The 72,089-nt window shown below is 41.4% G+C and overlaps 1 protein-coding gene across 1 annotated transcript; it reads right to left on the bottom strand.

Annotated features, from left to right (window-relative positions):
- Nucleotides 1-14,320: 14,320 nt before the first annotated feature.
- On the bottom strand, nt 14,321-59,901 carry crim1 (cysteine rich transmembrane BMP regulator 1 (chordin-like)). The gene is made up of 15 exons (XM_042500845.1): nt 59,234-59,901; nt 53,158-53,319; nt 52,701-52,871; nt 40,118-40,360; nt 35,807-35,986; nt 32,242-32,445; nt 31,280-31,408; nt 30,766-30,919; nt 26,829-26,950; nt 25,071-25,289; nt 23,067-23,282; nt 21,137-21,358; nt 19,706-19,828; nt 19,141-19,319; nt 14,321-17,945 (listed from the first exon to the last, which is right to left on the bottom strand). Exons 1-15 carry the CDS (start codon nt 59,529-59,531, stop codon nt 17,757-17,759), a joined length of 2,811 nt encoding a protein of 936 aa, XP_042356779.1. The 5' UTR covers nt 59,532-59,901; the 3' UTR covers nt 14,321-17,756.
- Between the last annotated feature and the right edge of the window lie 12,188 nt (nt 59,902-72,089).

Here is a 72,089-nt window from a genome sequence, read left to right on the forward strand (position 1 = left end):
ATAGTATGGCAAAATGTCAAAAAGTGGCATGTCCCAAAAACAGCTGAAAACACCTTAAAACAGTATAATAAAGTTTGCTAATAAACGCCATAGCATTGAAACGTGCAAAAACGGCCAAAAACAACATAATTTCGCATGTCGAAAAAATGACCAAAACAGCAAGGCTATAGTATGGCAAAATGTCAAAAAGTGGCATGTCCCAAAAACAGCTGAAAACACCTTAAAACAGTATAATAAAGTTTGCTAATAAACGCCATAGCATTGAAACGTGCAAAAACGGCCAAAAACAACATAATTTCGCATGTCGAAAAAATGACCAAAACAGCAAGGCTATAGTATGGCAAAATGTCAAAAAGTGGCATGTCCCAAAAACAGCTGAAAACACCTTAAAACAGTATAATAAAGTTTGCTAATAAACGCCATAGCATTGAAACGTGCAAAAACGGCCAAAAACAACATAATTTCGCATGTCGAAAAAATGACCAAAACAGCAAGGCTATAGTATGGCAAAATGTCAAAAAGTGGCATGTCCCAAAAACAGCTGAAAACACCTTAAAACAGTATAATAAAGTTTGCTAATAAACGCCATAGCATTGAAACGTGCAAAAACGGCCAAAAACAACATAATTTCGCATGTCGAAAAAATGACCAAAACAGCAAGGCTATAGTATGGCAAAATGTCAAAAAGTGGCATGTCCCAAAAACAGCTGAAAACACCTTAAAACAGTATAATAAAGTTTGCTAATAAACGCCATAGCATTGAAACGTGCAAAAACGGCCAAAAACAACATAATTTCGCATGTCGAAAAAATGACCAAAACAGCAAGGCTATAGTATGGCAAAATGTCAAAAAGTGGCATGTCCCAAAAACAGCTGAAAACACCTTAAAACAGTATAATAAAGTTTGCTAATAAACGCCATAGCATTGAAACGTGCAAAAACGGCCAAAAACAACATAATTTCGCATGTCGAAAAAATGACCAAAACAGCAAGGCTATAGTATGGCAAAATGTCAAAAAGTGGCATGTCCCAAAAACAGCTGAAAACACCTTAAAACAGTATAATAAAGTTTGCTAATAAACGCCATAGCATTGAAACGTGCAAAAACGGCCAAAAACAACATAATTTCGCATGTCGAAAAAATGACCAAAACAGCAAGGCTATAGTATGGCAAAATGTCAAAAAGTGGCATGTCCCAAAAACAGCTGAAAACACCTTAAAACAGTATAATAAAGTTTGCTAATAAACGCCATAGCATTGAAACGTGCAAAAACGGCCAAAAACAACATAATTTCGCATGTCGAAAAAATGACCAAAACAGCAAGGCTATAGTATGGCAAAATGTCAAAAAGTGGCATGTCCCAAAAACAGCTGAAAACACCTTAAAACAGTATAATAAAGTTTGCTAATAAACGCCATAGCATTGAAACGTGCAAAAACGGCCAAAAACAACATAATTTCGCATGTCGAAAAAATGACCAAAACAGCAAGGCTATAGTATGGCAAAATGTCAAAAAGTGGCATGTCCCAAAAACAGCTGAAAACACCTTAAAACAGTATAATAAAGTTTGCTAATAAACGCCATAGCATTGAAACGTGCAAAAACGGCCAAAAACAACATAATTTCGCATGTCGAAAAAATGACCAAAACAGCAAGGCTATAGTATGGCAAAATGTCAAAAAGTGGCATGTCCCAAAAACAGCTGAAAACACCTTAAAACAGTATAATAAAGTTTGCTAATAAACGCCATAGCATTGAAACGTGCAAAAACGGCCAAAAACAACATAATTTCGCATGTCGAAAAAATGACCAAAACAGCAAGGCTATAGTATGGCAAAATGTCAAAAAGTGGCATGTCCCAAAAACAGCTGAAAACACCTTAAAACAGTATAATAAAGTTTGCTAATAAACGCCATAGCATTGAAACGTGCAAAAACGGCCAAAAACAACATAATTTCGCATGTCGAAAAAATGACCAAAACAGCAAGGCTATAGTATGGCAAAATGTCAAAAAGTGGCATGTCCCAAAAACAGCTGAAAACACCTTAAAACAGTATAATAAAGTTTGCTAATAAACGCCATAGCATTGAAACGTGCAAAAACGGCCAAAAACAACATAATTTCGCATGTCGAAAAAATGACCAAAACAGCAAGGCTATAGTATGGCAAAATGTCAAAAAGTGGCATGTCCCAAAAACAGCTGAAAACACCTTAAAACAGTATAATAAAGTTTGCTAATAAACGCCATAGCATTGAAACGTGCAAAAACGGCCAAAAACAACATAATTTCGCATGTCGAAAAAATGACCAAAACAGCAAGGCTATAGTATGGCAAAATGTCAAAAAGTGGCATGTCCCAAAAACAGCTGAAAACACCTTAAAACAGTATAATAAAGTTTGCTAATAAACGCCATAGCATTGAAACGTGCAAAAACGGCCAAAAACAACATAATTTCGCATGTCGAAAAAATGACCAAAACAGCAAGGCTATAGTATGGCAAAATGTCAAAAAGTGGCATGTCCCAAAAACAGCTGAAAACACCTTAAAACAGTATAATAAAGTTTGCTAATAAACGCCATAGCATTGAAACGTGCAAAAACGGCCAAAAACAACATAATTTCGCATGTCGAAAAAATGACCAAAACAGCAAGGCTATAGTATGGCAAAATGTCAAAAAGTGGCATGTCCCAAAAACAGCTGAAAACACCTTAAAACAGTATAATAAAGTTTGCTAATAAACGCCATAGCATTGAAACGTGCAAAAACGGCCAAAAACAACATAATTTCGCATGTCGAAAAAATGACCAAAACAGCAAGGCTATAGTATGGCAAAATGTCAAAAAGTGGCATGTCCCAAAAACAGCTGAAAACACCTTAAAACAGTATAATAAAGTTTGCTAATAAACGCCATAGCATTGAAACGTGCAAAAACGGCCAAAAACAACATAATTTCGCATGTCGAAAAAATGACCAAAACAGCAAGGCTATAGTATGGCAAAATGTCAAAAAGTGGCATGTCCCAAAAACAGCTGAAAACACCTTAAAACAGTATAATAAAGTTTGCTAATAAACGCCATAGCATTGAAACGTGCAAAAACGGCCAAAAACAACATAATTTCGCATGTCGAAAAAATGACCAAAACAGCAAGGCTATAGTATGGCAAAATGTCAAAAAGTGGCATGTCCCAAAAACAGCTGAAAACACCTTAAAACAGTATAATAAAGTTTGCTAATAAACGCCATAGCATTGAAACGTGCAAAAACGGCCAAAAACAACATAATTTCGCATGTCGAAAAAATGACCAAAACAGCAAGGCTATAGTATGGCAAAATGTCAAAAAGTGGCATGTCCCAAAAACAGCTGAAAACACCTTAAAACAGTATAATAAAGTTTGCTAATAAACGCCATAGCATTGAAACGTGCAAAAACGGCCAAAAACAACATAATTTCGCATGTCGAAAAAATGACCAAAACAGCAAGGCTATAGTATGGCAAAATGTCAAAAAGTGGCATGTCCCAAAAACAGCTGAAAACACCTTAAAACAGTATAATAAAGTTTGCTAATAAACGCCATAGCATTGAAACGTGCAAAAACGGCCAAAAACAACATAATTTCGCATGTCGAAAAAATGACCAAAACAGCAAGGCTATAGTATGGCAAAATGTCAAAAAGTGGCATGTCCCAAAAACAGCTGAAAACACCTTAAAACAGTATAATAAAGTTTGCTAATAAACGCCATAGCATTGAAACGTGCAAAAACGGCCAAAAACAACATAATTTCGCATGTCGAAAAAATGACCAAAACAGCAAGGCTATAGTATGGCAAAATGTCAAAAAGTGGCATGTCCCAAAAACAGCTGAAAACACCTTAAAACAGTATAATAAAGTTTGCTAATAAACGCCATAGCATTGAAACGTGCAAAAACGGCCAAAAACAACATAATTTCGCATGTCGAAAAAATGACCAAAACAGCAAGGCTATAGTATGGCAAAATGTCAAAAAGTGGCATGTCCCAAAAACAGCTGAAAACACCTTAAAACAGTATAATAAAGTTTGCTAATAAACGCCATAGCATTGAAACGTGCAAAAACGGCCAAAAACAACATAATTTCGCATGTCGAAAAAATGACCAAAACAGCAAGGCTATAGTATGGCAAAATGTCAAAAAGTGGCATGTCCCAAAAACAGCTGAAAACACCTTAAAACAGTATAATAAAGTTTGCTAATAAACGCCATAGCATTGAAACGTGCAAAAACGGCCAAAAACAACATAATTTCGCATGTCGAAAAAATGACCAAAACAGCAAGGCTATAGTATGGCAAAATGTCAAAAAGTGGCATGTCCCAAAAACAGCTGAAAACACCTTAAAACAGTATAATAAAGTTTGCTAATAAACGCCATAGCATTGAAACGTGCAAAAACGGCCAAAAACAACATAATTTCGCATGTCGAAAAAATGACCAAAACAGCAAGGCTATAGTATGGCAAAATGTCAAAAAGTGGCATGTCCCAAAAACAGCTGAAAACACCTTAAAACAGTATAATAAAGTTTGCTAATAAACGCCATAGCATTGAAACGTGCAAAAACGGCCAAAAACAACATAATTTCGCATGTCGAAAAAATGACCAAAACAGCAAGGCTATAGTATGGCAAAATGTCAAAAAGTGGCATGTCCCAAAAACAGCTGAAAACACCTTAAAACAGTATAATAAAGTTTGCTAATAAACGCCATAGCATTGAAACGTGCAAAAACGGCCAAAAACAACATAATTTCGCATGTCGAAAAAATGACCAAAACAGCAAGGCTATAGTATGGCAAAATGTCAAAAAGTGGCATGTCCCAAAAACAGCTGAAAACACCTTAAAACAGTATAATAAAGTTTGCTAATAAACGCCATAGCATTGAAACGTGCAAAAACGGCCAAAAACAACATAATTTCGCATGTCGAAAAAATGACCAAAACAGCAAGGCTATAGTATGGCAAAATGTCAAAAAGTGGCATGTCCCAAAAACAGCTGAAAACACCTTAAAACAGTATAATAAAGTTTGCTAATAAACGCCATAGCATTGAAACGTGCAAAAACGGCCAAAAACAACATAATTTCGCATGTCGAAAAAATGACCAAAACAGCAAGGCTATAGTATGGCAAAATGTCAAAAAGTGGCATGTCCCAAAAACAGCTGAAAACACCTTAAAACAGTATAATAAAGTTTGCTAATAAACGCCATAGCATTGAAACGTGCAAAAACGGCCAAAAACAACATAATTTCGCATGTCGAAAAAATGACCAAAACAGCAAGGCTATAGTATGGCAAAATGTCAAAAAGTGGCATGTCCCAAAAACAGCTGAAAACACCTTAAAACAGTATAATAAAGTTTGCTAATAAACGCCATAGCATTGAAACGTGCAAAAACGGCCAAAAACAACATAATTTCGCATGTCGAAAAAATGACCAAAACAGCAAGGCTATAGTATGGCAAAATGTCAAAAAGTGGCATGTCCCAAAAACAGCTGAAAACACCTTAAAACAGTATAATAAAGTTTGCTAATAAACGCCATAGCATTGAAACGTGCAAAAACGGCCAAAAACAACATAATTTCGCATGTCGAAAAAATGACCAAAACAGCAAGGCTATAGTATGGCAAAATGTCAAAAAGTGGCATGTCCCAAAAACAGCTGAAAACACCTTAAAACAGTATAATAAAGTTTGCTAATAAACGCCATAGCATTGAAACGTGCAAAAACGGCCAAAAACAACATAATTTCGCATGTCGAAAAAATGACCAAAACAGCAAGGCTATAGTATGGCAAAATGTCAAAAAGTGGCATGTCCCAAAAACAGCTGAAAACACCTTAAAACAGTATAATAAAGTTTGCTAATAAACGCCATAGCATTGAAACGTGCAAAAACGGCCAAAAACAACATAATTTCGCATGTCGAAAAAATGACCAAAACAGCAAGGCTATAGTATGGCAAAATGTCAAAAAGTGGCATGTCCCAAAAACAGCTGAAAACACCTTAAAACAGTATAATAAAGTTTGCTAATAAACGCCATAGCATTGAAACGTGCAAAAACGGCCAAAAACAACATAATTTCGCATGTCGAAAAAATGACCAAAACAGCAAGGCTATAGTATGGCAAAATGTCAAAAAGTGGCATGTCCCAAAAACAGCTGAAAACACCTTAAAACAGTATAATAAAGTTTGCTAATAAACGCCATAGCATTGAAACGTGCAAAAACGGCCAAAAACAACATAATTTCGCATGTCGAAAAAATGACCAAAACAGCAAGGCTATAGTATGGCAAAATGTCAAAAAGTGGCATGTCCCAAAAACAGCTGAAAACACCTTAAAACAGTATAATAAAGTTTGCTAATAAACGCCATAGCATTGAAACGTGCAAAAACGGCCAAAAACAACATAATTTCGCATGTCGAAAAAATGACCAAAACAGCAAGGCTATAGTATGGCAAAATGTCAAAAAGTGGCATGTCCCAAAAACAGCTGAAAACACCTTAAAACAGTATAATAAAGTTTGCTAATAAACGCCATAGCATTGAAACGTGCAAAAACGGCCAAAAACAACATAATTTCGCATGTCGAAAAAATGACCAAAACAGCAAGGCTATAGTATGGCAAAATGTCAAAAAGTGGCATGTCCCAAAAACAGCTGAAAACACCTTAAAACAGTATAATAAAGTTTGCTAATAAACGCCATAGCATTGAAACGTGCAAAAACGGCCAAAAACAACATAATTTCGCATGTCGAAAAAATGACCAAAACAGCAAGGCTATAGTATGGCAAAATGTCAAAAAGTGGCATGTCCCAAAAACAGCTGAAAACACCTTAAAACAGTATAATAAAGTTTGCTAATAAACGCCATAGCATTGAAACGTGCAAAAACGGCCAAAAACAACATAATTTCGCATGTCGAAAAAATGACCAAAACAGCAAGGCTATAGTATGGCAAAATGTCAAAAAGTGGCATGTCCCAAAAACAGCTGAAAACACCTTAAAACAGTATAATAAAGTTTGCTAATAAACGCCATAGCATTGAAACGTGCAAAAACGGCCAAAAACAACATAATTTCGCATGTCGAAAAAATGACCAAAACAGCAAGGCTATAGTATGGCAAAATGTCAAAAAGTGGCATGTCCCAAAAACAGCTGAAAACACCTTAAAACAGTATAATAAAGTTTGCTAATAAACGCCATAGCATTGAAACGTGCAAAAACGGCCAAAAACAACATAATTTCGCATGTCGAAAAAATGACCAAAACAGCAAGGCTATAGTATGGCAAAATGTCAAAAAGTGGCATGTCCCAAAAACAGCTGAAAACACCTTAAAACAGTATAATAAAGTTTGCTAATAAACGCCATAGCATTGAAACGTGCAAAAACGGCCAAAAACAACATAATTTCGCATGTCGAAAAAATGACCAAAACAGCAAGGCTATAGTATGGCAAAATGTCAAAAAGTGGCATGTCCCAAAAACAGCTGAAAACACCTTAAAACAGTATAATAAAGTTTGCTAATAAACGCCATAGCATTGAAACGTGCAAAAACGGCCAAAAACAACATAATTTCGCATGTCGAAAAAATGACCAAAACAGCAAGGCTATAGTATGGCAAAATGTCAAAAAGTGGCATGTCCCAAAAACAGCTGAAAACACCTTAAAACAGTATAATAAAGTTTGCTAATAAACGCCATAGCATTGAAACGTGCAAAAACGGCCAAAAACAACATAATTTCGCATGTCGAAAAAATGACCAAAACAGCAAGGCTATAGTATGGCAAAATGTCAAAAAGTGGCATGTCCCAAAAACAGCTGAAAACACCTTAAAACAGTATAATAAAGTTTGCTAATAAACGCCATAGCATTGAAACGTGCAAAAACGGCCAAAAACAACATAATTTCGCATGTCGAAAAAATGACCAAAACAGCAAGGCTATAGTATGGCAAAATGTCAAAAAGTGGCATGTCCCAAAAACAGCTGAAAACACCTTAAAACAGTATAATAAAGTTTGCTAATAAACGCCATAGCATTGAAACGTGCAAAAACGGCCAAAAACAACATAATTTCGCATGTCGAAAAAATGACCAAAACAGCAAGGCTATAGTATGGCAAAATGTCAAAAAGTGGCATGTCCCAAAAACAGCTGAAAACACCTTAAAACAGTATAATAAAGTTTGCTAATAAACGCCATAGCATTGAAACGTGCAAAAACGGCCAAAAACAACATAATTTCGCATGTCGAAAAAATGACCAAAACAGCAAGGCTATAGTATGGCAAAATGTCAAAAAGTGGCATGTCCCAAAAACAGCTGAAAACACCTTAAAACAGTATAATAAAGTTTGCTAATAAACGCCATAGCATTGAAACGTGCAAAAACGGCCAAAAACAACATAATTTCGCATGTCGAAAAAATGACCAAAACAGCAAGGCTATAGTATGGCAAAATGTCAAAAAGTGGCATGTCCCAAAAACAGCTGAAAACACCTTAAAACAGTATAATAAAGTTTGCTAATAAACGCCATAGCATTGAAACGTGCAAAAACGGCCAAAAACAACATAATTTCGCATGTCGAAAAAATGACCAAAACAGCAAGGCTATAGTATGGCAAAATGTCAAAAAGTGGCATGTCCCAAAAACAGCTGAAAACACCTTAAAACAGTATAATAAAGTTTGCTAATAAACGCCATAGCATTGAAACGTGCAAAAACGGCCAAAAACAACATAATTTCGCATGTCGAAAAAATGACCAAAACAGCAAGGCTATAGTATGGCAAAATGTCAAAAAGTGGCATGTCCCAAAAACAGCTGAAAACACCTTAAAACAGTATAATAAAGTTTGCTAATAAACGCCATAGCATTGAAACGTGCAAAAACGGCCAAAAACAACATAATTTCGCATGTCGAAAAAATGACCAAAACAGCAAGGCTATAGTATGGCAAAATGTCAAAAAGTGGCATGTCCCAAAAACAGCTGAAAACACCTTAAAACAGTATAATAAAGTTTGCTAATAAACGCCATAGCATTGAAACGTGCAAAAACGGCCAAAAACAACATAATTTCGCATGTCGAAAAAATGACCAAAACAGCAAGGCTATAGTATGGCAAAATGTCAAAAAGTGGCATGTCCCAAAAACAGCTGAAAACACCTTAAAACAGTATAATAAAGTTTGCTAATAAACGCCATAGCATTGAAACGTGCAAAAACGGCCAAAAACAACATAATTTCGCATGTCGAAAAAATGACCAAAACAGCAAGGCTATAGTATGGCAAAATGTCAAAAAGTGGCATGTCCCAAAAACAGCTGAAAACACCTTAAAACAGTATAATAAAGTTTGCTAATAAACGCCATAGCATTGAAACGTGCAAAAACGGCCAAAAACAACATAATTTCGCATGTCGAAAAAATGACCAAAACAGCAAGGCTATAGTATGGCAAAATGTCAAAAAGTGGCATGTCCCAAAAACAGCTGAAAACACCTTAAAACAGTATAATAAAGTTTGCTAATAAACGCCATAGCATTGAAACGTGCAAAAACGGCCAAAAACAACATAATTTCGCATGTCGAAAAAATGACCAAAACAGCAAGGCTATAGTATGGCAAAATGTCAAAAAGTGGCATGTCCCAAAAACAGCTGAAAACACCTTAAAACAGTATAATAAAGTTTGCTAATAAACGCCATAGCATTGAAACGTGCAAAAACGGCCAAAAACAACATAATTTCGCATGTCGAAAAAATGACCAAAACAGCAAGGCTATAGTATGGCAAAATGTCAAAAAGTGGCATGTCCCAAAAACAGCTGAAAACACCTTAAAACAGTATAATAAAGTTTGCTAATAAACGCCATAGCATTGAAACGTGCAAAAACGGCCAAAAACAACATAATTTCGCATGTCGAAAAAATGACCAAAACAGCAAGGCTATAGTATGGCAAAATGTCAAAAAGTGGCATGTCCCAAAAACAGCTGAAAACACCTTAAAACAGTATAATAAAGTTTGCTAATAAACGCCATAGCATTGAAACGTGCAAAAACGGCCAAAAACAACATAATTTCGCATGTCGAAAAAATGACCAAAACAGCAAGGCTATAGTATGGCAAAATGTCAAAAAGTGGCATGTCCCAAAAACAGCTGAAAACACCTTAAAACAGTATAATAAAGTTTGCTAATAAACGCCATAGCATTGAAACGTGCAAAAACGGCCAAAAACAACATAATTTCGCATGTCGAAAAAATGACCAAAACAGCAAGGCTATAGTATGGCAAAATGTCAAAAAGTGGCATGTCCCAAAAACAGCTGAAAACACCTTAAAACAGTATAATAAAGTTTGCTAATAAACGCCATAGCATTGAAACGTGCAAAAACGGCCAAAAACAACATAATTTCGCATGTCGAAAAAATGACCAAAACAGCAAGGCTATAGTATGGCAAAATGTCAAAAAGTGGCATGTCCCAAAAACAGCTGAAAACACCTTAAAACAGTATAATAAAGTTTGCTAATAAACGCCATAGCATTGAAACGTGCAAAAACGGCCAAAAACAACATAATTTCGCATGTCGAAAAAATGACCAAAACAGCAAGGCTATAGTATGGCAAAATGTCAAAAAGTGGCATGTCCCAAAAACAGCTGAAAACACCTTAAAACAGTATAATAAAGTTTGCTAATAAACGCCATAGCATTGAAACGTGCAAAAACGGCCAAAAACAACATAATTTCGCATGTCGAAAAAATGACCAAAACAGCAAGGCTATAGTATGGCAAAATGTCAAAAAGTGGCATGTCCCAAAAACAGCTGAAAACACCTTAAAACAGTATAATAAAGTTTGCTAATAAACGCCATAGCATTGAAACGTGCAAAAACGGCCAAAAACAACATAATTTCGCATGTCGAAAAAATGACCAAAACAGCAAGGCTATAGTATGGCAAAATGTCAAAAAGTGGCATGTCCCAAAAACAGCTGAAAACACCTTAAAACAGTAGAATAAAGTTTGCTAATAAACGCCATAGCATTGAAACGTGCAAAAACGGCCAAAAACAACATAATTTCGCATGTCGAAAAAATGACCAAAACAGCAAGGCTATAGTATGGCAAAATGTCAAAAAGTGGCATGTCCCAAAAACAGCTGAAAACACCTTAAAACAGTATAATAAAGTTTGCTAATAAACGCCATAGCATTGAAACGTGCAAAAACGGCCAAAAACAACATAATTTCGCATGTCGAAAAAATGACCAAAACAGCAAGGCTATAGTATGGCAAAATGTCAAAAAGTGGCATGTCCCAAAAACAGCTGAAAACACCTTAAAACAGTATAATAAAGTTTGCTAATAAACGCCATAGCATTGAAACGTGCAAAAACGGCCAAAAACAACATAATTTCGCATGTCGAAAAAATGACCAAAACAGCAAGGCTATAGTATGGCAAAATGTCAAAAAGTGGCATGTCCCAAAAACAGCTGAAAACACCTTAAAACAGTATAATAAAGTTTGCTAATAAACGCCATAGCATTGAAACGTGCAAAAACGGCCAAAAACAACATAATTTCGCATGTCGAAAAAATGACCAAAACAGCAAGGCTATAGTATGGCAAAATGTCAAAAAGTGGCATGTCCCAAAAACAGCTGAAAACACCTTAAAACAGTATAATAAAGTTTGCTAATAAACGCCATAGCATTGAAACGTGCAAAAACGGCCAAAAACAACATAATTTCGCATGTCGAAAAAATGACCAAAACAGCAAGGCTATAGTATGGCAAAATGTCAAAAAGTGGCATGTCCCAAAAACAGCTGAAAACACCTTAAAACAGTATAATAAAGTTTGCTAATAAACGCCATAGCATTGAAACGTGCAAAAACGGCCAAAAACAACATAATTTCGCATGTCGAAAAAATGACCAAAACAGCAAGGCTATAGTATGGCAAAATGTCAAAAAGTGGCATGTCCCAAAAACAGCTGAAAACACCTTAAAACAGTATAATAAAGTTTGCTAATAAACGCCATAGCATTGAAACGTGCAAAAACGGCCAAAAACAACATAATTTCGCATGTCGAAAAAATGACCAAAACAGCAAGGCTATAGTATGGCAAAATGTCAAAAAGTGGCATGTCCCAAAAACAGCTGAAAACACCTTAAAACAGTATAATAAAGTTTGCTAATAAACGCCATAGCATTGAAACGTGCAAAAACGGCCAAAAACAACATAATTTCGCATGTCGAAAAAATGACCAAAACAGCAAGGCTATAGTATGGCAAAATGTCAAAAAGTGGCATGTCCCAAAAACAGCTGAAAACACCTTAAAACAGTATAATAAAGTTTGCTAATAAACGCCATAGCATTGAAACGTGCAAAAACGGCCAAAAACAACATAATTTCGCATGTCGAAAAAATGACCAAAACAGCAAGGCTATAGTATGGCAAAATGTCAAAAAGTGGCATGTCCCAAAAACAGCTGAAAACACCTTAAAACAGTATAATAAAGTTTGCTAATAAACGCCATAGCATTGAAACGTGCAAAAACGGCCAAAAACAACATAATTTCGCATGTCGAAAAAATGACCAAAACAGCAAGGCTATAGTATGGCAAAATGTCAAAAAGTGGCATGTCCCAAAAACAGCTGAAAACACCTTAAAACAGTATAATAAAGTTTGCTAATAAACGCCATAGCATTGAAACGTGCAAAAACGGCCAAAAACAACATAATTTCGCATGTCGAAAAAATGACCAAAACAGCAAGGCTATAGTATGGCAAAATGTCAAAAAGTGGCATGTCCCAAAAACAGCTGAAAACACCTTAAAACAGTATAATAAAGTTTGCTAATAAACGCCATAGCATTGAAACGTGCAAAAACGGCCAAAAACAACATAATTTCGCATGTCGAAAAAATGACCAAAACAGCAAGGCTATAGTATGGCAAAATGTCAAAAAGTGGCATGTCCCAAAAACAGCTGAAAACGCCTCAAAACAGCATAAAATAGTCCACTAAGACACACCATAGCATTAAAACGTACAAAAATGGCCAACAACAACATAATTTTGCATGTCGAAAAAATGACCAAAACAGCAAGGCTATAGTATGGGAAAATGTCAAAATGTGGCATGTCCCAAAAACAGCTGAAAACACCCCAAAATAGTATAGAATACATTGTTTAGACACGCCATAGCATTAAAACATGCAAAAAACGCCATAAAAACATATTATAGCATGTTGAAAAAATGACCAAAACAGCAAGGCTAGAGCATGGTAAACATGTCAAAAAACGGCATGTCCCAAAAACAGCTGAAAACACATCAAAATAGCATAAAATAGCGTGCTGAGACATGACATAGCTTTAAAACGATTAAATACCGCCCAAAACCCCATAATATAGCATATCGAAGAAATGACCAAAAAGGTCATAATATATTATCAACAGAGGCATGTCATTGTATCCAGTATTGAAAAAACATCCAAAAACATCTCCAAATCCCATAAAATAGCATGTTGATGCATCATAGTATACAAAAAGGCAATAAAGGCCAAAATTGGCTATAAACCTCATAATTTATCATGTCAGAAAAAATGGCCTGAAATGCCCTAAAAAGTCCCACCACACCATGTCGTCTGAAATTTCACCAAAGTCATACTGCAGCATGCTGTCCGAAATAATACCAAAAGTTAAACTTGCATGTGATCCGAAATTGCACAAAACATTCATACCGTAGCATGTCTACTAAAATAGTGCAAAAACGTCATACAACAGCATGTCGTCCGAAATTGCACCAAAATGTCATACTATTGCATTTTCTCCAAAACAGAAATCCCACCAAAAAGTCATACTGTAGTATGTCGTCGAAAACAGCACAAAAATGTCATACTATGGCATGTCATCTGAACTTCCATCAAAAAGTAACACTATAGCATGTTGGCCCAATTCGCACCAGAATATCATACTATAGAATGTCTGAAATTGCGCCTAAATGTCATACTGTAGCATGTCATCCAAAATCACACCAAAAGGTCATTCTACAGCATGGCATCTCTCACACCTTCTGCAAACTTGAGATAAAAATACTGCATGTGCAAAACTGGGGTATTATTTGTCTTTTTAATCTTAAAGCACTTACAATAATCAAATTTTATGCATTGACTATAGATTGTATTAATCCCCGAGGCTGAATAAACTTTTCGCATTTGTGGCCCCCTCTAGTGGCAGAATATCCAAAAACTGCTTAGCGAAGCTCAGACAAAGCATCCGCAACTGTGCAAACAAGTGTCGTAATAACTACCTCGTTCATTTTTTATTTATGAGTATTTATTTAATTTAAACTTAAAGACAAATGACAAATGTTTGGGTGGAATTTCAACTCACCTGCCAATTTCGGTGAGCTTTTGTTGGACATTTTTTTCCTGCATAAAACACTTTAAGTGCAGAAAAATTAAGAAGATTACAAAAAACACTGAGTTAAAAGGAGGAGGAAAAAAAGAGTTTGAAAAGAGAGGGTGAAAAAAGAAAGAAGGAAGGCCCCCCTATGAAACAACCTACCACCACTAAACACATCTGCAAGTGCTACTGGGATAAGAAAACAAGGGAAAACGACCAGATTTAAAGCAACTACAAGAAGACAAAGTCCCACTTAAAGCAGAAATCCAAAACCAGATGTGCATGAGCAATTCTGTAAGTTGGGTTAAAAACCACTAACAGATACCATCTTGAATGACATCACCGCATTTTAGGGAATTATTCCTCCCAGCTAGTTAAAGTATCATCCAAGTGGAGCCACTTTGGTTCACACATTTATTTTTCAAAATAAGTGTAAATGTTGCAGTTCATCATCTAGGAAACATATTTACAAGTTTTGCAACAGAGAAATAAATAAGGTTGTATAGAATATAGCAGATAGAAATGGTAAATAGTCTACAATGTACAGCAGCTTTGGCTACCAAAAGTTCATTTTTTCAAAGAAAAAAAAATCTCAAACTATAGTTTAGTATTAATAAATAAAGCTATGTGAAAAAATAAATAAGGTACTCTTCTGTCCTACTAATTTAAACTATTTTTTTACACATAGAAGAACAAAGAATTGCGTAAGCTTTTACAGTCACCTCTTCATTTTAAAGCACATGGTCATGATTCAAACAGACACAAATCTACTGAGTTACTAAAACACTTCAATATAAATTGGTCTCTAACCAATTTTGGCATCAGAACGGTCTTTGTGTTGAGAAATTGGCAATGGATTGAGAACTCTGATCCCAAACCTTCTCCTATGAAACAACAGTTAGTTTCGTAATGTTTCTCAGACCCCACCCCCGCTCCTTACTGATCAGATTGGTAAGAAGCCTCTAGCTGCAACAGCATGTTCACTTGAGTGGTTTAACATCTCCGTGGGCTTAATATGCCGATATCAAATCCCTGATTAGGGACTTTATCCCTAAAAGAATCCTGCAGGGAGCTCTCTAAAATAAGACAAAAGAAAGCCCAAAGAGCTCCAAAGAAAAGTGCTATGTCTCTTTAACATACTCTGATGTTGTAGTGTGTACCATTACGTACAGTTACTAACAAGCCTACTTTACACTCTTCCACAACAGATAAATCACATGTGAATGAAGAGTTGAGGAACATGTGACAACACTTTTAGTTTCTCATAAAGGTCTTCTGTGTAGGATTTAGGCTGTTATTGACAGGTATATAATATAACATGCAATACACGTTTTGTTTTGTGTCTAGCATTGAGGTTGTAGAACCGAAATTTCTCCTGTGTCAAACATGTAGAACTGCGGTGGCAGATGCGAAAATGCGTACGGGCTTTCTACAGTCAGTGTTGGGTTTGCACGCTGGGCAACTGTTGACAATTTGAAGGAGGCATGCCCATGGATTTATTATAGCGTATGCCCAGGAAGGCCGCTCAGCCTTACCCCTAAATTCCACCGAGTCCGTCAGCGGCACGTTACGGCCGCGGCACGGGCATCTGAAACACTAAACAGACGCGCTTGGTGGGGTAGAGAGCCGTGTGGGGGACGGAGCAAAACAGTGCCGCAGCCGTAATGCTCTGGACATGATGCTGGCGGAATCCCGGGGTTATGTCCATTTTTTTTTCCAGCAGTGGTATTGCAGCAAAAATCCCCACAGACCACTATGTCCATTAAACGAATGACAGAACACCTCAAACTGCAAACAAAGTCAATTATGACTTTTTCTATTATGACTTGTGTCATAATAGAATATTCATATTCATATTCATACGAATATGAAACCACCATGTGATGGTTTCATATTCGTAAAACTTTCCTTGAGCTGAGAAAAGCGATTTGAAAATCTGTCACACCACAATGAGCCAAGCAGGAACTAGAAAAAAATGTTTATATTAGAAACTAATGAAAAAAATAGTCGTGAATATTATAAAACATTTCTGCCAATTGATGCCCCTAAATCCCACACACTCGACCTTTAATGCTGGGTGAATGTATTACTGTTTTCAGATTCCTTGATATGGGCTCACACTTACTAAATGAAAGCAAGATATTCATTAAGGCTATAGAATTAAGGCTTTAAAATGAAACAACACTAATCACTAATGCTAGCATTCAGTGTGAACAGTACCTTCACACACAGACACACACACAGACACACACAAACACACACAAACACACAACTGTGAATGAAGTTAGGAGTGAGGCATGATATTAAAGACATTCCACATAGGTCCAGATGAAGGGTCTGGCACCACTCTGCAGTCAGTAAAAATGACTTCTTGGATGAACATCACTTCAACTCAGCAATTATCGTGATGACGAAGTACAACCGATTCCTTCTGGAAGAGTCTTTGACAGATGAGGCTCAGGGGAAAGACGGAGACCGCTGGCTACCGTATTGCGGACGAGCTCAGAGCGAGAGTTCACATTTCATCTCATAGAATTGCAGATATCTGTCGGACTTTTTCTGAATGGAATGACTCGGGTCATCTGAAGGTAGAAACGGGGCTATTATTTGGGAAGCGTGTCCTTCCTGAAGTTGATCGCGGGAATGTTTAGACTGGCATTTTCAAAATGTTTCAATCTGGCCTCACGGAGACACCCATAATAAAAACGAGAGGTGGCCAAGAACAACACTACAACTAGTACAAATACTGTAAAAATATACAAAAACTAAGATGGAAACCACACATTCTAAAGCAGGGGGTTGGATCTGGGGGTGTACGTAAAGCCTGTTGACTTATTATGATTTGGCTGCTGGTCCAACAGGATTATCAGTTCCTTTGGCCTCCCTGCTGATGAAGATGATTACATCCATGAAGCACTGCTGAATTCAGGGGGGGGCAGCATCCTCTACACCCCCTTTCAACTGCAACCCCTGACCTAAAGCTTTTATGCTCCTCTTATTGCCTCAAAGTTCCAGTTTCAAAAGGAGGCAATAATAAGCATTGGAGTGGCTGTGTCCTCTATACGTCCACCCGTCCATCCACCTCCCAGCATCTCACTCCACCACAAAGATCCAAGCACAGAACAATATGGACACATATTAAAAGAAACAGAGGTCACTCGGTTTGTCTCTTGTAGAGCATCCTCGGTTTCACACAGACAGAAGGGTGGGAACAAGGTGGCACCCAAGGTGTGTTTGTGTGCACTGTTTGCACTAATCACCATGGAGACAGCAGTCAGTGAGAGAGAGTGGGAGGTGCCGGACAGCTCTGATCTGCACACTTGTAGCTGTGTGTCTTGTTGTGTTTGTTTTAGCGTGGCGTCCAGTCATTGCCCAGCTTGGCCCTGGGGATGGTCATCTTGTCTGCACAGGTGGAGCTCATTTCTGGAGAGAAATGGATGATGCCGCAGTCGTTCTTCACGTTCTGAAATTTGTTCTCCTTGGAAGGCTCCATGTAGACCACTGAGTTCTTGTTGACGTGCTTCTTTAGGATCACAGTCTAAGCAGGAAAAGGAGAAAGAACATAATCTCTTGTTGTTAGACTGAAGCAGTTCAGGCTTTCATAGCGTGATGAAAGCTCACAAATGTATTTTAGTTTGCGTGAGATGGCTTCTGATAATACTCTAGTTCTGATTTTCTGACACAGTTTTGGATTTTATGATGGATGTGGCCTTGTTCCAGTTGAAAGAACATGAAAAAGGGAAGCAAGGGGCAGCCTCTAGCTCAGGGAGTAGAGCATTCGCCCCATTTAGGCTGAGTCCTTTGCAGCGGCATGGGTTCGATTCTGGCTTACGGCCCTTTGCTGCGTGTCATCCCCATTCCCACTCCCACTCCCTCTTCCTGTCACTCTCTGACTGCACTATGATGAAGGCAAAAAAAGGTTACGATATTGTAACCTTAGTCCTATTAGCAAAGGCAGAGCCCAGCATAGGAGCACCAGCCTAAGCCTACGCCACTAGAATTAGAGTTAAAATATCGTAACCTTTATTTTGTCTCACACAGACTGCGCCCTCTACTGACCACTATGGTTGGAACCCAATAAATGAGACGCCTGTCACGACAGGGAAGATGCTCAGCCTTGCAGCTAATTTTTCTCAAGGGCCACTTGCAGTATTACCTATAAGCCACCATTATAAAAAAGACGTCTAAAACTGTTGACAGGACACCTCAAACTACAAACAGGGTCGATTAAGACTCGTTCCGTTATGAATTTTTGAGCCACTGAGATCTTATATTTGGAAAACTTTACTCAAGCTAAGAAAAGACATTTAAAAATCTGCGACAATGTGAAGTCTATGACCCAAGCGGGAACTCACAGGCGGCGCCACCGGGATAAACACTACTGTGCATACTCAGTGAGATGCATACCGCAGAACAAAATCGAAAAGGTGAACAGCTTCTCTGGAATGAATTGGAACCATCTTGGGGTGCAGTATCACCGCACAACATCAACGCAGCCACACTTCTCCTGACCAGCTAAAGGTTTGTCACCACAGCAGTCCCGAAGGTCTGTTCTAGAACATTAATCCTAATATCATGAAAACTTTAGCACTGGTTGTAGCAGAACCTGAAGAATTGAGGAGAAATCTCTGTGACCCATCCACACATTAACACCGTCCACACCGTTAGTTAAATAAGGGAGTGCGTAAACTTTAGCAGTATTTTAAGCATGCAATTTAAAGATGTCTTCTCACCTTCTTCGGGGCGCTGTAGCAGGACATCTGCACCCACTTCTTCTTCTTGTTGATGAGCAACGCCACAACAAGGAAGATAATAATGGCCAGGAGGAGACCAGCCAGGATCCAGGCTGCTGATTGGTAGATGACAGCCATCTCTGTTTGGCTGGGGTAATTCTCACCCAAACCTGGCTCATCTGTGGGACACAGACAACATTAATATCAGATACCCTATTACTTTTTCAGTACCATACCCACCCTGTTAACCAAATCTAAATCAAAAAACAGCTCATTTCTTTTTTTTGGCAGACATCCCAGCTCAAACAGAGAAAAATTAACACTGGGTGTCTAATGTTTAGGCAGAGTCCATTTATTATTATTGTTTAGGTTTAACATAAGTGAGTATAAGTTTCACTCATTCATCAAGGCAGCCCAAACATTCTTTATTAGTATAAACATTTAGAGGGATTGACAGGGAAAGTACACACAATGACGCCAATAACTAGGATTGAGTTACCACTACACAGTGTACTAAAGGGAATAGAAACAGCAGAGTGTGTGGGGGGATTTATTGCACAGGTACCAGTATCAGCAATGATGGGTGGTACAGTGACAGTGGTGATCCACAGCGCAGTCTCCACTGTAACAGAGGCTGTTGTCTTGGGGGCGTTGGTGGACACCATCACCGGAACTGACGTTGTAATTTCTGTTGAAAAAGGAACAAGATCCATTACTGATATCACTGGAGAAACACTCCACATATAAACATTTCAGACTGAGAGTCACCGTTTGAACTCCTCTGTGTCTCGACGAATAAGCTGCATTTATAGGAGCTGTCCCCTAAAACCAATGGTTCACAATTGGTGGCTTACAGTCTAAAAGTGGGTTGCTGGTCCATTCTCAATGGACCGCAAGTAACTCAGGAACACGCTTCATTTTAAAGTAGTGTGAATTTCCAGCAGAGCTTTAATTTTGAAGTGTTGTTTCCTGCTGTAGCATGAGTTTTTTTTTTTCTAGTACAGCAACTATCTTATTGCCTTGTTCTTGGTATTACTTGGCCGAGCAACTTGCTGTGTCTTTGCAGCATTTTTGAAACTGCATGATCTTAAAGAAATAATATACACTTCTTTTGGTTGCAATGCTATTTATTCATTAAATCGTAAGTAATTACTCCTTATTCTTGCAATATGTTTCATTTTATTTTGTTCTAGGCCCACATGTTGTTTACATTCTGTAAAATATAATTGAGTATGTGGTAATATATCTTATGTGTGGGCCTTGAACCAATGACCAATGAGAAACCCCGTGGCTGGACCAGTTGGGAAACACTGCCCTAAAATTCCACTGCACTGCCTTGAAAAGGCATTACGTAAAAAGCTGTTTTCCAGTGAGCAAATAACAAAAACAAAGGCCAGAAAACGGCTACATATCAGGGTGAACAATAGGAGCCTATGCTGAGGTTTTCCTCTATAGGAAAAGCTGACATGGAGCTTTGCCTTCCTGTGCCGCCGCACAGTGAGCGTTGCGGGGCCGATCCAGCCGGCGACAGGAAACACGTGTGAATGTGCGGATGCTTGAGGAATGTTTTTGCTCCGAGCGTGTGTGTGTATGTCACATGGAATGTTGTTGCGAATGATGGTGTTTGCCCATGTAGCGCCAGAGTGGCTATGTCTAATGAACAAACACACACACATCCAGTCTGGTAACCGGCATTCCCTCAGTTACGCCCTCTTTTTGACAAGTAGCATTATGAATTAGAACTTTCCCAACAACAGGCTGTGCCTTGTTCCAGTGGTACTTACTTAAAAACTCTGACAGTTCTTGCTCTCAGCTTGTGGAAGTGTTACATAAACTACATTTTAGCATGTAATATAAACCAATATGAACCATATTTAGTGTATAAACCTAAAGGTGAGTATATTTTGGTGTAATAAAAATATTCAAAGCAGCTTTTTTTGGCACGAGTCCTTCTAAAGGCAGCTTTCTCTTTAATGAGGCGCACCTAAATACTCACCGAGGCAGTGTGGGCAGCACTGGCCCTTGCGTAAGACGGGCACCCGGCAGTTGGCAGCCGGACAGCGCTGAGAGAAACACTGAATGGTGCCGTTGTTGCAGGTGCAGCTGGTGCAGGCGTTGGCCTTCCAGGAGTCCCCGGCCAGCAGCACGTCTCCTTCGATAGTTATGCAGTACTCCTGCTGGCTGTTGTTCACTGGCAGCAAGGGGCTCAGCGTCTCCTCTGTGGTTGCACACAAGTATAAACAGGGTTCATAATGAAAATTCACAAAGGTTGAGGTAAGACACACGGCTGTCTGCTAGGTCATTTTCCAGGCTCTTTCCTTGCTTAACAGGACTTGGTATATAAGGTTATAGTTTAAGTTAAAAAGATAATTCATATTTTTTAAAGTGGGGGTATGTGACATACAGTAGACGACAGTCAGCATGCCAAGCAATGTGCTGCTGTGAAAGGTTCAGCAACAAAACATATTTTATTGACTTGAAAAAATCAGGATCAGTTTAAGTATTTTCACCACTTTACTTTCCCATCACACAGCCTGTAATTTATTATTATTACTATAATTTATTGTTTATTATTTATTATTATTATTGTGTGGCTTTGATGAATCAGAACTAACCCTTTTAAACACCAAAGTCACACAAGCTAACTTATTGAGGCAGCGGTTGACCAGCAGCTCCTGTGTTCAGCGATGTTAAATCAATGTTTTTCTTAACAGAGTTTCGCTTAGAAGAACACTCTTAAGGTAGTTCACTTAAATTGACTTTTCTTCGGGGGCTAAAATACATTTAGTGGCTTCCCCCATTCACAGCAGTACATTGCTTAGCTTCCATGTTGAACTCCAGCCTGCTTCTCCAAAGTGGAGGTATGCTGACTTACAACTGCTGTTTGTAATATGCTGTCTATGCATAAGTACCTCATAAAACCCAACTTCAAAAAAATCTGAACTATCCCTTTAAGCTTGAGGAGCACTGCCATTTTCAAAGGAAAAAAACTGTCAGAGTTAAATATAGCTGCTTCTACATGACTGCTGTATTTATCCCATCTGTATAACATCTCAATCCACTGAAGTTATTAGGCCTTTAGGGTTACGTTCAAGATAAGATGCTTTACTGTATGTTAAACACAAGCACAAGTGACTCCATATGGCAGATGTCAGCTCAGTGAAAGGCCTTATCTCTCCGTCTCCTCATACCCCGCAGGCCTGAGATCTATGGCCTCCTCACGACCAAAGACTTTGGCGAGGTTGTACACACTGCACTACCCTATTGTACACATACATCATAGGGCCTGTCAGTGAGATGTGTATTATTCCCACATTCCTGGTGACCAGGCCCATACATATATCAAAGGCCGGCCTCTGACAATCTGCTTTTGTGAAGGGAGATGCAGCGATAAGGCGGCCCGGCATTCTCAAGGAGCGACTCTCAGGCGCAGTCATGCATTGCTGATTTGTCGGCCTCATGCTCGGGAGTGCTTGGGATATGTTGACTCTAAGTGTATGAGAAGAGGCTAGAGTGTTTGGGTACAGTTGTAAATAAAATATGCGTGCGGTTTTCGCCTAGACATTTGTGTCAAAGTTTATTCCCATAACGGGAGCATTAGCACAGATTCAGCAAAATTGGTTGCATTCTCAGCCTTCCAGCTATAAGCTATGTATGAAGCGCCGGTTTGGGCCGCTGGGTGAAAGCAGTCCACATGTGCTGCTGCCTGCCTGGAGGATGTAAATCCAACCGGTCTTGGCTGGTTTCTTTATGAGTCTGTGTGCCTAACATAAAACTGCCCGACAGAGTGCAACATGCAAGACCTTCCAAAACCACATGCTGATAGAACATCCAAAACAGCTTTATACTTTCCTGCTCACAACCCCTAATTCTGTTGCCCGCTGAGTTTTATCTGAAATTACCCCTGCATTCCTGTTTTCTGTTACCTGGGCATACGTGGCAACAGGTGTCCTTGTTCCTGATCGGTGTCTGGCAGAGAGCTGGGGGACACACTTCAGTGTCACACAGGACACGTCCTTTCCTGCAGGTACACCGTGTGCACTCGTCCAGGTTCCAGGTCTCCCCCTCCACGTAAAACTCCCCCCCAGGGGCTCTGCACACCACCATGTCCATCCCCTCTGGCTGACCGCTGCCTGACTCATCTGCAGGAGAAAGAGGAGCGAGGGGAAAAAAACAGTCACGTGTGTGTATTCAAATTCACATTCTGGTCTGTGCCAAACATTCACTCAGCCCATAACAATAAATACCAGATGACAAAGTGAAACAACAGTAAACACTGTCATAGGTTACTCGAATTAAGACCCATGGGAGACCCGCTGACATTAGAAAGAAGCCTTGGGCAGTTTCGGGTGGCGTCCAAGTTGTGTTTTGACAGTTGAAAACATCTTTGTGTCCAGCAGAGTAGCAGACATCTGCAAAGAGTTAACCTGTTGTCCCCTGACTGCAAAGTGTGTGTAGCTTCTGATAGTTGTAGACATTCTTTCACTCCTAAATATTTGAACAGCCAACTGAGTCACTTCTCCATAAATATCCAGCATGAGTTGGAGGGTTGTGGATTTAAAAAAAAAAATGTGGGTGTGGATCAGTGTGCCTTCCATTTTTAGAGAAACAGACAGAGACTGTGTGTTTGACAGTCAAAGTAGTCAACAAGTCAAAGGCCTAAAAGCTAGCTAATGATCCAAAGATCTCAGATGAATGAGCTGTCAGGGGACTGTATGCTGTGGGTTGCCAAGAGTTTTGTGTGCGTGTAAGCAAGCTTGTGTATTATTCACAACCATTTCTGACAGGTAGTCGAGTGTGTAACCCTTTGAAACCTGGAGTGACATCACTGTTGGTGGTGCTTTCAGATGCCTTTCACAAGTATTTAAACCTGTGAAGCCTGAGCAAAATGGTGTGATTTCTTTAAAAAACATGGAGAGAAGGCGATAAGCAATTTAGTAAGATATGTTTCAAAAACTGCAAGAAATTAGTAGATTTAGAAAGTAATTTTTAAAAAGCTAGAGAAAAAATGTCTTGGGAAAGAAGACAAAAGCTAGGGGAAAACGATATATATAATGTTACAGAATTAATATAATACGTAAGCACTTTTTCCAGGTCATTTCGTTGTTTTTACAATACTATTTGTCTGTTTTTTTCTTACTAATTTATACTATTAATTATAATTATTTTCTTGTACTTTTTTTTTTAAACAAAATTTCTTGCAAATTTTTGGATCAGTTCTTGTGTTGCTCTTTGCCTTCTTTCCACATTTTTTTCAGAAATCAAGCCAATTTTTTCAGCTTTTTAAGGGTTAGGTGAGTCCAAAGATGTTAGTTCAAATTTAATAACAGATGAGATATTGTATGTAGGTACCTGTGGAGCCATGGCCTTAATTCATTGTGTTGTAATTTCCTGGTAAGAACTTTCCAAGAGGTTAACTGCACAAGAAACAGTCAAACTGATCTAACACTACTGGTAGAGTTTATTTGTTTGTTTGTTTGTTTTTTTTACAGTATTTAATTCTGGCACTGGTTTTCAGATATGAGACAAAATGGAATCAATTATACTATCTGTGTATAATGCATTTGATTATAAACTATTTTTTGCATGCAAGTCTGGAAAATAATTTAGGCATACGCTTTTTAAGCCTTGGTTTTCTACAGAAGATTAATGAAAAAAATAATTGTATTACAAACAACAAAATTCCATGACTTACACCAATTTCATGACTTTTTCAGGCCTGACAAATGAGATTGTAAAATCCTATGACTTTTTTTCAGCTTTTCCATGACAGTGGGAACCCTGACCTGCACTAGTAGGAATAGTGGCCTACACTATAAGTTTGAATGACCAGGAATCATGCTCATATGAAACCAGGATAACCTTAAAAATGGTAATATCCTTTAAAACTCAACGTAAAATTAAGTCACAGTGGAATTGCAGACACTTACCCTCACATGTAGGACAACACTGGTCAGGCCTCACAACTGGATTAGAACAGCTGGGTACGGGGCAGGATATGAGCACACACATTTCCCGTCCAGAGTGGCAGTAGCAGTCGCGGCAGCCGTCGTGCCAGCCGTCACCCTCCTCGTATCGGTGTCCATTGGAGGTGAGGCAATAGCTGGGCATTGGGGCAAGGGCAGTGGTGCTTGGGACGTGGCCACTTTCTAGAAACACAAAGATGAAAGTCACAGGCATTAGTGGGGTGGCTGAGGACTCATGGAATAGCTGTGCAGAACTTCAAAAAGCAACAGAGCCTGTGAGAGCGAGGAACCTTGTAAATTCACTGTGGAAATTTCATTACGTACATTTATGATTTACAGTAAAACAGGCCAGTATTATTGAAATAGGTCCAATTTCATTAGAGGCTGAAGTGGTTATGGTTCCATATACTGGGACATTCATCGGTCAAGAATATTTGATCCTCCTTTATTGAGTTATTATGTCAGAATAATCAATTTATAATCCAGCCACGAATAGAGCCTAATACATTTCTAACAGTTTTTGTCAGCTGACAAAAAAACTAAAAAGTTGTAGCTGAGGGACATGTAGATCTTACTCTTAAGGGCCCAAGTTGCGAATAAGTGGGCCCCAGCATGTGTTAAAATCAACAGGGCTCTTAAAGTTTGTAGGGATCCACTGGGATCTGGAACAAACACTGTGAACTGTACGAAGTCGCAGAGTTCAGGCAGATGTTTCTTGTCTCTTCTCTTTCATTACACACAAAAAATATACTTCCAAAAAAAGTTTCCTATCCCTAAATATTTTAACAGTCCACACAGAGACTTATACAAGAGTTTCCAAATCAGGTAAACAGCAGTTTATTTGCAGTAGCCCCTGGTGTGAGAGTGTGTGTTTTAGGAGATGAGGAGCCAGCTGCACTGATCACCTTACCATACAGGAAAACCACAAGTATATTTGAATCTGAAATATTTATAATGCAGCCAAACTGGCAAAATAAACACATCACATAAAATGTGGTGCAGCGCAAATATGGCATCTGCATACTTGCTTTAAACTTGGGGTTGAGGGAATCTAATTAGAGTTGCACACACAGCCCCTGGATAGAGCTAAACACCAACAAGAACCAAAACAAGCATCCAAAAAAGTCACCTCAGTGGAGCAGCAGAAGGTCACAGGAAATCAAAGCTGCAGCTTAGTGGCACAAATTCAACTCTAACAGAGCTCTCCTATCTCGCACCATCCTCTGACCTGAACACTGCTTACAAGTAAGACTTTGTGGTGGAACTTTAGTTATGTGCCAGAGTTACTCATAAAACTCTTAAAGTAATACTTCAAGAGAAAAGGGTGCTTCTGCTCAAGAGGTAGAAAACCTACAACTACCAGAATGCTATGCGCCTGACGTAATGTAGAACAGTCTGTGTGAAGCAATGGCAGCCAGCTGCACCTCGTATTACAGTTAAACGTGAAGCTAAAACATGTCTCTGAAAATATCTGAGGTGAGAAATATGCAACTCAGTAACGCAATCCTGGTTTATAGTTGATGAGCACTACTTAGTTTTACCATTTGATCTGTTATTTCAGCTACAGAAAGCGGTGGTGCCCAGATGTCATATACATTTATATATATATGTGTGTGTGTGTGTGTGTGTGTGTGTGTGTGTGTGTGTGTATATAGCCAATGGTTAGATGTGTTTCTCTGCATTTTGCAGCAGGTGATCTCTACATCAGATCAGATCAGTTACCTTTACACATGCAGATGGAGCAGCCCTTCCTGTTCTGTTGATAGCCATCGCTGCAGTGCTTGTCACAGGTGAAGGGGGGACACTTGACACAGCGACACATCTCGCAGCCGTGCTTGTTTCTCCTGCAGGGCAACAGACATACACACGATGAAGCACACACACATATATAAAGTCACACTCACTCACACATATATAAATAAAGCCACTCGTGTGCAGCTCAAATAATTAAATGTAGATTAACAATGAGGATTCCTCCAAGATAAACAGAGGTCTAAGGGAGCAACATTGTGTTGTGAGTGAGTAAAACCCAGATGCTCGAGTCTGGTATAATCAACATCTGGACCTGCTTTCCCCCTCTCAATATTAGCCGCCTTTGAAGAAGGCCAAATAAAAGGCCGACACGTGACATCCCTGTGGTTTGCACATCATACCAACCCCAAAGACTCTGGAAGGAGCAATCTAAAGCCAATTCAGATGCTTTCAATTCACCCTGCTGCCATCCTTATTGCTCCAAAAGCCTTTGGTGGACATATAAGAGCACCAAAGATAAGAGCTAATGCGGGCTTGTTGATTGGGAAGTACAGAGAAGATCAGACAAACAAACAGAGAGAGTCCTCTGATAGTGAGGTAAATTAAATGACAATGTAAACTGAGCAGAAATTAACTTGAGTCCAGTTGTAAGAGCATTAAAGGGATATACTCACAAACACAGAGAGAAGTTTGAAGTGCAAAAGGCTAAAAATAGGAGCAGTTGGATCCAATTATCTGCCTAATAAAACATGGATGAGCTGCAGGTTGATAAATTGTGAAAAACAGATGAAAAGAATGACCTGTATCTACACTTCTTACATTGTAGACACCCAGTCTCTCCCTCCCTGTCTCTTTCAGCCTCTCTCAGCCTCCCTAGTGTCTCTCCCTCAAGGTAAGTGATGATATCCATTTTATGAAGCAGTGGCCTCATTAGGGCCCGGGTAATGACTTCATTAATCTTCATCTGCCAGGCCAGCATTTATAAAAAAGAAGCCCTTGAAGTCATGGACAGTGCTGCGTCCCATAAAGAGGACGGAGCATCTCAGGCAAACAGAGGACCCTATCTATGCTGAAACAGCAATAACAGCTATTGAAACAACACTGTGAGGGTTGGCCAGCGCCTCACTGTACAAATACAGAGACAGAGAGCTGCGACCTTAGAGCAAGGCTTTGTTTAAAGATGGTGTGTGGAATGCCAAGCAGCGCTTTGGGCTCCAGGGGGATAGAGGGGGCTTGGGGAGGCACTGGGGGCCCTCGAGGCCCTGGGGACTGCTGGCTCGGCACAATTTCCAGTGTGCAGCAACTGTGATGGCCAGGAGAATGCCATTCATGACCCCCTGAGGTCACAGTGATGATTTTGAGCTATGAAGGATGGAAAACACAACTTCAGCTGTAAGAGCTGCCCTGAGAGTGTCCTTCATCTGGACTGTTAACACTAGAGAGAGGAGTGCTCACAGTTTACATTCATCGCGCTTTGGAGACCTTCAGTTTTGGATATATTCATTACAGTACTCACAGGATGTCATCAATACAACCAGTATAAACACAGGGACTCTTTGTGCCCTTTTGTTTCGTTGTGGTGGCTGCTTGCAGAGGTCCTGTGTGAGAAGACAGATCTGCATTGTAAGGCTGGCAGGCTCTCAGAGGATTTCAGGACTTCTGAGGCTAGACCTAAACAGCTGCTTATGAAGGATAAAGCCAGGACTTCCTGCTTCTTCTTTTCCCCACAGGGTCCCCCTCATCCTCTCTCCACTCCTCTCTCCTCTGCTCTCCGCTCCTCTGGTATCCTGTGCAGACATATCGGGCCCATCTTGAGCCGTGGCTCCACAGCATGCATGGTTGAGATACCCGAAAGAATCCCAACTGTATACGTTTCATAAAGGCCGCTTTTGTCCTGATGTGTTTTTGATCGTTGTTTTGAGACTGAACGATGATTTATGAAATGAGAGTGGTGCCTGGGGACCAAGCAGTGCCTGTAGAGAGCACTTCCAGATGTTTGATTGGGTTAAATGGGATTAGGAGGAGAGGAGTTGCAAGGGGGGCTGAGAGGCTGGTGCGGACCTCACAGTGAATTACTCACACACAAACATGCACAAACAGATTCAGAGACCTGGGATTGGCCACCAAGGTAGGCCCTTTGATCTTGGATGGGAAACTGCTGTTGCAATAGCCTGTTTGACTTCCTTTTCACCAGGACCAAACAAGCACTTGATAACATATTGAACTTTTCATTCAACCATACCAGTTTAAATACAGAGGGTGACTGATGGGGGAAACTTTGTTAGAGCTGGGGTAGGCAGTTTCATTTTAGCATCCTTGTGTGAAAATCCCATGATAAAATTTGAGAATGTTGTAATGCAAGTGGACTGAGAAACTCAAAACCCTTTTTTTTTAGACTTGCTTTTATGTGATGTCATTTTTTTATTAATTTTTTAAAAGATTTATTTTATGTATTTTTATTTCTTTCTTTTTTATTTTCATTTCATCTATTTTTTTTGTTGTTTGATTGCTTGTATTGTTTCTGTTGTTTTTGCGCTATCTCTTTGTATTATTTTATTTGACATTATGCCTCCTGCATCTTGCATTATTTGTCCACTTGTTTTTAATTTTATTCTAACTCCACCCTAGTTTCTTTTCGCATGTGTTCAATAGGACTGTTTGGCTCTCTGTTGTATCGTCGTCTGTGTATCCCATTTCTGCTTTGCTTTGTTTGTCAAAGCACTTTGTAGACTCTGTTTTTAAAGGTTGCTATATAAATAAAGTTGTTATTATTGTGTTATTATTATTATTATTATTATTATTGTTGTTGTTGTTGTTGTTGTTGTTGTTGTTATTATTATTATTATTATTATTATGCACCTCCTCTTGGCTTTTTTTAGGTTAAGAAAGGTTTTTTTGTAGCTTTTAGAAAGTTTAGCTGAGGCCATTTCAGAGATGGCATTCCTATTGGCTGTTCTACAAAAGCAGGCACATGTGCATGTCCCTTTGGTAAGCACCTGATTCAGTGTTAGAGATATTGGCAAAATGCTTTAAGGAAGGACAGAAATGTTGCTAACTTTACTGAGAGCCTAGAAACACAGTGTGTCCTCCGCCTTACTCTCCCAACCAGCGCAAACCCCAGTTATGGGGGACAGGCCAGCCCTGACTCCCCGCCGGATCAGCAAACTTTCTGTTTCTGCTGTTACAGAGGTTAGATGTAGTGCTACTGCTGGCACCCGGCCCTCTGTGACGCCTGGCGCTGAGAGGGTGGGCTGTCCGAATTTGAGCTGCTACAGTCACCGGCCGAAGGTCCTTATCCCGACCTACTGCTGCCTCTCTTCTCCTGGGGAGGCAGTCTACAGCAACAGGGAGTGAGGTCAAAGGAGAGTGGGTTGGCTAGTTAGCTAATTCTTATCTCACTTGTGTGAGAGAGAGAGAGAGACAAGGAGGAACTGAGAGAATGCACTGTGTGCAACTGTACAATAAAATAGGATTAAATAAAATATATGGGGAATACTGAGTTAATGTATGAAGTATGTGCTTATGTCTGGTGGGAGGGGCTTAGGACAGAGAAGGGGAGCTGCAAGAGGAGGGTGTATTGAATCTGCCTTTTCCAGATTTCTGCTTACCCCAGCTTTAATGGAATTAATAAAAATAAACGCCCGTAATACCTGATTTTAAGACTGAACCCTTCTTCCTCGAGTAAAACTTTGGAAATTATGATACCGATCACCTATCACCGATGTTAAAGAAATTTCAATCACCACTATACACTTAGGTTTTTCTGACTTGTGAGCATGAGGAGTTTAGCGCGTCACATCATTGAGAGCCACAGATTTTTCTTTAGCCTTTGAACAGGCTGAAAAAACTGTTGACAAATGAGTGCAGCTAGACATGGGGGATGAAAAAACTCACTGGGTGTACTTACACATATCCATAGGGGCAGGTCTTGGTGCAGGTCAAAGGTCGGCACTTGGGCACAGGGATGCTGCACTCGCAGACCTCACAGCCATAATCGTCCCTCTCGTACCCCATTGGACATTGCAGGGAACAATATTTTCCCAGGTCAGGGCAGGAGTCATCTGAAAGAGTTGAGGGAGAGGTCATCTGATCACGGGCACAGCAATCCATCAAAGGCAAAGGCACGAGTTGCTGTGGGGCTGCTCACAGGAACATTCTTGTGACAGAGAACTTTAAAAAGACTGTACGCAAATAAGCTGTCACGGATACGAACATGTCTTTTGTTGCTGTCAAAACTAAATGGTTGTCAAATTGTTTTGACATCAGCATGAACACACAGGTAAATACAGCGCAGTATTTACACTATTATAATGCAAATCTGCAAGAAGCAGTATGTAATTAATCATGTTAATGCTTCTTTGAGAAAGTCCCTGAAACTTTAACCCTTTAGTTCCAACACAAAGTGAGGAAAGTAAACTTACTGTTGAGACACTGGCAGAGTAGACATCCATTTTTGTCTTGCTGGAAGCCATAGGGGCAGTCGCTCCCTGACAGGGAGCAGTTTTCCAGGGGAGGGCATAGCATGGGGCTAACTGTTTCGTAAGACGGCTCTGAAAAACAAGAGACGAAGGAGGTTAAGAACTTTGCATGAGAGCAACAACAATCTGTGATTTCTTTTATGATTTTCTTTCTGTTTTTTTTTTTTTAAATATGTGTGCTAGGATCCCCTCAGGTGTTATACCTCATCGATGCTTTTGGTGCCAACTGTAATAGCTACCTATTTACACTGCTCTTATTTTTGGAGTAAACAGTAATTACAGATAAATGTAGAGCAATTACACCAGGGTGGGTCGCACTGTAAGGGGGATTATACCTCTCCGTCTTATTGTGTGGAACTGTCTCCCATTAATAAGTTGAATGTGTCTAAAAAGCATAGCTCTAGGACTACCAGCGGAGACAATAGAGTGTCCCCTGGACTGAAGTTAGACAGCCAAGAGCCTCTTGAATCAGGGCCAGCTTTATTGTGAAGCCACAATAAAGGATGAGGATAGCTGGGAACACACAGCCATAGCACCATAGCGATTCCCGTCAATGTCCCTCGCCACGTTCTGTGGGAGGAGCAGCCCAATGAGCTGTAACTAATTACACTCACAAAAAAAGGATCCACTTCAATTATGTGGCCTCCTGCGTTAAAAGCACGGCATAGCCTCGCACACACAGGTGGGTCTCATTTTGGCGGGCAAGGGTAATAAAGGAACACAAAGAACCCTGCAGCTTGAAGAATGCTCCGTGGCCTCCCCTTTAATGAGCCCATGCCGACATGGCCTCTGTAGCAGAGCTGCGGGGCCACAGGAGCCTCCGACATGTGGTATGTGGGTTATTATGTACCTCGTATCTATCTGAGCTATACGTTAGATATGATAAATACCAAACACCAACACACCTTCACAGAAAGGACAGCACTCTCCAGGGATCTTGACAGGGTACTGGCAGCTCTGTTTGCAGGCCATGGCCGTGCAGTGCGGCTCTCCATCCACACACTGACAGAAGGTGCAGTCGTCTTCTTTCCACTGCTCCTCATGGGCCCGCAGCTTATTATTCACCCAGCAACTGGCTTTAGTGCTGTCCATCGACAATAACTCCACATCTGACAGGAAAGAAAGGACATACGCCTTGTGGGTTAAGGAATCTTTGATCTGATTCTTTGCTAAGTCACATGTATAGTTTGGTTTTTTGAAAGGAATAAACCCAAAGCGACAGTCTAATGTACCTTATGCTACATCCTCTACTGTAATTCAATTAACAAAAGACGGAGTAAGAGCAGAGCTGAAGGAAGCAGGATACTCCACGAGGGAGCTAACAATATATGGAAACTGGCTTGTCACCAAGAGCTGTTGAATTTTAGATGACTTATCAAAATGTATAAGTGGGAAGAGGCCCCTGGCTTTATGCCAACATACATAGTGACTGAAGTTGAAAAGAGACAGACGAGTTTTAGGGTATCACTATGTCGTCCTGAGAGAGATTTGATCATTGGAAACACAGCAAGTGTGATGACGTTCATAACTGCTGGTCCCCACAGTGTCCACTCACCTTTTGGCTGAAAGCCTTAGCTCATCCATAGAGTTTCAGCAGTTAGCTCTGATGTCAAAGGCTAGGTCAGTGTTTGATTTCAGTCCAAAGCAAACTAAGAACTTTGCATGGAAAGCAATTTTAGATCTGTAGTTATTAGCCTTAAGTAGGAACCATAAAGTTGCGGACAGTTTAAAAGCCAATCTGTGAAGCTGTTCGGCTCAGCTTGAGGTGAAGTCTGATGCCTGAGCCCAGCTCTGTGAGCCTTTTGTTTCATTTACTAAAAACAGTTTTAATTGTTTTTGCTGCACTGTTTATTGGTAACAGAGGCAGGTTAGAAGGTGGTCTCAGCATTTTCTCTGTGTGTCAGGCTGAAACAATGGTGCGTTCATATTTCTGTGTGTTTATGTGTTTGGTGCGGCTTACTGAATGTGTGTCAGAGGGAGAAAGGGTGCTGTGTATTGTGTCCTGTTTGCCCTATCTGATCCCAGCTGAGTTTTGGCTGCTGCGGTTCTGTTCATATGGCTGTGATTAACCTGAACGGGATCTATTTTTCCCTCTCCTTTTCTCTCTCTGCCTCCACGTGTACAGGTATGTTGTATCATGACCCTTATGCTGACATTTTAAAGGGTCACTCCAGGATAATATTTTACTTCCACAAACCTCAGGAACTAATGAAAGACAGCTAAAAAAGAGTAGTCTGAAGTGATGCAGCAGAAGCCCAGATATCCAGATAGTTTGTCCCTTGTACTGGTTAAGCTCCAAAAATCCTGAGGCCTACACTTCCCATAATGCATCTTTTAATTTGCTTCCTGTTAAAAAATTTGGTGTCTCCAAGACAAGATTATACTTTTTAGCACCTACTTGTATGCAATATGATATAGAGTTTTAAGTATGAAAAAAAAGCATCCACTTTAAACTTGCCATACCTTGACGTAATGTGCAAATGACTAACAGGTTTCTTCTGCTAAGATTCTTCCTGCAGTCCCTCTCTCTTTTTTTTTGCATCTTAAGTAAATGCTGTTTTCAAATTGTCCTGTTATTACTTAGTTTCTAAGTTTCATCTGGCAGACAAGGAACAACATTTATTTGGAGTCATGTTTCTGGCCACCTGACAAGTCCAATATTTACTCTCCTTTCAGCTCTGTTTTTGGTCTCCACCTACTTCTGACAAAAAAAAAATCCGACTTAAAAGTTCATAAATACCCCACTGTGCTCACAAGCTTGATGCTAACTTTGTCTGTCTGATGTTTGGATAGCATTTTTGCTAAAAATGGCTGCCTGCCCCTGCTATAGTCAGTAAAGCTGTGGGCTGTAAAACCAAAACAATGAGCTAAAAGAAGTTAAAGTGCTTTATTGAGCTGAGGGGAACTGCAGAGTGTGGTGATACATCTCTAAGGCTGAACTTTTTCACATAAGACAAACATTTGATCCAGTGTTAATGGAAATATTGATTGGTAGAGGTTTAAGAATAATCACAACCAGGTAACCTTAATCCAGATCAAAAGCATTAAGAGCACAGCCAATGTTCCCCGCAAAGAGCAGTGTGTTACGTGCTTTCCATAAGTAAAAGATGAAAGTATTCCATACTATCTAAATGCCTACATATTCCAGGCGTACCTCCAAAACTGACCTAACATCATCTCCTCATGTGCCCAGTCAACTGAGGCCAAGGAGGCCCAGGCTAAAACTGGCAACCATCTCCATCACTGGCTTCTGGCAGACTGTAATGTGGTTGCCATATGCACTGCAACCCCATTTTTTTAACAAGTGCACATAACAGAACTCCCTACCTGGCTTTGAGCACATGTGTTTTGCGATTGGGTTCCCCCATTAAGCCAGAGCCAGATATAACAAAGTCAAACCAAACACGGTGAAAGGTTTTTATGTTCTTAAGTCTCCCAAGTGGAAATGAATACCTGGCTGGCTCTTTAGTGTGTGTCTTGTATGCCAGTCATGTTAACAACTGTGGCAGCAGGTTATATGAGGAAGCCATTAGGGTAGGGTCACTGGAGGTTAGTGTCAGGCATGGTGGATTTTGATATCACCTCTACCTCTAATGCATCAGCTTTCAACTCTTCAAGCTGACCACACAGGCCTCCTCGACTTAAACCTCAGTGGCACAAGTGTAGAACAAAATCTCCTGAGTCTAGTGTAATGTTTGGCAAATCAAAGACTTTAACCGCCAACACAGACTGCAAAAAAGAAGTGGCGCACTTTGTGATTGGCAAGTTGCTACCACAGCAACCTTACAGTTAGGATAGACTGTCAATCAGCATAAAGGTGTAGCAATGTCTATCCTTTCCAGCTCCACCCTTAAGTCCAGATATGATCACCTTTGCTTCGAAAAAATGGCAAATTTGCCATGCTCAAGGCTTCAAAATGGAAGTCCAAAAACCACGGGATGACGTCACAGTGGCTACGTCTAGGGCTGCCCCTTTAAAGTCGGAGATTCAGAGAGTCAGAGACCCCTCAGTCAACTGAGATTGCTTCAAGTTGAGCAGTCATTTTTTGTTTGGTTTGTTTTTTTGTTTAGTCAGTGTGCTGTGCAGATTACTTCTGGGGACATTTTGGTCTCCAGATATTGCTGCAGACTGAGCCCTCTTGACTTTCACGCTACTCTTTGATTTAAGCAGCTGCGCCTGTAGCAGCAAAGAAGACTTACTCAGCATGGAGGGAGAGACAGAGAAACTGCTCTTCTGCTCAGAAGTTTACAGCTCACAGCAAGTTAAGACGCTGCATCTAGTGTCAGCAAAATATGTTGCAAATTTGCGATTCATCATTAGTGCCGTTAGATGACATTATTGCCGCTGTCAAATGCCCTGCAGAGCCGATTAAAACTTAACAACTTTGTATGGAAAACACTGCCATGTCCACTCATTTATACAGTCTATAGTTGCCACATGTTAACAAAATAATAAAGTAAATGAGCGTACCTATGCAGACAGGGCAACATTCACCCTCTGGAATGTAGAAGTTTTCGCAGTCCAGCTCAGCGCACTCAGCCTTGGAGCAGAAGGAGATTCCTCCCCGGCACTGACACAGCCAGCAGGGGTCCATGCGATACACTTCTCCCTCGGAAAACTCCTTCCCATTGTGGACACACTTGGGAGTGACTAAGGAGTGGAACAAGGAAAAGCAGAATTCAACAGATGCTGACAACTTTAAACTAAACACCATTTGGGGATGATAATGCTTAGCACACTATACAGTTGACGAAACAAGGCGCTGTGCTCTGTCAGGTATCCATCACATTTGGCAAAAATTAACACAAGGATTCTCTCCTCGTGACTGTATGTGAGAAAAATGCAGTTTTTCATCACAAATGTCAAGTTTGATCAGTGAGAGTCTATCAGAATGGTACACAATCAATTACAAATTCATAAACACACATCTACTCATTTTCTGCTATTGATGGAAATGTTTATCTGAACCAAATGGTGCTGAGGCAGACTATGATGGCTGAGGTTAAGCCTGTGGGGTGGAATGGCATTTATCAGACAATGAAGCCAAGTCCACAAGGAGGAATTTCACAGGGATCTATCAAGTCTTGAAAAGGTGTCGAACTCTTGCAGAGGCGGGTTAAAGAAAACAGTAGTGGGTCTGAGTCTTTGGCAGAATCTGGGCTCACAGTGCTGATGGCAGGTGGAGTGAATCAATGCTCTGGCCCGCTTTTCCCAAAAGCATCTTAGAATCTCGCTGTGTTTCCTCTACTATGAAATCAAATGAGCTTAGTTACAGCACCATAAGAAAACCACGGTCTGGTCGTGTGTACAAACAACAGGCCCAGTAACAACCAGAAGACGGAAAGACCTTGTCATTGCCCGCTTGACACTTAAAGGGACAGTTCACCCTAAAATCAAAAATATATTTTCCTCTTACCTGTATTGCTATTTATCATTCTAGATTGTTTTGGTTTGAGTTGTTGAAAGTTGGAGATATCGACCGTAAATATGTCTGCCTTCTCTTTGATATAAAGGAACTAGGTTCGACACAGCTTGTGGTGCTCAAAGCATCAAAAAATACATTTGTAAAACTCAACAGCAATGCCTTTTTCCAGACAACATGACCCAGTTACTCAAGATAATGAATAGACCGTGTTGTGAGAAGGCCTATGTAGTGACTTTTTTCTTTCTATCAATCTACATCCACCAACCGAATCACTGCACAGAAGGAAGCATGTATGTACTGCTAGCTCACCTAGCACCACTGAGCTAGCTAACATTACAGATCAGCCGAGGAGGACGCTCTTCCTTTCGTGTGGTGTTAAGGTAGGTGGGTGTAGCAGTGGAACAAAGTGGTCAACAAATTATCTTCAGTAAATGGGTCATTAATTTCTGGAAAGAGGCATTGCTGTTCAACTTTTTCAAATGTATTTTTGATGCTTTGCACACCACAAGCCGAGTGCCATCTAGTTCCATCATATTGGAGAGAAGGCAGGCATCTCTACGGCCGATATCTCCAACACTCTGCCACTCATGCCAAAACTACCTACAATGATACACAGCACCACAATTAAGAAGAAAAATATGCATTTTTGATTTTGGAGAGAAATGTCCCTTTAAGATCATGCATAATAACTATAATAACCACATGAGTTGCAATTTCCACAAAATAAAAATAACATGATTCGTTATTCAAAATGAACAGTCGTTTTTTAGCCAAAGGAGCAGGAGGATTACAGTATGACATCTCAATGTTAATACTAGATTACTCATATAAACGCACCACATTGGTTTGGGTGACTCGACTTTCTAGGATCTTAACAAACCACACAGCGACTCTTCATCAAACACACCAACATTCAGGGACTGAGGCAATGTGGTTATGTAAGAAAGTCTCCAGACTCATAGAAGAGTAGCTGCGCTAGTTAGGCAAGTAAATGCATCGCACAGATGCAAGCAGATGTGGGTGCCAGCGGTTACTATAAATGAGAGGCGGAGGTTACGACAGCATCTGTACACCATACCTTCGGGTGCAGACTTATAGCGTCTGCTCCGATGACCCTATGCCTCCTGACAACCAGCACTGTGCTCTAATACAAAGCAGGTGGGCCAACTGAGTTGAAAGTAGAGTGGGATTTGTTGATCTTTTATTCTCCGCCTTGCCATCTTTTCTGTTCCATTCTTTCAGCCTTTTTCCTCTTTCTCTTTCTCTCTCCTGCCGTCCTGCTTTGCGTGCAGCAAAACCAAGCAGAGAAAATGCAATAAGCACTTTAGCTGGCCTAAATCAAAAGGCATGGCAACGTTTTTTAACGCTCACAGAAGCAATAGGAAGTCACATGAGAGGATGCTCACATGTGATTTCCGCAGTGTTTGTTAATGGTAATCCCTAAAACAACTTGCGGCACAGAGTCTAAATTCCAGTCATGCTTTGTGATGTTCAGTTTCCTCCAAATTGAGGTGAGGATTGGATGTGGAGATGTGGATGGGCCATAAAACAATGACCCTAAGCTTGTCTAAATCATTCATTACGGACTGTCATACTGACGCATCTTGTGGTTTACAGCCAATTGAAGCAAAGCCGCAGTGGGAAACATGAGTTTTTCCCAGAGTAGAATAATGATGGGATTTATTAAAATCAACTTTGCAGTGATACTGTTGATCAGCCCAGAATATCAAATGACAGAGCAGAAATATGAGTTTAACTTATGTCACAAAAACAACCACTCATCAGTGCCTGAGGAAATGGTTGTTGCGTGTTTATAACAAACTCATACTGAGCCCCCTGAGAACCGTTAGCGCGGTGATGTCAGCCTTATTGCCTAACACTGGCGTAAATCTCAAAAGAACATGTGGAGTCCCAAAACCTCCTCTGCATCCAGGGCTCACTACAGGGGACATAGTGCAGGATGAGTGCCAGCTTAAGTGTTGATAAACAGCAGACCACCACAGCTAAACAGGACCAAACAGGATCATCTGTAACATCAGATGACATCAGGTCAGGACGGCGCTGCCAGGTTTGCTCTGCCACCCAGATACAGCCATTCTCCGGCCAACAGTGGAAAGAGTCTATCATCGACTGAGGCCAAAACACACAGGTGGGATTTATTGTCACTGCACACACTGACCCTGACTAAATATGAGCCCTCAGCCAAATGGGCAATGGAAACAAGTTAATCAGTCCACGCCAGACACGCAGAGACAATGGGGGGCCGTGCTAAAGTTCGTTCCATTAGAGGATAGGTATGGTATTTGAAAGCAGTGTAGACTTCTAAGATACAGTATTTGTAGCCAATACTTTGGGGGCCTCTGGGGAGGTGACTAGGGGCCCCAGTGTGTGTCCTTGTCCGTGTCCCAGTCTGCGGAGCTTTCTGACACGGCGCGCAGTCATGCAGGCCTAACGGACGGTAGGGGCAGCACAAAAGGCATCAAGCCCCAGGCCCAAAGAGCAGCAGACACTTGTTATCAAAACACTGATCCCATGGCCCCCACGGCTGCCATTCAGCCCCCGCCGGCCTGCCGGACTCGATTACCCTCCCCACTGGCAGACTGGAGCACATAAAAAGCATTCCCATCAATGAACTGTTGAACCTTTTCCCTTTGGACGTGTGACCAGACAGGAACCCTTTGACACTGCACTTCTGTTGAGCAAATTCGTAGCCTAAGCACTTTTCTGGTCACTGGGCTCGTTAAGTCCATTAATTCCGGGACACGGCACTCATTTATGCATGTGGAGGGGCCAGAATGGGAATTTGTTCTGTTGGTAAAACAGCGAATATTTGTTGGGAGCACAGAGTAAACACACCAATACCGCAGGTCCCCTCCCTGCCTTCCTGACTCTCCTGGCTGCCTCCGAGCCACGTCAGAGAGCGCTGAGGTCTCTCTGTATGTGCTCAACATCTGCTCTCTCTTTCTCTGCATTTCCTGTCTCCTTCTCACCAGGTGAGGGAATGGAGCAAGAGTGTACTTCGCACCAGCAATCTGCTTTAAAAAAGACCCATTATATTTAATATCCCTTCAGGCAACAGAGATATTTGTGGATACACCCTTGAAAAAATGCCTTTGAACCGTGGTCTTAACCCTGGGAGGCATCGACCCAGCCTGATAAACAGCCCAACGGTAATTATCCAATCAGCAACTTTCCTTTTCATCTGTGGACATTTGGTCAGCAGGGAGGAAAGCCTTACTCTGAGGAAAATAATTGCTTCCTCAAAGGCGATGAATCTCACACCGACTGTGCCATTGCTACCCCCAGTGGGAAACCAATCGAAACAGATTGTGTAGTGTGCAGTTCAGTGCAATCACCTTTCTGGCACTCGTAAACATCGCAGCAGTCTCCAGGCTGGCCGCTGGCCTGGCTGAGCGGCACGGCGCGCTGTCCGCTAGGGCACTGGGGCTTGTGGCAGGCACGGAGGTCACAAGTGCACTGGGGTGGGATGGAGGGACAGCAACCAGCAGGGGGCGTGTAGCTCTTGGTTAGGACTGAGCCCTTGGGGCAGGACGGCACCTGCAGATCAGGACACGTCACCCCAGCACACCTCAGCTCCTCTGAAACACACAGACATGGACACATGTTCAGGTTGAAGGGATAGTTGAGATTTTTTGAAGTGGGGCTGTATGAGGTACTTATGCATGGTTAGCATATTACATTCTGTAGACATCAGTCGGCGCACCGCCAGTTTGGAGAAGCAGGCTTGAGTCTGACACGGAAGCTAGATTATCTACTACTGTGGAGGGGTCAGCAATAAAACCCCTTTTTAGCCCCCTAATGAAATCAGTATCAGTTCAAGTGTGCGCAGTATATTGAGAGTATTTTCACTGCTCTACCTTTATGCCAGGCAGTAATTTCCAATGGAAAAACTAAGCCATTATATCGCTCTGTTCAGAGCCAGACTCCATTGAAATAAACTGGGATTTTTAATTTAATTTTATTTTTTAAAATTTATTTTTGGGGCTTTTTATGCCTTTAATTGATAGTAAAGCTTGAGCGTGAAAGAGGGAGAGAGAGGGGGTGACATGCAGCAAAGGGCAGAGTTTTTGAGAAATAATTTGCTAAATGTATTAACTTCTTCCCAAGTTGCTCATTTCCTGTTTTTCCTATGTTTTCTTAAATAACTTCAACGAATGTGCTCAGGGCTCAAAAGTTTAATAACTTGTAAAAGGCATCTGAAAGCAGCACAAGAAAAGTGATGTTGCTCCAGATTTCAAAAGGTTAAAATACAAGTGAGTATTTAGCATACAGTATAGAGAAAGGTAGAGACACGACATGTTTTTAAATTTTCTGTAACACCACCTTCAACTCCTCTGAACTCTGACAGTGCCCGCACTGTTCTCCTTGGGGAAGGAGGGTTTTTTCTGTGCATGCACATGTGGATACGTGTGTTTGTGTGTGTGTGTGTGTGTGTGTATGTGTGCGTGTGTGTGTTTGTGTGTGTGAGAGAGAGAGAGCTCCTCGTAGTGTCAGTTGAGCCACTTTAGAACATGCTACTCGTGTTACGATCTAAGTTCACACAGCCACCCAACACAAACTCTGTGCATGGTCATCAGATCCCCACTTCAGTTCGTGACAGCCTCACAGCATCCTGTCAGAGAAGTGAGAGCAGCGCTCTAGACACGACAAGGCTCTCTGCATATCCTGTCTGTGGGCCTCTGATCCCACCCAGCCTGGCTCACAATCCAAACAGCCCCTCACACTCTAAAACCAGTCATTAATACCAGCCAACCTTCAACAGAGCTTCTCTTCTTGCCAGTTTAGAATCTCGCCGTCGCTTAGCATACCAGGATGTGTTTGTCTTTTCATTCACCAGCGCCAACATAATAGCTCTGATACCCCTTGTAAAAGGGGAAAGAGGTGTAGGGGTACTGGAAATCTGGGCAAGGGGCTCAGGGGTGTATTTTGGAACCTGTTCAGGAAAAGAAAAGTGGAGCGCCCCTCTGTACAGCCATTGTATGAGAACAGTAGCTACCTTACAAAGATTGGATTACCCAAACCAAAGGGACGTGTTTATTTTGGTTCTCAGTGTCACTGTAACGTATACAGTGCAGGCAGAAGGGAAGGACTGGGGAGAGCAGATTCACGTCCTGTCCTATAATTGTCAATCACTGAGTAATTTCCCAGATCCCCTGCTGAAAGCGCAGTAAATGCATGCTTTGTAGCACTTTGACAGCTGAGAGGGAGAGTGGAAAAGGCAGCATTAACGAGCGCACAGATTACAGATGAGAAGGAGAAAAATCGGGTAATCGTACATCTAGTCGAAATCATCGCTGACATTTAAGGGGGAAAATGTGTCAACAAATGACTGCCTTATACTAAAGTTAAATGAAGTGGATTATGATTTAGTTAGGAGGAATGCTTGACAATCTTTGCATTCATATGGTTTTTGAGGAAAGGGGCTGAGGTTGCGTAACAGTGTTTGGGGTTTTGGTAGCGTTTCCAGAAGCTGAGTTTTCTTGATGGTCTTCCCAGACTGGCCCTGGCTCCACAGCGCAACACGACTCTCTCAGAGGATTCGCCTCATCCCTGACATTTAAAGACCTGTAAGTGGATCCCTCTGGGTTTCGCCACAAGATGAGGAAACTGGACCGGTGAGCAGATCGGGGTTCAGACTTCTGATCCTCTGATAATGGTTCTGCTCTGCCAGTCCTCAACTCGAGATGGACCTCTGACTGCTGTCTGTTCTCAATGATTACAGCTCTTTCAAGGCCCAGACACACCAAACTGACATTAAAGAACTGGGGCGATGCAGGCCGACTGTTGCGTCGCCACATGTCGAATGTGTATCGGGCCAAAAAGTTGCACTTTAACACACGGCAATGTCCACAGCCACTAGCCAACAAGCACATATGTGCGCCTGTGTGAGAGGAATAACTCTCCATAGCAGACGGCGTTATTAGTCTATGTCAGGCCCCCAGGAAGTGCGCTGGACTTCGAAGCCAGTTTTTGTAGTGGCCAAACAGTGCAATTACACCACCATGTGATGCTCTGCAGCCCAAAAAGACTTTTTTTCCATTGACTTACGTGGCAAAAGCCTTAAATCAGTGGCTTCATTATTTTGAGCATCACAACCCTTGCAAAATGAGCGCCAAACCAGAAGTTAGCTGTTTGCTCTGTATTCATTATTCAAAAAGGGAAGCTGAAAGACCAACAGAACTAATTCAAGACATTAGGTAGTCAGTTAGCACATTTAACCGATATCAACATAACCTGATGTTGACAGAACAAAGGATATTTACCATACACAGGCAAACAATAACACATTTAGGAACTTTTTCTGCTGAAGAGCTTACTGGCTTAAAAAAATAACAATCTCACCTAATGAAATAAGTCAGATAAGATCTCATGAGCTCTTGACTTTAGTCATCTGTTTGCTTTACACACTTGTGCTTCTTTTAGTGCATTGAGCTTAGCTGCCAATCAGAGTGATTCATTCACCTATGGGCTTCACTTCTCTCACTGACGCTGATTCATCATGCTGAATTGGCCGCAAAAAGGAGACAAGGGCCGACCAGTGCCAATGGTGTGGGACACACCACCAAAACTAGGGCGACAGACAGACGCTCACTGACGGCCTGACATTGACCAGAAGACTGTCACCTTGGTGTGTCAGGGCTTAAGACCTGATGCTGTGCCGGCATTGTGGTTAAGTATCCCTTTGATGTCTACCTGACCTAGAACAAACACAGAGTAGAGGCGCTCTTTGACTGTGCCTGCTGTATTTTGGCGGGTGGGGGTAACATTTCTGACAGATGAAATTGAGGATAAGGGAAATGTTGAATTTTTTCAGGCTCCAGATAAATAGAGCAGGAGTGTGAGGTGTCTGTACTGTACTGTTTACTCAAGCAACCTGGGAACAGTGAGGACGGCCACAAAGCTCTCATTGATAAACTTTGTAGCTGAATAGTGTCATAGAAAATGAGGGGGAAAACCCCTGAATTAAGGGAGCCTACAACCCTTTTAACGGTTTTTGGCCTAATTCCTAAGCTGGAGTTAAATAAACTTCAGTTGGAAGCGCTGATTGGTGAATGTTTTACTTCCAATAAAGTCTAACGAAGTCTGCTGCTGCTCAGTTGAAGACTGATTTTGCATATGAAAACCTCACGCTGTTTAAAGCCATAGAAAAACGCCCTGGGACGATCTTCCACAATGTTCTGCACTGAAAAACACTTTCTGTGTATTGTATGTGTCCCAGAGAAGGCTGATTACTCCTTCAGTTGTGATAATGACTGGGGTTAGAGTGCGCTGGGAAAAGCAGCTGGCAGACATAGCATTGTCATTTAAATGAACAGAATTGTATCCATCCATGGAAATGGTCCAACCCTTGCAGGTCCAATTAATATAATTTTCTAGCTGGCACATTTATAAGCACAATAGGCAGACAGAGGATGGAAAAAAGTCAGCAGCAAATGGATTTTATCCTGCGCTGTTTGTGTTCTATCTCTGAGCATAAATGGCTGTAATTAGAGAGTCAGCAACCACAGAACCAATCATCATATCACAATGGTGGCCATACTCCAGCTTGCACAAACACAAAAGCCCTAATTTGGTATGCTTGATAAATTCTCTGTGTAGATTAGGCAACATGTGCTCTTGTGCGACTGTAAGATTGCGAAAAATGGAAAACCTTTGACCTCATTGCGAAACCTGCAACAATATATACACACACACTCACGCACACACCTGATGTTGGTCTGGAGTCTGGAAGAGGTGGGATACGGAAATTGCTTCATTACCACAGAATGGTCTCTTTTGTAACAAAGCATATTTCTGGCACCTCAGCAGCTCATTGAAGAAAAAAAAAACCCACCTCCTATCTAAATGGCTTTTTTCTTCAAGCCTGGGTACAAGGAGCGCAGTCTTTCCCCAAAACCAGAGTGGCTCGGCCAGGCAGAGGAGGCTGTGTTGACAGCCTGAGTTTACTCATGGAAAAAGCGCACAATGTGAGTTCTGTTCACTGACTGACTTTGGAAGCAAGTCAGCAGAGAACAAAGCTGTCTCAGTCCAGCTGCCCTCCGTGGGTTTCTGGTCTGTCCTCAGGTTTTATAAAGTTGCTCTGCAAAAAGGGACACTTCAGGGCCGTCTCTCACGTAAAGCTGTGGGGACCTGGCCCGGTGCCTGCCAGCAGTTACAGCTGAGAAAGTCAGCATTGTGTCGTGTGCATCAGCGTGTGTGAGTATATGTGTGAAAATCGTGGAGTAGGTCTGGAACAAAATGCACAGACAGGGTCACCAGGAAGAAACACTTGGTGGGAACTTCACACCATGGTCAGAAGCTCGAGGTAGATGGCGCGTAGGCACACAGCGGCCGGCCGGCCTGCATCTGCTGCCTGCGCGCCATGCTCTCTTGCTCTTTGGTTAAATATTTGCAGATGAAAAACGTGATCTCAGTGTCCTAAGTAACACCGCTTGCAGCTGTGAATGAGCGTGTTTGGGTGAGGTAATGAGCATGTCCACATGTAGGTGCACATTTGCACATAGATTTTTCATGTGTTTGTGTGTGTGCATAGAAAGTGTACAGAGCGGCATGTGTGCATTCCACTGGAACACACCCTTTCCTTGCCGTCAGATGACCAATAAGATAAGGCCGCTGACAGAGAGCGTGAGGGCCTTTCCCTTAGAGATCTACACCATGCATGGTCTATCGTTATATCAGGCACAAGATGCATATGAAAAGAGTGAACATACTGTGCTCCAGGGTACTGAACATAAAGCATAACTGAACAGTTGTCACGTGTACCGTCACTATACCTCAAAAAATAACTCAGCTCTCATCTGTAGGAAATGTACAGAGACCTGGGTGCTGTCAGCTGTTAAATAAATTGTAGAAGAGGCAGTTGAGTTATGTATGAATTTTGGATTCATTCCCTTTCAGGGGAAAAGGGGAGAGGATGGCTGATGATGGATGAATTATGTCTGAGAACTAAGGAAGTTGGCTAAGGCTGCAGTTGGGGTGTCTTTGATTTGTTAATAGTTATGGTTGGGTCTAGAGTTTAAGGTCCAGATTTAGTGAATGGAGTGAGCTGGACATGCAGAAATGGTCTTCATGTGTGTGTGTCTTGGCTTCTCCCGCTGGCCCAATACTGACTGGTTTGGTTAGCGGCTGACCACGAGTAGTGAGTGGGTTGACAGCAATCCCAACATGCCTTTAAGGGAAGTTCTTTGTCTCAATCGCCACACAAGAGTTTTGTTTCCTTTTCGAAATCCCTACCCATACACACACAAATACGCACACACTGGGAAAGCGAGCAGCTTGCAGGGTACAACGGAGGCCATAGCTTCTGCAGACGGCACACAAACACAGCGCTGAGACGTCTCGCATCCCTGCCAGCCGGCGGCGGTCTGGCTCGGCCAGTAATAGCTCTGCCACAAAGAGGCTGCAGCCAAGCAGAACTAACGGTCCTTTCACAGGGGCAGAGAGGGGCAGGACGGAGGTGGCATAGGTGGACAAGTAGATTTGTGGGAGCAAGGTCAGTTTGTGCCATGGCATCCCAGTGGGCACTGCTCTCCCGTCTGATGAACTGTTTGTGAACTTCCACATGCCTGTGAGGGACAAAGTTTACTCTATTCTATCCCCATTATTAGTCTGAAAGAGCAAGTTCAGCATCAATTGCCACAACATAGTACCGATATGGCTCGACTCAACTCACCTTGTTTGGTACCTCTCTTTTTGGTTTTCCACTAGCAAAAGCTATGGGTAGAACTTGACACAATTTTTAGGGTGACTTACAACCAGTTTTTTTAAAGCAAGCTGAATCAATGCTTAGAAGGTGGAGTTAAAACACTGCAGGCTACTGATTGGTCAGGGAGAACTGCACTAGCGTGACACAGGACATCCTGCACAAACCTGCCATTCTTAAAAAGCCAAGCTGATCCAGATTTGTGAAAAATGACAGCCTGCAAAACCTTGCTGTGGTTAATATTGACCAAAGCTATCATTCAGTTTGATGGCCAATATAAGGATCCCTGGAGGGAGCAACGTGCACTGCATTGTGTCCAAAATGATGTCATGGCAGTTTTACAAGGAGTTGCTAGAACGGTCAGCTACGGACTCTTTTATGCTCGAGGTCAGATTCACATAACAAAGACAGATCAAGCCTTCTGTTCGAACTGTGTTCATTTGATCCATATTTATGCACATTTTCTGAAGCTTACTGATGCAGACGAAATGAAGCAATACCACTTAAGATCGTGGTGAAAGTGTAGTTCAAGAAAGATACAACTGTAGGAGACGACTAAGACATTTTAAAAAAACAGCTGAACAAAACGAATCAGTAATACAGTGAAAATAATTATCCGTCAGCATATCCCAATGTATTCATTGACCTCACATATCACCGCTGTCTATTATGCTGCCACCGTTAACAGGTACATTATCACAACCTCCTCCACTGTCGCCTTGTTTGTTGTTGAGTGAAACTTTTGAATTTGCCTTCTAGTGCTGTCTACATGATGTATCTATGCCATCATAAAGGATGCATGAAAGTATGAGGGCACCGACACATCTATTACGTAGAGAAATCCCGCCCAAATTGACCTGGATGCACCAAAAGTGAGTCGAGATGAGCCAAACCATGCAGTGGAAATGAGACATATGGGAGAACAGGGACAAAAATAAAACTTTTTAGTTTCTCACTTTTGTGTTACAAGAGAAAATGTCTGTGTTGCTGCTGATCCTTTTGTCCCCACTCTCCCCTAAGTAGACAACCTGACTGCCTCTGCATAACTGTGTCTTTCAACTATCCCTATTTTCTGAGCATGTTTGTATTAAGTGATGTCAGTTGTATGAATCACCTAAACACTTCCAAAAATGCACCGACTGCCGCTGCTTGTTCCCGTCAGTGAGCAACAGCAGGGGAATTCCTCGAAAAAAAGCAGTTAGGGGCCTTATCATGAATGAAATATGTAAACCATCCTAGAGTGTAAAATTACCAAACACCACCCTACACAGACCCCGGGGCCTGTGCTAGTCACAAATACCTCAAACAAAATGGTTGGCCTCAGTTGCGATTTCCTGTCTTCCAGCCTCTGCCCTTCCCCCCTCCCTCTCTTACACTTATCACATCCTCTTTCCCTGACATGTGGGTAAACGCCTGTTGCTCCTGATTGAATGTTTGCCGCCAAATTACATCAGCGTCTTGAATACCAGCAGAGAACAGGATCCCGCTGAAACAACATGAGACAACATTAGGCGTCTGAGCATCAACAGTGGTGAAGCAGAGATGTTGAGTCTGAACAGATCACAGGGTGTCACAGGGGAGGGATGAACTAACAAGACCACTGAGTGAGTCAGAGTGAAAGTGAGATTCCAAACCATTACCATGTGTGAGCGTATTCGAGAAGAGAATCTCTGTTCAGACTGATGTTGAGACACCAGCTCTACTTTAATGCTGCTATGCATGTTCAGTGCTGTCGCTAAAGTTGCATCAGTTCTGGGTTTAGCCAGTCCAGTTCGTGTCGACCTTAAACCAGTTTGTTTTAATGTAAACCGGCATTTGTCATTATGACACATCCTGGCAAATTCAAAAGTAGCCTACATCAGCAACCTGTGCTGATGCCATCACAGCGCTAAATCAAACTTTGATTAATCTATTATTATGTTTGTTCATAAACAGACTAACCGAGCCACTGCATCTGATCAAATTTCAGTGTCACGTTTCGCTTGTTTACTAGAAAGTTCATGTGTTTTTAGGGGTGATGACATTGAGATGATACATGGCAAAGAAAGTCCCCCACGAAAACTAACACTGCGTCGATGAGGCTGATTGGATTTAAAGCCGACGAAAAGATGCGTCTTAAGTGGCCATTAGCAACGTGTTGCGCCGTTTTGAGCTGAACTTTTGCTGGATGCCCTGTCTCTATTCCTGTTTTTAATGCTGTCCCTCACTTTAAAAGCGCTGTAGTGGACGAGGAATGGCTGATCGTGAAGTTGTAAAGACAAATAATCTATACCATGGGTCTTCAACAGCGGGTTCGCAACCCCGAGGGGGCAAAACAGACATTAACACGAATCAAATATATTAATTAAAAAGATATGTTGACTTATTTGTAGAAACACACACACACACACACACACACACACACACACACAAGAACAAACATTTCATTTACAGTGCACATGACTGATGATAGGCTAACCGTTATCTGTGAATCCTTGCCCAATGAATCCATTATGTAAAAATATATATCTGTCTATAATTTATAATTTAGTAGCCTAGTACTGTGTGCACCCAATAAAGGTTTGTTTATTCATGGCACTTTAGGCCACCTTACACCTTAATGTAGGCCCACTTTTAACATGCAACTCAATTTTATATAATTAGTAGGAGGTCCCTGCTCCATCTCTCGTTCAGATCAGGGGTCCCTAGCCTGAAACACCTTGAAGACCGCTGATCTATACAATACCTTCTTATTTTACAACAAAAACCTAAATAAGGTGGCAGCTGGCTGGCAGTGGGTTCCCAATGAGCTAAAGTTTCGGGTAAGGTAATTGAAAAAAAAAAAAAGTTACAAATGTGGTAAGATAGCAAGGGAGTCACTCACTCATCTTTTAAGTAGTTACATTTACAGTCTGATCCCAAGCACACAGCTGATATTTTCGTGATTTATTTCTATAATGACACAACAGAAGTGCAAATTTCAGGCATTCAACGTGGACGGAGAACTCAGTTTTTACTTGTTTTTACGCAAAGTGACCAATAGTTTGCTGTTATGAGAGACGGCGACATAATGTTTCAATCAGGAGCACCTGTTGGCGTCAAGTGCATTAAATTTGGTATACAGGTCCAGTCTAGAGTTTCGGCTTAATATCAACTGGTTTGAAATTTTATCTTGGCCAAACCCTAGCAAACAGTGGAGCTTTCTTGCCCTAGGAGCAGGTTTATAGGATACAATTACTGTTGCACACTAGCATGGCATGCTAACACCTCTTAATAACTGCTTGTGTCTTAAGACAACGAGTGGCTGATGAACGCAGACTCTATGGAGACCAACAGGACCGAACGAATCCTAACCACAGAGTCCCAGTCCTGTCTTGGTGACAGACGAAGGGAAATCTCTGTCGTGAACATCTAGACAAACAAGATAATTATCACACACAGACGCATGCACAAACACCGACACGCATACTCACACATATGGGCTCACACACACACAAGCACACGTGATGATATATAAACACATGTGTGCATCTTTCCACATGCATACTTGCAGACATAACAACACTCACACACATCCTGGTCTCTTACTTAATGAGAGACCATCAGAAGGGTGGGTGTGTTGCAGTGAGAACTCATAAGCTGCTGAAAAATGTTGTTTACAGTTTTCACTGGTATGAGTTTAAACTGTCATCTGTTTGGCTTTGCGGATGAGTGAGTTACAAAACAGAGGACTGGAAGTATATCTTTCAATGTGACACTAGACTTCAACGATGGTACGTCGAAACAATATAGCGTTTGATGAACAGACTTCCTGTGGGATTTACTGATTGATAACATCCACACAGCTGTAGTGTAAATGTTCTGTGATAATCTCTGTGTTATTCGCAGACTAAATAATCTCAAATATGTTTCCGTGGCATGTCGCCAGCCAACGTTTTGTTCATCAAAAGAGTTGTTTTTTATGTGAAATGCAGGCGACTTGCAAAGAGTATCACAGGAGAACACCGTGTGGATGAAAACACACGGTCACATGCTTTGGACTTAATCTGTTCACTAAAGCGCCGGACTATTTTTCTTCAGGTTTCAGAAACAGTTTTTTTTTCATCGTTCTGGCTTGTTCAGTAAGATGAGGTTTACCCAACATCCACAGAGGTTCACAGAGTTCACTCGGTGGCAGTCCCATCCCATTTTGCATGAGTCAGTCAGGAGGCAGCCGCCACTTAGCGCCTGTCTATCTACCAGACACATCACAATCCAAGAATGGAAGCTAAATCGCCTGTGCCAGCTAAAGTTTTTTCACCTTGAAGTGTCAGTCACAGAGACTGCTGAGAGTGGAGGTAAACACACATGCTCATATTCTCTCACGTCAGTCAATGGGCTCTCTTTTTTTAAGTATTCATATTACACTCTCTACATTTAAACCCTAAAGACTTCCATCATCAGTCTTAGCAACTCCTTCTCTTGTAATAAAAGAGCTTTTGTGTTTTTTGCTACTCTGTCGATCAGATTCACACCTTCTTTATTTCACTCATAACTCATAACATCTTTTCTTTTCTCGCTCTTTCTTTCTCTCCTCATCCTCTTTTTCCTTTATTTTATTTTATTTTATTTTAACTCCACATGTTGACATGGGAAGGGCTGTCTGTCTGATGCTTTCCCAGTGACTCTATGAGGGTGACCAGATGTCCCAAAAAACAGTTTGGAATCACAAGCCGATATTCCAAATTCTGAATCTTGTTCTGTTTGTCCCTGCGGTGAGAATCGACTTACTGAGGAGACCAGTCTTGTTGATAGAGAATACTGAAAAATGCTGCACTGAAGGTGTATTTTGAAACAATGCCAAATCATCATGAATAATTCATGACATACCAGTGTGCATGCAACAAGCTGCTGCTGTTGCCAGAATAGATGAAGATGAAATTAAATTCAAATGAGAGAACCCTTTAATTTTCCATTGCACTGATTAGGCTATCATGAATAACAGATTGTTTTTGTCTTTCTACCTGTGTCAAACCAGATGACAGAGAGTGCAGCCACCACTGTGGGAGAAAATAATGTGCTAAAAATACCTAAAAACTAGAATTACCATCTGGTGGTAGTATACGTCTGTGAACCAGTCAAGTTGCAATAACAGTTTGTGTGAAATTTTGTCATAATTAACGCACAAATTCTTGAGTTATGGCCAAAAACATGTTCATTGGATACTAGTCAATTTATTCTTAAGTCAAAGTGAAAGTTTGTGCCAAATTTGAGGAAGCTCCCTAAAAGTGTTCCTGGCATATTGCATTTATGAGAACAGATGGGAGGGGGTCAGAGTGACCATGATCTCTGACCACCAAAAAATAATCTAATCAGTTCATCGTCTAGTCCGTAAACGTTTGTGCTAAATTTGAAAAAAAAAAACCAATCAAGATGTTCTTGGAATATCCCTTTTACAAGAATGAGAATGATGAGGTCACAGTGATCATGACCTTTGACCTATGACCACTAAAATCAAATCAGTTTATCGTTGAGTCCAAGTGGACGTTTGTGTCAAAATTAAAGAAATACCCTCAAGGCGTTTTTGAGATAGCACAGGAATGGGACGGACATCCCAGAAACAAAATGCAGCCATGGCTGTCTCTGGCATGGAGGCATGAAAATGTGTTTGTAAGCTCTTACAACTTAATAACAACTGAAGCTGCTGAAAGGACGTTTAGAATGACCGTAACATACCTGTGTAAGGTTCCTGCGTCACTGTGCACACAGATACTCACTCCATCCCTGTTTTAAATTTCACCCATTCTCTTCTGTTCACCCTTGACTCCATGCAAATATTAAGGCAGACTAATCTGTACAACCACAGTTTTCAGCAAATTTTAAGCACTTGATCTTAAAAGGATCCCTTTGCTTAAAATGAAAAGTGAAAAAACTTAGAATAATGAGGTTTTCAGTGGTCGGCGGCAATATGCTTCCTTTCAAACATAATGAGCTGGGACAAAAGGAATTCGATTTTCCACTCTGAGGTGGTTTGCACAAGAAAGGGACAAAAATGTCAGCGGCCACTTCATATTGAAGTTTAAACTATTCATGGACTATGAATGATAAAATTCTGTTGTGTCAAAGTGACTTTGTAGATGCAGAATCTATTTCGGACTCAGGTATAAAGCCTTACATCTTAGCACTAAGCTAAGTAGAGCTACTGGTTGGCTGCTGTGTGGTTTGTCAGTTCCAGTTGCAGGTCGTTTGAAGGTTACCTGCGGCTTCCTGGCACTGGCTGCGGTTGATGTAGGCGAAGTGGTGGTGGCAGCTCTGAGACTCACACACACAGCCCTCGGCGGTCAGGTTACACCCAGAGAACATGCAAGCCGGGTTGGATGGTCCCACATACTTCTCTCTGTGTCTTTCCCGGTGCTCGTGCCTTCGACCTTGTGAAATCCAGCCGCCGTGGTCACACACACACACACACAAACACAAAACCACAGTCATCAATGAGTCACAGACACCGGCACCACTCAAGGGTGAGTGCGGAGCCACTGCAAAAAGTCTTAGCATGTGTGTCATCACTATGATATGTAAGTAGCATTAGTCACATCAGAGCCACATCTGTTATGGATTAGCTTCTCTGAATGGACAGCATTATTCCCTCAGACTCAAATTCTGTGCATGCATCTGTGTTTCGACACACGTGTGTGATGGGAGGAGAGGGCTCACCTGACTTGCTGGCCTTCATGCAGGTTTCTTGATCTGGGTAGGCAAAAGAGCCCAAGCAGGAATGACGGGCGTCGCACACACACTGACCTCCAGCTCTGTCGCAGCCTGTCATCAGGGGACAGCGCTCATCCTCCAGGCCTGCTTCTGGATGCTCACGGAGCTCTGAGAGGGAGGGGGAGAACAGAGGACAGGACAGAGATATATTAGGGCTGCACACAATTCAGAATTATGATACTTGAAAGGGATCTGGTGGTTCAACAGCCACTTTTGACAATTCATTCCTTTTTTCCATACAGACTATTAAACAACCAGTGTTTCCCACAGAATTAGAATCTATGAGTGGTGGTAGATGACCTGAAGCCAGGGTCAGCAAACGTGCCATTTTTTTTTTTTAAATCGTGTCTTTGTGTCCATTCTTCATAATTCAGTGTCCCCTCTTTAAATTTAGACATGTGGGATCTGTGAACACAGCCCAAGGGAAACAATATGGTTGCCACTGATTAGGTGGATGGATAAAAGGAGCAGCTGCTGCTAAAGGCAAACATTTAAACACAGCGCAATTAACAAGTGAGTTTGACTTTCACTGCACCTGGCATTCTACTGCTCCGTCTGCACCCAGAGTACGCTCTGCACTCTGAGAGTGTGGTGCAATGCATAACCGAACAGTCGGCTTTACATATTCCAACAGTGCACTTGATGAACAGTCCAGTTCCAAAAATAGAATATCTATCATGGCAGCAGATGTTTTAATCATGGCGAAATGCCACAAATATTGGATTGCACACTTGCACTGACATTTTCTGGTGACACGAGATAAAAAACAAAAATTTAGACTGTATTGTATTAAGATGCTGTGAGCTGAAAATTCATCATTTGTAAGCAGAGGGCAGAAAGGGGCCTGACAGGTCATAGCCTCGCTTCCTCAGGGGAGCTTCCTCCATCTCACTCAGACTCACCATGAGTCAGGGTCTGCAGCTGCCTCTGCCCATCACAGACATCTTTAGCAAGCAGATGGGACAAATTCAAGTACCCTTGTCAACTGAGAGGTTTCCAAATGATGATATGAATCTTTGGCTTTTAGTGGACAGCCCTAGCAAAGATCATGGATTTCACACTTGAGCTGGTTTGTCTCTTTTGCCCATTTTAGCTGGGAATTAACAGACATTGGGCAGATTTACAGATAAAGCGTAATCACAAACTAAAATGTGCCAGAAACCAAGATTTTTTTCCCAGAACTGCTGAAGGGTTAGCCAGCTTACAGCCTTGGTTGCAACACATTGCCCTGGCACCGCCGTTACTGAAGTGACTAATATATTTCTGGGCTGCCATCCCTCCTCCCTCCTCGTCGCGCCATGCTACTTCAGCCATTGAGCCCATTTGTTTGCTTTTGTTCCACAGCATGGGGCCCTCCCAGGGTTCCCATCTCTTCTGGCAGCTGGAACGCCTCTCCAGTACCAAGGCCACTTGCACCATACCCACACATTGTTCCCTCGCCCACTAGTGAGCGTCGCCCCTCTAAGATGGCACCTCAAAGCTTAGCCTAACTTGGACGAAACTTTACCATAGATAGGAACGTACAAGGGAGTAATGTGTCCCAGCATCATCCATAGTGTTCCTTTCACATGCACGCATGACTAACAACACAGTTATACCCTCCTTCACAGTTGTCCAAGCGCAAGAGTGGCATCAGAGTAAACAGGATAAGACAAACTGTAACCCTGAGTAACCTCTTCCGAAAGCATTCAGCTCACGCCCTGGCCTCAATCAACAGTGTGGAAGCCTGATTGGAGCTTATCACAATACTCTGGCTTTCTTCTCCAAACAGCGATGCACCACAATACACAGAGGACAAGGTGTAAAGGTATATAAGCACGAGCACCTCATGGTATAATTCCCTATCTACTGTAGCAATCATACCAGAAAAAAAACATTCTCACTTAGAAGTTAGACAAACAATAACAGGCCGACTCAAAGTGCCTGCAAAGAAATTTTAAATACTGCAAATCATGAGAAATCACATATGTTGATCCACATTAATATAAAACAGACCTTCCATTATGGGGAAAAAGTCTCGTACTCTAAATCTTACGGTTGAAGTGAATCTATTTGACTGCAGAAAAAAAGCATCCTTGCAAACACTTTCCCTAATCAGAAGTGCCAGCAAAAGTGAAAGCCAACACCAGCTTTATCTGACTAGCATTTTGCTGTAGTATATTTGTGTTTTTTCAGCACTACACACCACCACATTTCTAGTTGGTCATAAGTGATGACTGTAGGGTTGCAGAGATATACCAATTTTAAGTAATACAGTAATGTGACAGTTGACAATTATCATACAGTGTACATCTGCTTATCTATGATATTGAAAACAAAATGCAACTGGACAGATCATCCAACCTAGACTTTTTACACCTGCTGCCATTTAAAAAAAATGGTTTTAACTCTTATTTACAGTCATAAAAATTTGTTTAACCACTATTTACCCTTCTGTTTTCATTCCTTTAAGGCTCATTCTGACCGATACTAATAATAATTCTGTGATACCTACATATATATTCTGTGATGGTTATTGTACCATAAAAATCTCATACTCTTGCAACCCAAGATTACTGAGAGAAATAACTTTTACATGACTCTATACACTGTTTTTTAGTTAAATCCTGCATAGTATACCTTTAAGATGACTTTTCAGTGATGGGCGATGCTCAAAGGTACCACAGTAAACAGCAGCCAATGGAACAGGTGAAGGTAATACTACCCTACCTGAGCCAGCCTGCACTGTTAATAGCTCTCCCAGACGGCCAGCGAGACTGGCAAAGCACAAGCAGCCTTTTGAATAAACCACACCAAAACTTTCCCCGTGATTTCCTTTCACCTTAAAATGATCCTCAGCTCCACATTTTTTCCATCCTGAGGCTTTCCTGTGCCTGGGAGGGTATTTTCATTTGCCTGTCTGTGTGGGGTGCTAAATCTGGCATGTAGAAAAAGAGGTAGAAGTCAAAACAATGAATGAAAGGCTGGACACTAAGGACGTTGTCTTGTTAACTAATTCTTGCTTGACCCCTGTCAGCCCAGTTTGTTATGAGCTGGTCTGCCTCAGCCTACCCCCCCTTTAGCCTGACCCTGGTCTGGTCTGGTCTGGTCTTTCTATCTATTATCTAGCCTGGCATGACTCTAGCCGAGGTCTATGGCTTCATCCCAGGGGGATTCCTCTCTCAGCCGCTGAGACTGCTTGTCTTGGCATCCAGGGCCAGGATGGGAAAGCTGACCTCTAGAGGCCCTCTGGCTGATAGCGAGCTAAAAAGGAAGTCTTTGAAACATTAGATAATACCAAAGGAAGGGAGAAGTAGAAGGCATGCGAAGGAGTGCAGTGGACATAGCGTCCCTGTAAGACAGACATTCTGTTACGTGGTATGTTAAGTGCCTCTGGAGCTCGGGGAAAATTTGGCGTGGGAGGACAGGCACGAGAATATAATGAGAACATAAAAACAAATCATTTAAATGCAAAGACTATTTGATTTTACCTGATCACGGAAGCAAATGAGATAAGGTACCTGGATGAGTCTTGCCTGAAGCAGGTGTCTGTATTCATAAGACGCCTGACATGCTCAACCTGAAGCTGCAGCATTTGATTCACTTTTCTTTGTCAGTTCCAGCATTTAGGTGCCAAAGTCCTTCATGAGACTAACTGATTTCAACATCCCAGGTATTGTTTTTGTGAAGCTATAACCATTTCTTGAGGCTCAAGTAATTATTCCTGCTTATCATACTTTAAAAATTGGCAACAATTCCTGGATTTAAACTTCCCCAGTAATCAGTTAATCTCCTATTTCCAATCTTTTGTTGAAACCAGTATCTTACATAACATTTAACCATAATTGGAAAACAAAAGTTCAATGACTATTGCAGTTTTCCCCTTCACCATAGGAGCCCTAAATAGCCCTAAAATATTTATGATAATAAGCATTAGCTATTCCAACAGTTTTTTCAACCCTATCAGCAATAACGGATTAAAACTGAGTGATGGCGCATTACAACGGTATATCTCTCATAAAATATGCAACAATTCATGGGATCTCTGCAGTGACAAATTCTGACCACCCAGAAAATCAAAACTGTGAGCAGAAAAGCAGGGGATCAGAAAGCGGAAACATTTACCCCCTTCTCCTGATTGCGAGTCTAATCACTTTAAGACTCTTGCAGCTTCAGGAGGGAAATCTGGGATCAGCCTCCAGCAGCCTGCCTACTGTGGCCCCTGAAAACACACTAGGAGGTGTTGATTTACCCCCACACAGAAACCTCTCGGATATTGGGATTGTGTATGTGTGTCGGATTTTGGGGTCAGCAGCATGTGCTTCAAGGCCTCTGGAGCCAGGGGACCAGAGGCACGATTCAATCACAGGAGCCATTAGGTCTCCCAGGCTGTTAATTTGCAGAGGAGATGTCCTCCAGGCGCCAGCCTAACCTGTGCATGAAGCACAATCAGTAGCAGAGTCTCCTGGGATGTCCTGGGGGCTTGAGACCTTTGAAAAACCCTCCTGGAGGCCTGACTTGGACCACCCCGCAGAGGGGTGATGGGAGGGCAGGGTCAGGGGACACCGACTGAGAGGATACCAACTGCTTACTCTCTCCTACAGTCCTGTCAGTCCACTTCAATCATTGTGAAACAGGCTGGACACAGTGCAGGTGAAGGGGCTGCCGGCGGCTATTTGTTTCTCAGGGGAAGGCCATTGCTACTGACTTCATTCACTGTGAGGAACCTGACACCCTTCGCTTTTCTTTGAAGTTCAAAAAGTTGCCCAAATTGTGCGTAAAATGATCACATCCATGATACAGCAGCCCAGCTCTGCTTGGCAGGAACAGAACAGGAGGGTGGTGTGGATTCACAACATTACCAATGAAAAGCTGCAGGGGACTTTTGCAATCGTGCCGTTACAGTATTACATCCATGAGGCTCCCACCATGGTGGTAAACAATTCAGACAAGACAGGGGGGCAGCTTATTATTACATTACAGTGTATTGTTGTTGGCCACGCCATGGGTAATCCACAATTTTGCCCTCACCCTGATCCAAACAATCATTTTTGGCTCATCTTAATTCACTTCCTTTTTTTAAAATAAATGTCTCTTTGGGTTGTAAAGCAGAGAAAACAGAGCCTACTAAAGCTGAAGTGTAACCTAGTGCCAGATCACTGCTGCCAAGCTTATTGTCATTCCTCCGAGCTGAGAGTGAATGAAGCTTTGAGGGGAAGAAAGAGCAGTTGAACATGACTCCTCTCCTGGCAGTCAAGAGCCCCTCAGACCTGGGGAGCTGCTGCAGGCAGCCGGAGACAAGGTAAACACTGACACAGTCCCTGCACTGAGGACTTAACTGACATGTGAATGGTGATGCCCTAAAGCCAGGAAGAGGATGGTTGCCACCTAAATGAATTGACACCAACAGCTCTTTTATTGCACTGTTAAAGACCTCAATGGCACATTAAGTCTCTTAATACTACACTACTATGAAAAAGGCTTAGGCCACCTTAAACTTTGTTATTTTAGCAAGGTTTTAATGATCATACATGTTTATTCATCAGCTGTCTCTTTACTAAAATACAACCAGAACACACAGGAAATATGTATACAGTATTAAAAACACAAATATTTCATTATGAACTACTTCAACATGCTAAAGTTGCAAGTATTTAGTGTGACCTCCCTTTTCACTGCATGTCTTGAACTCTCTTTGGCAGACAATATTACAAAATTACAAGACTAAACTTCTGGTACATTTACATCAGGTTGTATTCAAGACATGTCCAAAGCGTAATATTGATTATTTAAGCTACCTTTTGTTATGTTTGTATGATTCCATGTTTGCTCTTTATCCCTTTCTTCGCTGAGCATCACATACACCATTTCTGTTTAACTCACTGGATGCTGGCTCCTATATAAAACCAGATCCCAATCACATTATTCCACTCAAAATGCCAAAAATTACACAATTTGACAGGCAAGACTAAATTGTGCATCACTATGGTGGCTCCAGACATTTGCATAGTGTTGTATATTCCATAAAATTGGCACTACACACCTTTACATACTCCAGTTTCAGGGATTGTGGCTGCTCCTGTGCTGTTAACAGAGGCGCAGGTCAGCCCCAGGGAGCAGTAGCCGAGCGCCCAGTCCTGTCCGCCGCAGGGCTCCCACTCCAGCCGGGCACACTGGTCACAGCATCCGCATGGATCCCTGGCCAAGGTCCGGCCACCCTCGCAGCCGTGCGCGGCTTTGACGGGACAAGTCCGGAGATTACATGGCGTGCACTCGTGAGCCGCGAGCGCCCGCACCAGAAAAAGGACATTCAATAACACCACGGAGCACTTGCTGAACATGGTTTAAAAAAACAACCCAACAGTTAAGTTTCCCAGAGATATAGTCCGCTTCTGTCAGAGGATAAACCACATGAAGTCACTACTACATGTAACTCCAAAGTTGTAAAGTCTTCTCTAAAGTTTTGTGATGAGTCTTCCCTCGGGGGTGCTGTTTTAAACACAGATCACTTTGAAAGCAAAAGCACCACGAGACTCAAGTGATGCGTTTCAAGTGGCAGCGATATCCAAAGGTTCAATGTAAGCAGGTAGACGCGCTTCTCGAGCGTCTCTTCTGATGAAGTAACATATAGAAATCCCAGACCGAGGCTGTGGACGCACAGTGAGGCTTTCTGCTGCTACTGACAGCGACGCACGAGAACGCAAACTGACTCTTAAATTGACATGTAGGCATATAGAAATTAGCGGTGCGCCCTCCCTCTGACTGACGCATGCACCGACCAGTCACAAGGAGCCAAAGGAGGGCGGATTTGAAACTGCTGTATCCCCGCTCTGCAACTCCTCTCTGTGTTGCGCAATGATGCAACTTTGAATGCGTTGAATGCAAGTTCCTTTTACCCTGCCGAAACAACTGGTGGGCACCTTGGAAACATTGGCTGACATTACTTATGGGGACTAAATAATGCTTCAGGGTTAAGCAAAATTTTGGCAAGAGTAAAACAGGCACAGCTATAAACTCTCGCCTGAAGATATCTGGATGAAAATGACTTCTGTGGTCACTCATGAGTCTCCCCTGAACTTGAGAGGACTAGTTCACAGTACATGTTTTTTTCCTTTTACTCAATACACTCCTTCAAATTAAAGCTTTCTATTTGTTTTTTTAAAGATTATTTTTGGCTTTTTGTGGCATTATTAGATAGTATAGATGCAGCATGAAAGGGGGAGAAAGAGGGGATGACATGCAGAAAAGGGCAGTGGGTTGGAATCGACCCGCAGCTGCTACAGCAAGGACACAGCCTTTCGTACATGGGATGCCCACTCTACCAGATGAACAACTGGGCATCCTTTTTTTTTTGTCTTTTTAAGGAAAGGGACATCTATCCCATTTGAAGAACCATTATTCAATTAACATGTTTAGATATATAACTCATTACAACGGGATTGTTGTGGAACTCAAACTGTTGATTGTTCTGTTATTAGTCTATGCAAAGGACTGCATAAAATAATGGACATAGCTACAGTGATGTCTTCCATGGGTGGACTCTTGTTTTGTAGCCTCAAGTTTTGTCATTTCAGCCATCATCATCTTGTGATCAACTTGAGAAGTGAACAGAAGTGACCATATTTGGGCTAGAGACTGGCGCTGTGTAGGGGTGAGGGTTGGATCTGACTTAGAAGCCAATGGCCCTTAATAATGTCTAATTTTAAGCCTTCATTAAATGTAAATGTGGGAGATGTGTTGAAAAATTCACCTCCCATACAGTTGTCCTGAATGTTACAATTAGCTATAGAGACAAAAACTTTTTTTTGTACCAGGTGGTAAATATTATGTGGTTTATTTCTGCTGTAAAGTTGGACATTTTAACATGGGGTTCTATGGGCAGTGATTGATTTCTGGAGCCAGCCTTAAGTGAGCATTCAACGCTTCCATGTTGGCTTAATTTCTTTGCCTCAGAGACCAACGCTTGGCCAAGGAGCCCAAAGTGTAAGGGGATCTGAAATAAACAAGTACTGACCAAAAAGAGATTCAAAATTACCACAAAAAGATGTAAAAATACCCCATAAACTGATACAAAGCCACCAAAACAGACACTAAATTAACTCAAAGACACAAAATAACTACAAAAAGACACACAACTCAAAAAGGTGCAGTACTACTATCAGGAAATGCAAAACAAGGACACAAAAAATGGTTCAACAATTATAAATGTGTGTGTCTTGCTCCTATGTAGGGAGGTGGGGGGCATTTACATATCTTTCCCTATTGTCTTCTAATCTGCCCCTGAGGGCACCACTGGTCATATTCTGTAAATCACTGCATTTTTGTGTCCATGAGAGCTTTTTGAAAACTGATTTAGTAGTTAATCTATTTTTTTTTATAAGATAAACATGAATGACTCAATCTTCAATCCTTCTTTAGGTCATACTATTATGACTTTAAATCATTGACACACATACACACACACACCAATAAAGGTGGTTTGACTGTAATTGACCTATTAAAAGTATATACAACTGTGACAGCACAATCAGAACACAATATGTCTATATACTCCCTCCCTCGGCAATATCACATCTTTTATGCCACAGAGTGAATTTGCAGCAGGGCTCTTGTCACCAACCTCCTAATTGTTCTCTATCTCTGTTCAACAGCACAGCCACAAAGTATGTCAAAGCTCCATAATCAAACATTATCAGGGCTGTATATCATTCCACAGCTTTACCTTTTGTGTGTGGATGAGTGCGTGCTTACTTGTGTTTGTAGAAGCCTGATTGTGTATGCAGGTGGCTTTGGAAAGGCAAAAGGTCATCTGTTGTTTGTTGAAGTGGTGTTTGTGTGCTTACATTGGCAGATGGATGGTGTGTGTGGGCAGCGGGCACAGCTGGAGGCTGATTGTGTCAGTGCCACAGACATTGAAGGACTGGAGAAAGCCATACAATACATATAAAAACACTGTTTGTCCCCCTTTTTCTGCTGCACAAGTGAGCAAGAGCAAAGCAGACAGATTCATTTTCCCACGGTGACAGATGATGTAGTCTTCAGAACCAGTCAAGTGTGATGGTAACGCTAAGTCCGCTTTACTTGAAGCTGGCTGCCGGCCCTGAGCAACTAATAGGAATTACTGGAAAAAAATGATACAATAATAGATATCACATATGAAACCTGTGAGGACGGTCCAATATCGGGGATTTTGGAAACATTTCCTCTTCAAACACCAATCAGATGTCATCCGGGATGATTTTTCCCCCACAATGTCAACACACAACAGCACCTCCTTCATTTGCAACATCTGCCTGGAGCCAGCAGCTCCAACACAAACACAACATCCAGGAAACAAGCCCCGCAGCACGCATAATCAGCCCTTGCAACACAACTCAGCTCTTGTCCTCCAGCTCTCCCTCCGCCTTCCCTTACTCTGTCCCCTCCTTAAAGCTCTTGTCAAATGGGCCGACCCGCTGACCGCTGGCCGGACACCCACTGCTGGTTGACGACAGATCGGACCAGGACCTTGGAGAGCCTCGGTTTCCATTCACTTGCAGAGATTCTGGCCAAGAGGCACTGACCTATTTGCCTGGGCGATGGGCTCTAAAATGAGGCCAGCTGGCGATTCTCAAAGGCCCCTCATCCTGCTATCATGTACCAGAGTTTTGTTTTTGCCAACCAAAAGGTCACCACAGCACCTTGTGGTTCTCACTCTCATCTATCTATACCAGTAAGTAAACAAACAAACAAACACCGGGCGATCATAAAGGGTTTCTTTTGTCATAGTGGCAACTGGGGTAGAAATCAACAACAGAACCAAGCTAAATTTGCCCTCATTAGACTCTGAGCATTTGCCGACGTCAAATGTTGCATGAATTTGGAAAACTTCCCTATTGTTAAGTACCGATTTAGGTCCAAACGAAATTAATTTGAACTCTTGAGTGCCATGTTCACTGAAACCAGAGCACAATCTGCTACACCAGTCATGTCCAAAGTCCGGCCTGGGGGCCAATTGTGGCCATCAGACCGATTTAAAATGGCCCTTGGTTTGTCTTTCGAAATACACTATATGATTAACACAATGTTTGTTGGTAAAGCAAGATCACTTTACATTTATTGTCATTAACTTCACGATTACTGGACAATCATGCAGTTTGTAGACATGCACCAAGTAGGGCCTTTGTAGGCGAAACTAATTTGTTTTCATAAATAGATGGTAAAGAATCCAACAACCTAACAAGGAAGGTAGAAAAAAAAAATGACAGCGAGGGTTGCTGCTATCAGGAACTGAGTCTACACAAGACTCAGTTTGTACATATGGTTGGAAAAAGGTCAAACAAAGGTCAAACACAGAGTCAGGGAGGGTGAAACATAGGGTTCGTTCTGTCTGATTTAGCCAGTTTCCATGCTGCTGACTAGCTCCTTCACACCTCAACATCATCAAGTTTCTAATCACAGAACATACCTCTGTCAGACAGGCCGTCAAACTTCCTCTTGTGTCACAAGTGTGGCTGCAGCAGAAAAGCAGAAATGTGAATAGGCTATGTCTAAGACAAGTTTAAAAGGCTAACTCACAAGATAAAATCTTCCGTAACAGCTATGTGTCACTGAATGAGCAAATGAGGGGAGAAGGTGGGGCCATGAAGGGCGTTTTGCAGTCCCCAAATAACAGTAGTGTATGCATGCTAATGACGCTCCGAGTCACAGATTTCTGGGAAAACACAGCAGTAGGGGCACCAGTTTCTGCTAAAGCCCCTGATGTGACGATTATAATCCAGACTTGTGATAGCAGCTTCACTTGGGACTAATCATCCCTGACCCCATAAGAAGGAGGGGTCACAGTGTGGGATCTGCCCCAGATTGGTTGACCTCTCCGTCGTCCACCCCTGTCGCTTCTTGTCTGTCCACTCCACAGTCAGCTGATTCGCACCCGCCTGCTGCGGAGGCGTCAGGCTAGTGGTGAGGAGGTGTTTCTGGGATGCAGATGGGTGTGAATGATGGTTTGGAGGTGAGCTAAGCGGCAGCAGCAATACAAGGCTGAGGGTGACGCAGGGCCGAATTTGGGGTGTGATGTGGAGTGTTGAGCGTGTGTCGAGTGGACAGCATGCGGCACACCTGATTACAAGTCCCCAGGATGTGCAGGATATTTCCCCCAAGGATCAGTGTACAGTGCCGGTTATCACCAAAGCTTAGCTTATCTGTGAGCACACGGTTCTGGACTGAACCATACTCTGCAGATCCAGGCCAAGGGTTGGGGGCGGCGGTGAGGAGCAGTTGTATAATGGCAATGCGTACTGACAGTTGAAAGAGTTTCAAAGCCATTCAGACATCCACTAAATTGCGGAAATATGGAGCATTTAGTGTGGAGGCTAAGCAACACACAGACTAATGAATGACCTGTTTTAAACTCAGAACAGATGAGATCATCTGTTTTTTTTATACCAGCAGCCAAAATAAGAAAAAAAAAAACACAAGATACATGACAAAGAGGTCTGAACGAACCAAAACGTTTCTGAATATGGGCCCAAAAAATCTTAACAACACAATGATTTTCTTTTGAAACAAACATCTTTACAGTGTATTGAGGTAATAATCGACAGAGATGATTACTTCTCTTTTCCATTACTGCCATCCAGAGGGACTCGTGAGTGCTTTTGTTTCTTACTTTGCTCTATTCATTTGTTTGGAACTCTGTCGAAACAGTTTGGAAACAGTCAGAGGAGTCCAACAGAGAGAGTCACTCATGTTGCAGGAGATCGGATCTGATTCCCAGGTCTAGTTTACAAAAATACTTAATAAAATGTCTGTCTCCATGTTGTCCTCTTCTCTTTCTATGGCCTCTCCTTTCCTCTGTCCTCCGTTCTCTCTCTAGCCTCTCTGCTGCTCCTCAGTCTTGTTTTTTCTTCCTTTCTGTGAGGTCTGGTCCAGTTGCTGTTTTCCATGCGGGAACTATAATAATGTGTTTTGACACCGTCAGGTCTCCTGCTGTCTTCTTCTCTGTGTCTCGCAGAAGCCCCAGAGTCATCACAGCAGCAGTGATACAAAACTAAAAGTCCCCCTCCTTCTTCTTGTTCTGGCTCTAAGAAGTCCTGCTTGGACGTTGAAGGGTTCAGTGGGTTCAACCAGCCCTGAGGGTAAGGCACTCCACTTTGTCTTTGTAGTGTGCGAATTGGCTGTTTTCTGTGAGGTAATGGGGAGAGGACGTAAATCTTAGCAGATGCAAGGTCATTTAGTGAGTGGTGCATCCCAAACATGACATGTAAATCGCTGCTGTGTGAGGTGACGTAAATGTTTTCTAGGTTGTTTTCGTATGGAGGGCAAAGCAGATAAGATGATAATTTGATAGGACAAGTGCTGGAGGATGAGACCTTCACCTGCCACGAATTCATAAATTTGATCAACTCTTCTAAAAAACAACTTGATGGATTGTTATGAAATTCTCCACAGAGATTCATGGTACCCAGAGGAAGAAGCCTACTGATGTATTCTATGAAATAGCTCAATTTCGATAAGATGGATTGAAGCCATATTTTGTACAGACATTCACGGTTCCCAGATGATATTGATGACAAGACTTATCCCACACTATTCCTTCAACACCACCATGAGGTTGACATTTCTGATTTAGTGTAACATGTCTTGACATATATTGGATGGATATCCATGAAATTTACTACAGATGTTCATGTTACCCTCAGGATGAAGTGTAACAACTTTAGGACCTCTTCACTTTTTGTATAGCCCCATCATTCAATCCAGTCGCCAGAAAAACTGGTGTTCTGCTAACCACAGATATGTCACCTGTGCACGTTAATATTTAGTGAATACATTGAAACTTTAAGTTTCAACAATGCTGTGGTTAACGTGTGGTTAGGTAAGGCACAGAAACCATTTGGTTATGATTACTAAAATCATGTTTTACCTTAAAATACACAGTTTTAGGGGCACAATCCTTACTTGTAACACAGCAATATCTTGGTTAGAAACAATCGGTTTTCATGATATTATCTGAGCAGAAGACACAGCTATATCTTGGTAAAAAACAATCACTTTTTGCGGCACTATCTCCGCCTTTCCAGCAGAGATAGTGCCACAACACACCTCAAAAATACTCCCATGATTGGGGCTAAAAAGCAGCAGGAAACATGGCTATGGACCACAAAATACACCCAAATTTGGGAGCTGAAAAACTGCAGAAGACACAGCGATGGACCTTGAAAAATCACTATGTTCTAGGACTAAAACGCCGCAAGAAACACAGCAACTGACCTTAAAAAACACCCATGTTTGGTGGCCAGAAAGCCACCAGGAACAAAGCCACAGACCCTAAAAAAAATCCACATTTGGGGGCAAAAAGCCACAGGAAACACAGCTACAGACCCTGAAATACACCAACATTTGGGGCTAAAAACATACAGGATAAATAGTCACAGGTTCTTAAAAAACATTTTTGGTCTCAAAAAAACCACTGGAACAGAGCAATGACTCACTAAAAAACAGCTGTTTTTGTTATTTATTAGTCTTGAACAGTGATCTAAGATGCCATCCCATCCATCTCCCAGAGAGAAAGTCAGGTTATATTATGTCACTTTAGAAAAAGATTGATATTGTAAGTTGGAAATGTGACATATTCATGGTTATTTTTATTTTTTTATTCTATTTAAATTCACTATTTTCATTCTTATTTTATATTAATAGTTTTGCACCAAAACACAATATACAATTCATTGTATATGTTAATGTACTTGCCAATAAAACCGGATTCTGATTCTGGTTTGTAGAAACGTGCAATGCAACATTTTTTTTTGGCAACTGGCCTGCATCAAAAGATCAAAATTTTTCCATTTGTCCAATACTTTTGTGACAGATCAAATTTGTCCTTACCTGCAAAACTAGCTGCTAACATGCTAAACTTAGATGGTAAACATAGTACACATTATACCTGCTAAACAGCGTGTACAAGTACAGCCTCAGAGAACTGCTGACTCTGGCTGTAAACACTGTTTTGTGAGGTCTTAGGAGGACATATCACTCATGTATAAAGTAACAAAGTTAAAGCCAGCCTGTCAATGCTAACAGAATCACTCTAAACTCTGCACCACACACAGCGTCCACTTTCAACATCTTCTGTTACCGACAACTTCAACACTTTCTAAAAGCGCTGTAATGACACATAAGGTTTTTGGGTTCGATTGGCATCAAGAGTCATTATGAGTCAGCCTCAGACCCTTCCTCCAGTCATGGCTCAGATCCTCTGGCTGCAGATTATGCCCAGCTCTGGGCCTCTCACTCTCCCTCCATCCCTCTTTGCCGTGAGATCCTGTGACCTTGTGGAGTGACTGGGCACCAGCTTGTTTGACAATTATAAGTGGCATACTTGCTCACCCCTGTCATGCTCTGGCAGAACGTTAAGTGGACCTCTCAGAAGTTTTAATCTTAAAATCTATGTGAAGATGATAAATTCCTCAGTGGATTGGGACCTAAAAGAACCCTGTGTCCCATTCCCACAACACCTGCCCGATGTAATCTTCCCTTTCATACATGGGATCATTGAGAGTATTCAACAAGTGAGCCTCCAAAGGTCTGTGGTTACAGTAAATGAGTAGAGGGCGAGGCTATAACCCAGATTTTCTACCTGGTCATAAACTACTGTGTGTAGGTGTTAGCTGGAAATATTTGACATACTGTTGAACTGAAAATGTCTTTTACTTATGTAAGTGTATCATTTACAAGTTCCAATGTGCCTGTAATGCAAGATTGTCCAGTAAAAACTTCACATTTAAAGACAGAGAACTTGGTAGCTCAATGTAAATCATGGTGTTTGACATGAACAGACATGATTTTGTACTTTTAGAGTGTTTGAAGAGTCATTACAAACACAGCTGTTAGTGTTCGGGTTGAGGGGATGGCATGGGTGGATGCAGGGGAGACACGCCCTCCTCAATATTTAGAAAATGTGTATTTGTTGCTTCCAGTTACAACCTGAAAATAACAGAGGACGTTTATATATTGACAAAATTAAAGACATTTACATCATAAAATGATGCATTACAGGCACAAATTAGCGCATACATATTCACCAGAATGAAGAAATTGTTCGATGCTCAAAATTTTCCAAGCACCCCGTTTCACATGTGTCACCCAACAGTATTATAACGACACCATGCCCTTAATTTTTAACCTTCATTAACTAAGAATTTGTCAACTTGGTAACAGTGCAACAATCTATAAAAACGGACATATATATTGACATAGGTACCCTATGAAATGGTATTGTTGTTGACATATGTGTGAGCACTTCACACATCCAGCAGATACTAAGTAACTCACTTTGCATGTAATCATTTGATCAATTTTTCATTAAAAATAATGATTAATGCAGAATTATATTTAACATTTTCCACTTTGCGTCTATTCTAATAAAAGTGAAATTCTAATATGCTTTATATAATTCAAATTAGTCAACTTTTAGCATAACCTTGGCCTCTGTGAGTCTGCTAACTTGTGTCATGTCAGCCACTGATGTCTTCTAACCAGCTTAAACTTTTGGTCTTGCATGTTGGAGGTTGTGTCCCTGTTTTTCTTCTCAGAGGATGCCTATCTCTTCTTCTCTTGTTTTACCCAGAGCAACTAAATAATATATTCTCCTATCTTGACAAAAACAAGAAAATGAGCAAAAGTAGATGTGATGTGATTTCACTGATTTAACTCATCAAATAATCATTTAGTGACGATTAATCAAGCTATTAAAGCACCTTATAAATTATTAAAATATAATTAACTTTATCTCCTTGCAGTCAATTGTCTTTCATTCTTATTCTGCACATACAAACCCTGACTTTACATAGATGGTTCTAGCGGTTTCTGTGGGCTTTGAGGGGAGGATCCTCAGGTAAAGGTGCCAGATTTACAGGCAGATCTCCAGCTGGCACAGGAATGTCACAGCCTGTGTTTCAGCTGTAAATTCTGACATAATTACAGCGCCACTAACTCAAACATTGAGGTGAAACAACCACCTTGCGAGGGGAAAATGATCACTGCTTAATGTTATGTCTGGGACACAGATTTACTCCTGTCTTTGTGGGGGAAGGAGAGGCGGCAGGAGCAAGAATGTGAGAAATGTTCGAGTTCTCTGACCTTTATGAAGGTGAAGCAACGGGCTGACATCATTACCATAGCCGGCATGTGCGTGCTTGCACTCACATGGGCCAAACGAAAGTGGATCCAGGTCAAATGAGGGGTAAGTTATGTGCTGTGTAAATACTTCTGTGAATCCATAAACTTTTTGTTTACTTGATAAAACACACGTCAGAGATGCAGATTGTTGAACTGTTACTTCATAGCAATAGCGAGAGCAGAAAGGCCATTTTTAAAGACTTTTCCTTAAAGGGACCGTGAGTAGGATTTAGTGAAATCTAGTGGTGAAGACTGCAGATCGCAACCAGCTGAAACTCCCATCTGCCAAGCATGAGCTAGGATTTCGTCAGTCCTCGTTGGAGGTTTTAACCAGGAATAAAATTCAAATCTTTAGAGGTCTCTTTAAAACAGATGGACCAGGTGATTAACACTGGTAAAAAACACTTAGTAAAGCAGTTTCACGTTACAAATCAGTCTTTTTCCAATGCATATGGCTCGTGACAGATGGGCCGCAAGTCTATTGCTAGTGTGTGCGCTACTATTTTTTCTTTAATAACCCAAGATCCAGAAATTTAGGAGGCGTTTATCAGGAGCTAAATGATCCACAGAGGTTTCTTCCTCTCTAAACAAACAGACTCAGTGATTTTAACAGGTAAAAACACTAAATAAATCAATCAGTGTTTTTCCATCGCTGATCAGCTTATCTCCTAAGCCTGTCTCCTACACCAGCTAATGCGAAAACACGCAAATGTGAATGACCCTCATCAGATCCAGTGTTTGATTTGTCTGTTTTGAGCTCCTGTAGAAAAATGGCAATGCAACAAAGTAAGAAAAAACACATCAATTATTAATGATGACATTAATTTCAGGTGATTATACACAAAGAAAACATACTTATTTTCTATTCAAATGTATTTCCCTAAATCCTACACACTGCACATGTAAAAAAAAAATCAGATTTTGGTGCCCCAGTAACCCAGTCCTTTTTTTTTTAAGTTAAATCATTTGAGAATTACCCTTATTCACTTTCTTGACAAGAGATAGTTGAGAAAATGTATATATCTGTCTGTATGTGGAACTAGCTTAGCTTAACACAAAGACAAGAAACATTAGTTTGTTGACCTAAATCTGTGCAAAAGCAAAAGTAATCTTTCTACCAACACCCCTTAAGCTCTGGTCGTTGCTTCATACTTATCATACAAAGATATGAGATAAGAGTAGTAGCAATCTTCTCATCTGAATCTTGTCAAGACAGAGAATTGGCAAACTTCTCCAAATTTCAAACTATCTCTTTAAGGCATTGCTAAGTCTGGCTTCAACCACAAATTTTTCTTGCGTGTCATTCCCCATCTGTCTCTCCCCTCATTTAGTATTAGTATCCTCATATTGTTAACCCTTTACATCCTGCTTTGACAATACTTTACTAAACTAAGCACACGTATAAAACATTTTGAATTTGAGAGCAAAAGGAGATGAGAATTATTAGCCTGAGTGCCAGAGAGAAACAGAAAACGTATCTTTATCTTAATTTTTGTAAGGTGCTGCCATCATGTGGTGAGATGCAGACAGTGCAACCTAACTTGAGATTCACCTCTGACACAGTGTCCAGGTTCATTTTATCATGCATAACATCGACTTAATAATAATTCTGCCTGCCAGTTAACTCACGTGTTTGAGGAAACATCTAAAGGCCGGAAGCCTTTATTCCTCCCGGGCCCGGGGTTTTTACTGGCTCAGTCACACACTCTTCCTGTTTTTCTCTCACCACTAACCACCAACAAACAATACTAGGAAGGGGTCTGCTCTTTGTCTAGACGGTGATCTGTCAGCTATGTCTGATCTGATTCAATGTGCAGCTCAATAACAGCTACAACAGCTGACCTGTCTGGCTGAGTTCAACGGGACTACTGAAGCAGGTGTGCGATCCAGTAAGATCAAACAGAACCAACTCCTTCATACACCCTTCAGCCTCTATATAAAAAGATTAACAGAAACACAGCAATGCTCCACAGTGCCGGGTCTATCTTCATGTTGCATTGAAATCAAATGTGTGCTGCATTCTTGCGGTTTAGTTGTAATGTAACCCACAAAAGATGGGCCTCAACAAAGCTTGGATGGCCCTGAAAAAAAAACCCAAACCAAATTGGAAAGCAAGAGAGCATTTTGCATCATAAAAAGGTAGATAGATATTCAAATTGAAATCTGGCTATTATTATCATATAGTATCACCTAAAACAATATGAATTTTTAAATGGGGAAAAATACCCTGCATGTAGAATTATGCAAACCTCTACTAAGTGTTGTGAGGGGTGTACCACACACGGACTGCAGGTTAAAATGAGTTAATTTCAAAAGCAACCTTCAAACTTAAACAAAAAAACACTTTAAAACAACTGATCCTCACTCACCTAATCATCTTCAGTAGCTTTAAGAAGCCAGGATGAAAACAGAGGACTCAACACAAGAATGCAAGTTAACACCATCCACTCGACGCAAACATGAAGGAGCGTGAGGACATCAGATTAAAACAAAATTGACGCAAGTCAGGCTGGCACAGTGTCACTCACCGCAAGATGGTTCTGGGCCTTTTTTCTTCTCCTGTGGAGGTCAAGTTTGCATGTTTCCCCTGTGCCATCATAGATTGTCTCAAGGTGCTCCAGTTTCCTTTCACCATCTAAAAAATTAATGTCAGGTTGATTTTTGACTCTAAATTGTCCATTTGTGTGCGCATGAAGGGTTTTCTGCATCTATACGAAAAGCCCTGTGATCTGGGCTTGAGC

Source organism: Plectropomus leopardus, chromosome 14, assembly GCF_008729295.1.
Source record: "Plectropomus leopardus isolate mb chromosome 14, YSFRI_Pleo_2.0, whole genome shotgun sequence".
Taxonomy (NCBI): domain Eukaryota; kingdom Metazoa; phylum Chordata; class Actinopteri; order Perciformes; family Serranidae; genus Plectropomus; species Plectropomus leopardus.

Coding starts and splice junctions, on each gene's coding strand:
- crim1 (XM_042500845.1), bottom strand. CDS start 59,531: ATGTTCAGCAAGTGCTCCGTGGTGTTATTGAATGTCCTTTTTCTGGTG. Junction 23,283..25,070: donor GTGTTGTCCTACATGTGAGG/GTAAGTGTCTGC, acceptor TTTCTCCTGCAG/ATGAGTCAGGCAGCGGTCAG. Junction 19,829..21,136: donor GTGCTGCCCACACTGCCTCG/GTGAGTATTTAG, acceptor CTTTTTCAACAG/AAATTACAACGTCAGTTCCG.